The sequence below is a fragment of the Haliotis rubra genome, unplaced genomic scaffold (genome assembly GCF_003918875.1).
Source record: "Haliotis rubra isolate DU_JTF1 unplaced genomic scaffold, ASM391887v1 Scf635, whole genome shotgun sequence".
Taxonomy (NCBI): domain Eukaryota; kingdom Metazoa; phylum Mollusca; class Gastropoda; order Lepetellida; family Haliotidae; genus Haliotis; species Haliotis rubra.
In genome coordinates, this window is record NW_025767341.1 from 99,893 (window position 1) to 171,981 (window position 72,089).

At 42.3% G+C, this 72,089-nt stretch overlaps 2 protein-coding genes and 1 long non-coding RNA gene across 3 annotated transcripts; 2 read left to right on the forward strand and 1 right to left on the reverse strand.

Moving 5' to 3' along the window:
• Positions 1 to 6,627: 6,627 nt before the first annotated feature.
• On the forward strand, positions 6,628 to 16,004 carry LOC124256691 (suppressor protein SRP40-like; the record flags this gene model as incomplete). The annotated part of the gene is made up of 6 exons (XM_046690664.1): positions 6,628 to 6,732; positions 8,421 to 8,542; positions 12,180 to 12,276; positions 13,217 to 13,276; positions 14,162 to 14,227; positions 15,900 to 16,004. Coding segments are annotated over exons 1-6 (555 nt in total), but the record flags the coding sequence as incomplete, so codon positions are not given.
• A 1,014-nt stretch (positions 16,005 to 17,018) lies between these two features.
• Positions 17,019 to 59,331, forward strand: LOC124256677 (mucin-like protein). The gene is made up of 28 exons (XM_046690649.1): positions 17,019 to 17,342; positions 18,459 to 18,648; positions 19,872 to 20,134; positions 23,034 to 23,247; positions 25,401 to 25,646; positions 25,973 to 26,095; positions 27,494 to 27,703; positions 28,772 to 29,026; positions 30,175 to 30,385; positions 32,163 to 32,320; positions 32,812 to 32,970; positions 34,292 to 34,414; positions 34,900 to 35,019; positions 35,623 to 35,751; positions 36,341 to 36,460; positions 36,970 to 37,230; positions 37,882 to 38,004; positions 44,000 to 44,125; positions 44,478 to 44,585; positions 45,516 to 45,629; positions 46,286 to 46,543; positions 47,716 to 47,850; positions 48,832 to 48,942; positions 49,411 to 49,543; positions 52,495 to 52,730; positions 53,326 to 53,429; positions 53,951 to 53,995; positions 59,018 to 59,331. The coding sequence occupies exons 1-28, from the start codon at positions 17,037 to 17,039 to the stop codon at positions 59,051 to 59,053; spliced, it is 4,617 nt and encodes a 1,538-aa protein (XP_046546605.1). The 5' UTR covers positions 17,019 to 17,036; the 3' UTR covers positions 59,054 to 59,331.
• Positions 20,771 to 37,875, reverse strand: LOC124256684. Its single transcript, XR_006893037.1, has 3 exons — positions 37,866 to 37,875; positions 24,062 to 24,066; positions 20,771 to 20,913 (listed from the first exon to the last, which is right to left on the reverse strand). It is a non-coding gene; the product is annotated as an uncharacterized LOC124256684 (long non-coding RNA).
• Positions 59,332 to 72,089: the final 12,758 nt, after the last annotated feature.

Here is a 72,089-nt window from a genome sequence, read left to right on the forward strand (position 1 = left end):
CACAGTTCCTACGTCCTCACTGACGAGCGAGACTTCTTCCAGCATTCCGACCTCTTCCTCCAGTACAGAGATACCATCAGATTCCACACGGGGATCAACTACAAGTGCTACTGTGGAATCTTCAACAGCAAGCACGGAGCAGGCCACATCCTCTACTGGCAAATCTACAAGCACCCTATCCTTGTCCTCGTTGAAAAGTGAAACTTCTTCCAGCACACCGACTTCTTCCTCCAGTACAGAGATTACATCGAAATCTACACAAGGATCGACTGAAAGTTCTACACTTGGGAGCTCGCCAACGACAGAAACAACTCCAACATCTCCTTCTCAAGTTCCAACAGACCTCTCCTCACAGTCATCTAGTAGCTTGAAAGCAGGAACGGATGTTGCACCCCACAGTTCTGCAACTATATCTACAGAGGAAGTGACATCCCCCACTGACGCATCAACAATGAGTGTTGCAACTGAATTCGCAACAGCAAGCACGGAGCAGGTCACGTCATCCACTGGAATGTCTACAAACACAGTTCCTACGTCCTCACTGACGAGCGAGACTTCTTCCAGCATTCCGACCTCTTCCTCCAGTACAGAGATACCATCAGATTCCACACGGGGATCAACTACAAGTGCTACTGTGGAATCTTCAACAGCAAGCACGGAGCAGGCCACATTCTTTATTGGCAAATCTACAAGCACCCTACCCTTGTCCTCGCTGAAAAGTGAAACTTCTTCCAGCACACCGACCTCTTCCTCCAGTACAGAGATTACATGGACATCGACACAAGGATCGACTGAAAGTTCTACACTTGGGAGCTCGCCAACGACAGAAACAACTCCAACATCTCCTTCTCAAGTTCCAACAGACCTCTCCTCACAGTCATCTAGTAGCTTGAAAGCAGGAACGGATGTTGCACCCCACAGTTCTGCAACTATATCTACAGAGGAAGTGACATCCCCCACTGACGCATCAACAATGAGTGTTGCAACTGAATTCGCAACAGCAAGCACGGAGCAGGTCACGTCATCCACTGGAATGTCTACAAACACAGTTCCTACGTCCTCACTGACGAGCGAGACTTCTTCCAGCATTCCGACCTCTTCCTCCAGTACAGAGATAACATCAGATTCCACACGGGGATCAACTACAAGTGCTACTGTGGAATCTTCAACAGCAAGCACGGAGCAGGCCACATTCTTTATTGGCAAATCTACAAGCACCCTACCCTTGTCCTCGCTGAAAAGTGAAACTTCTTCCAGCACACCGACCTCTTCCTCCAGTACAGAGATTACATCGAAATCTACACAAGGATCGACTGAAAGTTCTACACTTGGGAGCTCGCCAACGACAGAAACAACTCCAACATCTCCTTCTCAAGTTCCAACAGACCTCTCCTCACAGTCATCTAGTAGCTTGAAAGCAGGAACGGATGTTGCACCCACAGTTCTGCAACTATATCTACAGAGGAAGTGACATCCCCCACTGACGCATCAACAATGAGTGTTGCAACTGAATTCGCAACAGCAAGCACGGAGCAGGTCACGTCATCCACTGGAATGTCTACAAACACAGTTCCTACGTCCTCACTGACGAGCGAGACTTCTTCCAGCATTCCGACCTCTTCCTCCAGTACAGAGATAACATCAGATTCCACACGGGGATCAACTACAAGTGCTACTGTGGAATCTTCAACAGCAAGCACGGAGCAGGCCACATCCTCTACTGACAAATCTACAAGCACCCTATCCTTGTCCTCGCTGAAAAGTGAAACTTCTTCCAGCACACCGACTTCTTCCTCCAGTACAGAGATTACATGGACATCGACACAAGGATCGACTGAAAGTTCTACACTTGGGAGCTCGCCAACGACAGAAACAACTCCAACATCTCCTTCTCAAGTTCCAACAGACCTCTCCTCACAGTCATCTAGTAGCTTGAAAGCAGGAACGGATGTTGCACCCCACAGTTCTGCAACTATATCTACAGAGGAAGTGACATCCCCACTGACGCATCAACAATGAGTGTTGCAACTGAATTCGCAACAGCAAGCACGGAGCAGGTCACGTCATCCACTGGAATGTCTACAAACACAGTTCCTACGTCCTCACTGACGAGCGAGACTTCTTCCAGCATTCCGACCTCTTCCTCCAGTACAGAGATAACATCAGATTCCACACGGGGATCAACTACAAGTGCTACTGTGGAATCTTCACACAGCAAGCACGGAGCAGGCCACATTCTTTATTGGCAAATCTACAAGCACCCTACCCTTGTCCTCGCTGAAAAGTGAAACTTCTTCCAGCACACCGACCTCTTCCTCCAGTACAGAGATTACATCGAAATCTACACAAGGATCGACTGAAAGTTCTACACTTGGGAGCTCGCCAACGACAGAAACAACTTCAACATCTCCTTCTCAAGTTCCAACAGACCTCTCCTCACAGTCATCTAGTAGCTTGAAAGCAGGAACGGATGTTGCACCCTACAGTTCTGCAACTATATCTACAGAGGAAGTGACATCCCCCACTGACGCATCAACAATGAGTGTTGCAACTGAATTCGCAACAGCAAGCACGGAGCAGGTCACGTCATCCACTGGAATGTCTACAAACACAGTTCCTACGTCCTCACTGACGAGCGAGACTTCTTCCAGCATTCCGACCTCTTCCTCCAGTACAGAGATACCATCAGATTCCACACGGGGATCAACTACAAGTGCTACTGTGGAATCTTCAACAGCAAGCACGGAGCAGGCCACATCCTCTACTGACAAATCTACAAGCACCCTATCCTTGTCCTCGCTGAAAAGTGAAACTTCTTCCAGCACACCGACTTCTTCCTCCAGTACAGAGATTACATGGACATCGACACAAGGATCGACTGAAAGTTCTACACTTGGGAGCTCGCCAACGACAGAAACAACTCCAACATCTCCTTCTCAAGTTCCAACAGACCTCTCCTCACAGTCATCTAGTAGCTTGAAAGCAGGAACGGATGTTGCACCCACAGTTCTGCAACTATATCTACAGAGGAAGTGACATCCCCACTGACGCATCAACAATGAGTGTTGCAACTGAATTCGCAACAGCAAGCACGGAGCAGGTCACGTCATCCACTGGAATGTCTACAAACACAGTTCCTACGTCCTCACTGACGAGCGAGACTTCTTCCAGCATTCCGACCTCTTCCTCCAGTACAGAGATAACATCAGATTCCACACGGGGATCAACTACAAGTGCTACTGTGGAATCTTCAACAGCAAGCACGGAGCAGGCCACATCCTCTACTGACAAATCTACAAGCACCCTACCCTTGTCCTCGCTGAAAAGTGAAACTTCTTCCAGCACACCGACCTCTTCCTCCAGTACAGAGATTACATCGAAATCTACACAAGGATCGACTGAAAGTTCTACACTTGGGAGCTCGCCAACGACAGAAACAACTCCAACATCTCCTTCTCAAGTTCCAACAGACCTCTCCTCACAGTCATCTAGTAGCTTGAAAGCAGGAACGGATGTTGCACCCCACAGTTCTGCAACTATATCTACAGAGGAAGTGACATCCCCCACTGACGCATCAACAATGAGTGTTGCAACTGAATTCGCAACAGCAAGCACGGAGCAGGTCACGTCATCCACTGGAATGTCTACAAACACAGTTCCTACGTCCTCACTGACGAGCGAGACTTCTTCCAGCATTCCGACCTCTTCCTCCAGTACAGAGATACCATCAGATTCCACACGGGGATCAACTACAAGTGCTACTGTGGAATCTTCAACAGCAAGCACGGAGCAGGCCACATTCTTTATTGGCAAATCGACAAGCACCCTACCCTTGTCCTCGCTGAAAAGTGAAACTTCTTCCAGCACACCGACCTCTTCCTCCAGTACAGAGATTACATCGAAATCTACACAAGGATCGACTGAAAGTTCTACACTTGGGAGCTCGCCAACGACAGAAACAACTTCAACATCTCCTTCTCAAGTTCCAACAGACCTCTCCTCACAGTCATCTAGTAGCTTGAAAGCAGGAACGGATGTTGCACCCTACAGTTCTGCAACTATATCTACAGAGGAAGTGACATCCCCCACTGACGCATCAACAATGAGTGTTGCAACTGAATTCGCAACAGCAAGCACGGAGCAGGTCACGTCATCCACTGGAATGTCTACAAACACAGTTCCTACGTCCTCACTGACGAGCGAGACTTCTTCCAGCATTCCGACCTCTTCCTCCAGTACAGAGATAACATCAGATTCCACACGGGGATCAACTACAAGTGCTACTGTGGAATCTTCAACAGCAAGCACGGAGCAGGCCACATCCTCTACTGACAAATCTACAAGCACCCTATCCTTGTCCTCGCTGAAAAGTGAAACTTCTTCCAGCACACCGACTTCTTCCTCCAGTACAGAGATTACATGGACATCGACACAAGGATCGACTGAAAGTTCTACACTTGGGAGCTCGCCAACGACAGAAACAACTCCAACATCTCCTTCTCAAGTTCCAACAGACCTCTCCTCACAGTCATCTAGTAGCTTGAAAGCAGGAACGGATGTTGCATCCCACAGTTCTGCAACTATATCTACAGAGGAAGTGACATCGCCCACTGAGACATCAACAAAGAGTTTCACAAGTGAATTGGTAACAGCAAGCACGGAGCAGGTCACGTCATCCACTGGAATGTCTACAAGCACAGTTCCTACGTCCTCACTGACGAGCGAGACTTCTTCCAGCATTCCGACCTCTTCCTCCAGTACAGAGATAACATCAGAATCCACACGGGGATCAACTACAAGTGCTACTGTGGAATCTTCAACAGCAAGCACGGAGCAGGCCACATCCTCTACTGGCAAATCTACAGGCACCCTATCCTTGTCCTCGTTGAAAAGTGAAACTTCTTCCAGCACACCGACTTCTTCCTCTAGTAGAGAGATTACATCGAAATCCACACAAGGATCGACTGAAAGTTCTACATTTGGAAGCTCGCCAACGACAGAAACAACTTCAACATCTCCTTCTCAAGCTCCAACAGGCCTCTCCTCACAGTCATTTAGTAGCATGAAACCAAGAACGAATGCTGCATCCCACAGTTCTGCAACTATATCTACAGAGGAAGTGACATCGCCCACTGACACATCAACAAAGAGTTTCACAAGTGAATTGGTAACAGCAAGCACGGAGCAGGTCACGTCATCCACTGGAATGTCTACAAGCACAGTTCCTACGTCCTCACTGACGAGCGAGACTTCTTCCAGCATTCCCACCCCTTCCTCCAGAACAGAGATAACATCAGAATCCACACGGGGATCAACTACAAGTGCTACTGTGAAATCTTCAACAGCAAGCACGGAGCAGGCCACATCCTCTACTGGCAAATCTACAAGCACCCTATCCTTGTCCTCGTTGAAAAGTGAAACTTCTTCCAGCACACCGACTTCTTCCTCTAGTACAGAGATTACATCGAAATCCACACAAGGATCGACTGAAAGTTCTACATTTGGAAGCTCGCCAACGACAGAAACAACTTCAACATCTCCTTCTCAAGCTCCAACAGGCCTCTCCTCACAGTCATTTAGTAGCATGAAACCAAGAACGAATGCTGCATCCCACAGTTCTGCAACTATATCTACAGAGGAAGTGACATCGCCCACTGAGACATCAACAAAGAGTTTCACAAGTGAATTGGTAACAGCAAGCACGGAGCAGGTCACGTCATCCACTGGAATGTCTACAAGCACAGTTCCTACGTCCTCACTGACGAGCGAGACTTCTTCCAGCATTCCGACCTCTTCCTCCAGTACAGAGATAACATCAGAATCCACACGGGGATCAACTACAAGTGCTACTGTGGAATCTTCAACAGCAAGCACGGAGCAGGCCACATCCTCTACTGGCAAATCTACAAGCACCCTATCCTTGTCCTCGTTGAAAAGTGAAACTTCTTCCAGCACACCGACTTCTTCCTCCAGTACAGAGATTACATGGAATCGACACAAGGATCGACTGAAAGTTCTACACTTGGGAGCTCGCCAACGACAGAAACAACTTCAACATCTCCTTCTCAAGCTCCAACAGGCCTCTCCTCACAGTCATTTAGTAGCATGAAACCAAGAACGAATGCTGCATCCCACAGTTCTGCAACTATATCTACAGAGGAAGTGACATCGCCCACTGAGACATCAACAAAGAGTTTCACAAGTGAATTGGTAACAGCAAGCACGGAGCAGGTCACGTCATCCACTGGAATGTCTACAAGCACAGTTCCTCCGTCCTCACTGACGAGCGAGACTTCTTCCAGCATTCCGATTTCTTCCTCCAGTACAGAGATAACATCAGAATCCACACGGGGATCAACTACAAGTGCTACTGTGGAATCTTCAACAGCAAGCACGGAGCAGGCCACATCCTCTACTGGCAAATCTACAAGCACCCTATCCTTGTCCTCGTTGAAAAGTGAAACTTCTTCCAGCACACCGACTTCTTCCTCTAGTAGAGAGATTACATCGAAATCCACACAAGGATCGACTGAAAGTTCTACATTTGGAAGCTCGCCAACGACAGAAACAACTTCAACATCTCCTTCTCAAGCTCCAACAGGCCTCTCCTCACAGTCATTTGGTAGCATGAAACCAAGAACGAATGCTGCATCCCACAGTTCTGCAACTATATCTACAGAGGAAGTGACATCGCCCACTGAGACATCAACAAAGAGTTTCACAAGTGAATTGGTAACAGCAAGCACGGAGCAGGTCACGTCATCCACTGGAATGTCTACAAGCACAGTTCCTACGTCCTCACTGACGAGCGAGACTTCTTCCAGCATTCCCACCCCTTCCTCCAGAACAGAGATAACATCAGAATCCACACGGGGATCAACTACAAGTGCTACTGTGAAATCTTCAACAGCAAGCACGGAGCAGGCCACATCCTCTACTGGCAAATCTACAAGCACCCTATCCTTGTCCTCGTTGAAAAGTGAAACTTCTTCCAGCACACCGACCTCTTCCTCCAGTACAGAGATTACATCAGAATCCACACAAGGATCGACTACAAGTTCTACACTTGGGAGCTCGCCAACATCAGAAACAACTTCAACATCTCCTTCTCAAGCTCAAACAGACCTCTCCTCACAGTCATCTAGTAGCTCGAAACCAGGAACGGATGTTGCACCCCAAAGTTCTGCACCTACATCTACAGAGGAAGTGACATCGCCCACTGAGACATCAACAGAGAGTGCTACAACTGAATTCTCAACAGCAAGCACGGAGCAGGTCACATCATCCACTGGAATGTCTACAAGCACAGTTCATACGTCCTCACTGACGAGCGAGATTTCGTCCAGCATTCCGACCTCTTCCTCCAGTACAGAGATAACATCAGAATCCACACGGGGATCAACTACAAGTGCTACTGTGGAATCTTCAACAGCAAGCACGGAGCAGGCCACATCCTCTACTGGCAAATCTACAAGCACCCTATCCTTGTCCTCACTGAAAAGTGAAACTTCTTCCAGCACACCGACCTCTTCCTCCAGTACAGAGATTACATCGAGAATCCACACAAGGATCGACTGAAAGTTCTACACTTGGGAGCTCGCCAACATCAGAAACAACTTCAACATCTCCTTCTCAAGCTCAAACAGACCTCTCCTCACCGTCATCTAGTAGCTCGAAACCAGGAACGTATGTTGCACCCCAAAGTTCTGCACCTACATCTACAGAGGAAGTGACATCGCCCACTGAGACATCAACAGAGAGTGCTACAACTGAATTCTCAACAGCAAGCACGGAGCAGGTCACATCATCCACTGGAATGTCTACAAGCACAGTTCATACGTCCTCACTGACGAGCGAGATTTCGTCCAGCATTCCGACCTCTTCCTCCAGTACAGAGATGACATCAGAATCCACACGGGGATCAACTACAAGTGCTACTGTGGAATCTTCAACAGCAAGCACGGAGCAGGCCACATCCTCTACTGACAAATCTACAAGCACCCTATCCCTTGTCCTCGCTGAAAAGTGAAATTCTTCCAGCACACCGACCTCTTCCTCCAGTACAGAGATTACATCAGAAATCCACACAGGAATCGACTACAAGTTCTACACTTGGGAGCTCGCCAACATCAGAAACAACTTCAACATCTCCTTCTCAAGCTCAAACAGACCTCTCCTCACCGTCATCTAGTAGCTCGAAACCAGGAACGTATGCAGAACCCCAAAGCTCTGCACCTACATCTACAGAGGAAGTGACATCGCCCACTGAGACATCAACAGAGAGTGCTACAACTGAATTCTCAACAGCAAGCACGGAGCAGGTCACATCATCCACTGGAATGTCTACAAGCACAGTTCATACGTCCTCACTGACGAGCGAGATTTCGTCCAGCATTCCGACCTCTTCCTCCAGTACAGAGATGACATCAGAATCCACACGGGGATCAACTACAAGTGCTACTGTGGAATCTTCAACAGCAAGCACGGAGCAGGCCACATCCTCTACTCAACAAATCTACAAGCACCCTGTCCTCACTGAAAAGTGAGACTTCTTCCAGCACACCGACCTCTTCCTCCAGTACAGAGATGACATCAGAATCCACACAGGAATCGACTACAAGTTCTACACTTGGGAGCTCGCCAACATCAGAAACAACTTCAACATCTCCTTCTCAAGCTCAAACAGACCTCTCCTCACCGTCATCTAGTAGCTCGAAACCAGGAACGTATGCAGAACCCCAAAGCTCTGCACCTACATCTACAGAGGAAGTGACATCGCCCACTGAGACATCAACAGAGAGTGCTACAACTGAATTCTCAACAGCAAGCACGGAGCAGGTCACATCATCCACTGGAATGTCTACAAGCACAGTTCATACGTCCTCACTGACGAGCGAGATTTCGTCCAGCATTCCGACCTCTTCCTCCAGTACAGAGATGACATCAGAATCCACACGGGGATCAACTACAAGTGCTACTGTGGAATCTTCAACAGCAAGCACGGAGCAGGCCACGTCATCCACTGGAAAATCTACAAGCACCTTATCCTTGTCCTCACTGAAAAGTGAGACTTCTTCCAGCATTCCGACCTCTTCCTCCAGTACAGAGATGACATCAGAATCCACACAGGAATCGACTACAAGTTCTACACTTGGGAGCTCGCCAACATCAGAAACAACTTCAACATCTCCTTCTCAAGCTCAAACAGACCTCTCCTCACCGTCATCTAGTAGCTCGAAACCAGGAACGTATGCTGTATCCCAAAGCTCTGCACCTACATCTACAGAGGAAGTGACATCGCCCACTGAGACATCAACAGAGAGTGCTACAACTGAATTCTCAACAGCAAGCACGGAGCAGGTCACATCATCCACTGGAATGTCTACAAGCACAGTTCATACGTCCTCACTGACGAGCGAGATTTCGTCCAGCATTCCCGACCTCTTCCTCCAGTACAGAGATAACATCAGAATCCACACATCGGGATCAACTACAAGTGCTACTGTGGAATCTTCAACAGCAAGCACGGAGCAGGTCACGTCATCCACTGGCAAATCTACAAGCACAGTTCATACTTGTCCTCGCTGACGAGCGACTTCTTCCAGCATTCCGACCTCTTCCTCCAGTACAGAGATGACATCAGAATCCACACAGGAATCGACTACAAGTTCTACACTTGGGAGCTCGCCAACATCAGAAACAACTTCAACATCTCCTTCTCAAGCTCAAACAGACCTCTCCTCACCGTCATCTAGTAGCTCGAAACCAGGAACGTATGCTGTATCCCAAAGCTCTGCACCTACATCTACAGAGGAAGTGACATCGCCCACTGAGACATCAACAGAGAGTGCTACAACTGAATTCTCAACAGCAAGCACGGAGCAGGTCACATCATCCACTGGAATGTCTACAAGCACAGTTCATACGTCCTCACTGACGAGCGAGATTTCGTCCAGCATTCCGACCTCTTCCTCCAGTACAGAGATGACATCAGAATCCACACAGGAATCGACTACAAGTGCTACTGTGGAATCTTCAACAGCAAGCACGGAGCAGGCCACCATCTCTACTGAAACAAATCACAAGCACTGCACCTACATCCTTGTCCTCACTGACAAAGTGAAACTTCTTCCAGCATTCCGACCTCTTCCTCCAGTACAGAGATTCCGACATCCTCCAGTACAGAATCCACACACAGGAATCGACTACAAGTTCTACACTTGGGAGCTCGCCAACATCAGAAACAACTTCAACATCTCCTTCTCAAGCTCAAACAGACCTCTCCTCACCGTCATCTAGTAGCTCGAAACCAGGAACGTATGCTGCACCCCAAAGTTCTGCACCTACATCTACAGAGGAAGTGACATCGCCCACTGAGACATCAACAGAGAGTGCTACAACTGAATTCTCAACAGCAAGCACGGAGCAGGTCACATCATCCACTGGAATGTCTACAAGCACAGTTCATACGTCCTCACTCACTGACGAGCGAGATTTCGTCCAGCATTCCGACCTCTTCCTCCAGTACAGAGATGACATCAGAATCCACACGGGGATCAACTACAAGTGCTACTGTGGAATCTTCAACAGCAAGCAGGGAGCAGGCCACATCATCTACACATGGCAACATCTACAAGTGCACACTGTTCGGAGCAGGTCACATCCCACTGGAATGTCTGAAGCACAGTTCATACGTCCTCACTGACGAGCGAGATTTCGTCCAGCATTCCGACCTCTTCCTCCAGTACAGAGATGACATCAGAATCCACACAGGAATCGACTACAAGTTCTACACTTGGGAGCTCGCCAACATCAGAAACAACTTCAACATCTCCTTCTCAAGCTCAAACAGACCTCTCCTCACCGTCATCTAGTAGCTCGAAACCAGGAACGTATGCTGTATCCCAAAGCTCTGCACCTACATCTACAGAGGAAGTGACATCGCCCACTGAGACATCAACAGAGAGTGCTACAACTGAATTCTCAACAGCAAGCACGGAGCAGGTCACATCATCCACTGGAATGTCTACAAGCACAGTTCATACGTCCTCACTGACGAGCGAGATTTCGTCCAGCATTCCGACCTCTTCCTCCAGTACAGAGATGACATCAGAATCCACACGGGGATCAACTACAAGTGCTACTGTGGAATCTTCAACAGCAAGCAGGGAGCAGGCCACTACAAACACAGTTCTTACGTCCTCACTGACGAGTGAGACACTTCCAGCACACCGACCTCTTCCTCCAGTACAGAGATGACATCAGAATCCACACAGGGATCGACTACAAGTTCTACAAGCTCGCCAACATCAGAAACAACTTCAACATCTCCATCTCTCAAGCTCAAACAGACCTCTCCTCACCGTCATCTAGTAGCTCGAAACCAGGAACGTATGCTGTATCCCAAAGCTCTGCACCTACATCTACAGAGGAAGTGACATCGCCCACTGAGACATCAACAGAGAGTGCTACAACTGAATTCTCAACAGCAAGCACGGAGCAGGTCACATCATCCACTGGAATGTCTACAAGCACAGTTCATACGTCCTCACTGACGAGCGAGATTTCGTCCAGCATTCCGACCTCTTCCTCCAGTACAGAGATGACATCAGAATCCACACTACACTTGGGATCAACTACACACAGGAATCAGGACATCAACACTAGCACGGAGCAAATCACAAGTTCTCATACGTCCTCACTGACGAGCGAGACTTCTTCCAGCATTCCGACCTCTTCCTCCAGTACAGAGATGACATCAGAATCCACACAGGAATCGACTACAAGTTCTACACTTGGGAGCTCGCCAACATCAGAAACAACTTCAACATCTCCTTCTCAAGCTCAAACAGACCTCTCCTCACCGTCATCTAGTAGCTCGAAACCAGGATCGATTGCAGAACCCAAAAGCTCTGCACCTACATCTACAGAGGAAGTGACATCGCCCACTGAGACATCAACAGAGAGTGCTACAACTGAATTCTCAACAGCAGCAAGCACGGAGCAGGTCACATCATCCACTGGAATGTCTACAAGCACAGTTCATACGTCCTCACTGACGAGCGAGATTTCGTCCAGCATTCCGACCTCTTCCTCAGTACAGTACATCAGAGATGACATCAGAATCCACACAGGAATCGACTACAAGTTCTACACTTGGGAGACTTCGCCAACATCAGAAACAACTTCAGTACATCTCAGAATCTTCACAAGCTCAAACAGACCTCGCCAACTCAACTTCGTCATCTAGCTCTCAAGCTCGAGAACCAGGATCTAGTATCGAAACCAGGAACCCAAAAGCTCTGCACCTACATCTACAGAGGAAGTGACATCGCCCACTGAGACATCAACAACAGAGAGTGCTACAACTGAATTCTCAACAGCAAGCACGGAGCAGGTCACATCATCCACTGGAATGTCTACAAGCACAGTTCATACGTCCTCACTGACGAGCGAGATTTCGTCCAGCATTCCGACCTCTTCCTCCAGTACAGAGATGACATCAGAATCCACACAGGGATGACTACAAGTGCTACTGTGGAATCATCACACATCTCGGCTCAAACAACCTCTCCCGTCACTAGTAGCTCACCAATCACCAAAGCTCTGCACCTACATCTACAGAGGAAGTGACATCCCCACTGAGACATCAACAGAGAGTTCTGAATTCTTCCAGCACGGAGCCGACATCATCCCTGGAATGTACAAGAGTTCATACGTCCTCATGACGAGCGAATCGTCCAGCATTCCGACCTCTTCCTCCAGTACAAGATGACATCAGAATCCACACAGGAATCGACTACAAGTTCTACACTTGGGAGTTCGCCAACATCAGAAACAACTTCAACATCTCGCTCTCAAGCTCAAACAGACCTCTCCTCACCGTCATCTAGTAGCTCGAAACCAGGAACGTATGCTGTATCCCAAAGCTCTGCACCTACATCTACAGAGGAAGTGACATCGCCCACTGAGACATCAATCGCCACTGAGACATCAACAGAGAGTGCTACAACTGAATTCTCAACAGCAAGCACGGAGCAGGTCACATCATCCACTGGAATGTCTACAAGCACAGTACGTCCTCATGACGAGCATTTGGCAACCTCTTCCTCCAGTACAAGCACAGTTCAATGCTACTCCTCACTGCAAGCAGGCGAGATTTCGTCCAGCATTACGAAGCACAGTTCTTACGTCCTCACTGACGAGCGAGACTTCGTCCAGCATTCCGACCTCTTCCTCCAGTACAGAGATGACATCAGAATCCACACAGGAATCGACTACAAGTTCTACACTTGGGAGCTCGCCAACATCAGAAACAACTTCAACATCTCCTTCTCAAGCTCAAACAGACCTCTCCTCACCGTCATCTAGTAGCTCGAAACCAGGAACGTATGCTGTATCCCAAAGCTCTGCACCTACATCTACAGAGGAAGTGACATCGCCCACTGAGACATCAACAGAGAGTGCTACAACTGAATTCTCAACAGCAAGCACGGAGCAGGTCACATCATCCACTGGAATGTCTACAAGCACAGTTCATACGTCCTCACTGACGAGCGAGATTTCGTCCAGCATTCCGACCTCTTCCTCCAGTACAGAGATGACATCAGAATCCACACAGGAATCGACTACAAGTTCTACACTTGGGAGTCCTCGCTGACGAGCGAGACTTCTTCCAGCACAACCTCTTCCTCCAGTACAACATCAGAATCCACACAGGAATCGACTACAAGTTCTACACTTGGGAGCTCGCCAACATCAGAAACAACTTCAACATCTCGCTCTCTCAAGCTCAAACAGACCTCTCCTCACCGTCATCTAGTAGCTCGAAACCAGGAACGTATGCTGTACCCCAAAGCTCTGCACCTACATCTACAGAGGAAGTGACATCGCCCACTGAGACATCAACAGAGAGTGCTACAACTGAATTCTCAACAGAGCACGGAGCAGGTCACATCATCCACTGGAATGTCTACAAGCACAGTTCATACGTCCTCACTGACGAGCGAGATTTGTCCAGCATTCCGACCTCTTCCTCCAGTACAGAGATGACATCAGAATCCACACAGCACTTGGGGAGTGCACTGTGGTCTTCACATCATCCACTGGAATGTCTACAAGCACAGTTCATACGTCCTCACTGACGAGCGAGATTTCGTCCAGCATTCCGACCTCTTCCTCCAGTACAGAGATGACATCAGAATCCACACAGGAATCGACTACAAGTTCTACACTTGGGAGCTCGCCAACATCAGAAACAACTTCAACATCTCCTTCTCAAGCTCAAACAGACCTCTCCTCACCGTCATCTAGTAGCTCGAAACCAGGAACGTATGCTGTATCCCAAAGCTCTGCACCTACATCTACAGAGGAAGTGACATCGCCCACTGAGACATCAACAGAGAGTGCTACAACTGAATTCTCAACAGCAAGCACGGAGCAGGTCACATCATCCACTGGAATGTCTACAAGCACAGTTCATACGTCCTCACTGACGAGCGAGATTTCGTCCAGCATTCCGACCTCTTCCTCCAGTACAGAGATGACATCAGAATCTTCAACACACAGGAATCGACTACAAGTTCTACACCTCTTCCTCCAGGGATGACATCGCCAACATCGAAACAACTTCAACATCTCAACATCTCGCTCTCAAGCTCAAACAGACCTCTCCTCACCGTCATCTAGTATCTCGAAACCAGGATCGATTGCAGAACCCAAAAGCTCTGCACCTACATCTACAGAGGAAGTGACATCGCCCACTGAGACATCAACAGAGAGTGCTACAACTGAATTCTCAACAGCAAGCACGGAGCAGGTCACATCATCCACTGGAATGTCTACAAGCCCAGTTCATACGTCCTCACTGACGAGCGAGATTTCGTCCAGCATTCCGACCTCTTCCTCTTCCTCCAGTACAGTGCTAGATGACATCAGAATCCAGTTCTTACGTCCTCACAGGAATCCAGCATTCCGACAGTACAGAGATGACATCAGAATCCACACAGGAATCGACTACAAGTTCTACACTTGGGAGTTCGCCAACATCAGAAACAACTTCAACATCTCGCTCTCAAGCTCAAACAGACCTCTCCTCACCGTCATCTAGTAGCTCGAAACCAGGATCGTATGCAGAACCCCAAAGCTCTGCACCTACATCTACAGAGGAAGTGACATCGCCCACTGAGACATCAACAGAGAGTGCTACAACTGAATTCTCAACAGCAAGCACGGAGCAGGTCACATCATCCACTGGAATGTCTACAAGCACAGTTCATACGTCCTCACTGACGAGCGAGATTTCGTCCAGCATTCCGACCTCTTCCTCCAGTACAGAGATGACATCAGAATGGAATGCCAACATCAGAAACAACTCAACACAAACTGTGTCATCTAGTTCGAAACCAGGCAGTTCTGCACCTACATCTACAGAGGAAGTGACATCGCCCACTCACTGACAGAGAGCAAGCACGGAGCATGTCACATCATCCACTGGAATGTCTACAAGCCCAGTTCATACGTCCTCACTGACGAGCGAGATTTCGTCCAGCATTCCGACCTCTTCCTCCAGTACAGAGATGACATCAGAATCCACACAGGAATCGACTACAAGTTCTACACTTGGGAGTTCGCCAACATCAGAAACAACTTCAACATCTCGCTCTCAAGCTCAAACAGACCTCTCCTCACCGTCATCTAGTATCTCGAAACCAGGATCGATTGCAGAACCCAAAAGCTCTGCACCTACATCTACAGAGGAAGTGACATCGCCCACTGAGACATCAACAGAGAGTGCTACAACTGAATTCTCAACAGCAAGCACGGAGCAGGTCACATCATCCACTGGAATGTCTACAAGCACAGTTCATACGTCCTCACTGACGAGCGAGATTTCGTCCAGCATTCCGACCTCTTCCTCCAGTACAGAGATGACATCAGAATCCACACAGGAATCGACTACAAGTTCTACACTTGGGAGCTCGCCAACATCAGAAACAACTTCAACATCTCCTTCTCAAGCTCAAACAGACCTCTCCTCACCGTCATCTAGTAGCTCGAAACCAGGAACGTATGCTGTATCCCAAAGCTCTGCACCTACATCTACAGAGGAAGTGACATCGCCCACTGAGACATCAACAGAGAGTGCTACAACTGAATTCTCAACAGCAAGCACGGAGCAGGTCACATCATCCACTGGAATGTCTACAAGCACAGTTCATACGTCCTCACTGACGAGCGAGATTTCGTCCAGCATTCCGACCTCTTCCTCCAGTACAGAGATGACATCAGAATCCACACAGGGATCAACTACAAGTGCTACTGTGGAATCTTCAACAGCAAGCACACAGGAATCGTGCTACCTCACTGACATCATCCACTGGAATGTCTACAAGCACAGAGACTTCTCCAGCATTCCGACCTCTTCCTCCAGTACAGAGATGACATCAGAATCCACACAGGAATCGACTACAAGTTCTACACTTGGGAGCTCGCCAACATCAGAAACAACTTCAACATCTCCTTCTCAAGCTCAAACAGACCTCTCCCTCACCGTCATCTAGTAGCTCGAAACCAGGAACGTATGCTGTATCCCAAAGCTCTGCACCTACATCTACAGAGGAAGTGACATCGCCCACTGAGACATCAACAGAGAGTGCTACAACTGAATTCTCAACAGCAAGCACGGAGCAGGTCACATCATCCACTGGAATGGGGAACCGATGACATGTGTGAACCAAGTCAGCGAGCCTGACCACTCGATCCCGTTAGTCGTCTCTTACGACAAGCTAGGTTACTGAAGATCAATTCCAACTCGGGTGTTCACGGGTCCAATACTTCAAAATGTTAGATGGTATCTGTTGAAGTGCATGAAATGCATTTATATTTATCGATGTAACGTTAGGCTTTCATGTACATGTAGATATCTTAAGAACACATTTTTCGATAAGTAACCTTTTAACATGTCTGTACCGACACACTATCACATGTCCACCATGTCTCTATTTCCACAGGTATATACAGACGGGTATATCACAATGGACAAAATTCGGGTAAATTCTAACCCTGAGAAACTGCCGTATGGAGAATACAATATGGTTGCGCCATTCTGGTCCGACATTGATCTGAAAGGGACGAACTTCGCTGACATTTTCTACCACCTGTATGACAAATACTCCGTATCGAACACCTCTGCAAATGAGGCGGAAATCTTCCTGAAGTCAGCAGTGTCAACTTTGCAGTCACATAACTCGGAGTTTGAGAACTTCACCGCTGCGACAGCACTTCTAGTCACGTGGGATCATGTGAATCCATACCCTGCGATTACAACTGCTCCTAGCCAGGTAAACGTTTGCCTTTGTATAAACTCTATTGAAGGATTTGAGTTTTAATGGAAACATACGGTGTTGAAGACTTACCATTTTCCTTATTGGTCGTTGAATGTTGAAGATATAGTTTAAAAAGAAAGCTGAATTCAGATATTAGGTATTAAAACTGTTTGAATGTCATACATCCCATCCATATTGAATCTGATAAGATGATAAACAATATTTATTTAATGATACAGAGATTTAAGTTCTGCCACCTATGGTTTCAATCTCTTCTTGATATATAAACCTGTGGCAAGCAAGAATATACCGAGTATGTTTCTATGCATTTGACAATGGTGGGGTATACTTTCATTTGCTCCTCGGTCCAAACAAAAAAGGCGGTTACATAGTACAAGACTATATAGTCCACGTCAGTTCATACCATCTAAAATCAAAAGTGAAACTATAGATACACCATAATACATTCACACACACTGCCTCCACTGTTCACCACACAATGTAAATACTTTAACAAATATGCCTCGTTTCGATTTATCCCTCCACATATTAATGATTCCCTCATGTCAGAAACATATCAAAAGAGATGATTCTAATAATAACATTTAATGCGAGATGCATGCGAGAACGGGTTCTTTGTATCCTTCTTGTGTCCTAATGATAAACAACTGGAAAAAATCAGAAAATAATCCAATAATATCAATCAATCAATCAATCAGTTTATTGCATGAAGGCCAGAGGCCCATATACAAAATAAATATGCATAATATGTACAACATAAACAACATGCGACACACACGTTACATTGAATCTCTTCTCAATACAAGCGCGTGATAAATACAAAGAGCTACCTTATATTGTAATAAGGATGTTTTACAGGAAAGTATTGAAATTGAATACAGTTTTGTAGCATTAATATTTGAATGTAACCATTGTGGAAAATACATTTGCCTTAAACCATTATATAAAGGACAAAGAAATATGAAGTGTAATTCATTCTTTACAGTATTACAAAATGGACAGAAACTTTGTGATTTTAAATAGATGAATATCTTATATAATGAACAATTCGTGTTTGATTTCCTCGTATCAATCCACGAGAGTTTCATTGGTGACTTTGTTCTCCTACAGAATACGACGTTCCAGCTACTGCTTGTAACCGACGGGGACGACACATACGCCATGTACATCTACGGAGACATGGGGTGGACAGTGGACGCTGGCCGGATCGCTGTGGTCGGCTGGCAGTGTGGGTCACAGGCGTACAGGAACAACCCCTTCAGCGAAACCACGTCTGTCTTCAGGATCAACGAGAAGATAGGTGAGGCTGGTGCACTAGGGATGGAGTTACCTGTATTCCCGACCTGTGAAGATCCGGTCTTCAGTCGACCCATGCGACTTAAGGGGACGGGTGGTTAGGCTCGCTGACTTAGTTGACTGCGTACATAGTTGCTCATGCTGCTGATCACTGGATTGTTTTGTCAAGACTATATCATTTATAGACCACCGCCATATAGCTGGGAGAAAGAAAGAAACCTAAATTCCCGTATAATGTTGTATTATCAATATGTTATATTACCTTAATTGTAATGATAACAAAGCAAACATTTAAGAACACGCGTACGTTTTGAAAAGAAGTAATTAAGTTAGAGTTTCAAGGAATATTTAGTCCATTTGGAACACAAAGTGTTGAGATAACTAAACCAGTGCAGAAAGTTAAGGACAACCCGATTCTTCCATACCACTATAATAAATCGGTCCTTCATATGACCATAGTTAATAGATCATGCCATGTAAGATTTGAGCTACAGTAATACGAAAAATTCGGGTGAATCTGAAATGTGTTTCTAATTCAAATAATGGCACACTGAACTGTAAAGAACTATACAAAACCATGCAAATCAGATTCAGGGTATTCATTTACTTGGTTTAATTATCTGGGTCTTAGGTTTCTCTGGCGATAATTGAATACATCAATGTCTTGAAAATGATTTAGTTTCACAGTTTCTGAAAATGAAGAAAGCCTCTAGCATCCGTTTTATCATTTTTATGAATACTTCAGAGCCTAGATATCTGTTTTCATTGAGGTATTTTTACTCAAAATTACCCAGCAATAGATAAAATATTATACTGTTCAGGAATTTGTGGAATAGACATAATTAAATTTAACGAAATGTTTTCGATTTCAACTACGAACAAAATAAGGTTGATTTACTTTGTTTTACCTCATAGTTGATAAAGGATATATCATTACGTGATATCAAAACAGTTTTGATCCTCCAACGTTACATTTTAACCATGAATGTTTAAACCATGAATGAGAAAATGTGATTGAGAAACACTAAGGGACACACACACACACACACACACACACACTCACACACACACACACACACACACACACACTCTCTCTCTCTCTCTCTCTCTCTCACTCACACTCACACTCACACTCACACGTGTGTGGTGTGGTGTGTGTGTGTGTTTTATAACAGGGACATTATTCTGTTGTGAGTCAAATAATTCACGCACTTACGACTGTTGTAGGCAACATGGGGAACACCACCGGTGCATGGTACTACAAGCTGGGGCACTGCCAGCGGAAGGCGAGGAACCCCGCCCTGGAGTGCGTGAGATGGTACCAAAAGGAGGAGGCGGATCTGGGGGCTATACAACAGGAACTTGACCAAGCCTACAGCTGCCCATGCAGCTACTCACAGCTGCAGCTGGACCGAAGGTTCTCTGTGTACAGGGATGGTTGTTTCTATGCCACCCTCCCGAGGCCAGGCTTCCACACTACGGCTACAAGGGTAAGGATCTCCGTTCCTTCTTGTCTTTAAACGGTGGATATGGGACGTAGTAACAATGTGATATTTAGCGTGTGTTTCTGGCCCAAGGGATTACCAAGATTCGTTCTTATTCATATCCACATCCTTCTTCAAGTGGCAAACAGTACTAGAATCTGTAATCTACTGAGAAAGTGTAATCCCAAATATGGTATATAACCTTCAAGTTGCATGGAGCGAAAGATGAGTTTAGGTTTACGCCACCCTCAGCAATATTCCAGCTATATGGCGGCGGTCTGTAAATAATCGAGTCTGGACCAGACAATCCAGTGATCAACAACATGAGCATCGATGTACACAGCTGGGATACGATGACATGTGTCACCCAAGTCAGTGAGCCTGACCACCCGATCCTGTTAGTCGCCTTTTAAGACAAGCATGGGTTACTGAAGATCAACTCTAGCTCGGATCTGCGGTCAGCTGCATGGAAAGAATGATAATATCTCACATAATGAGACGTTTTCTCGGCAGGATACAGATGTAAACGGATGCGGATAGCTATGTAAATATGAAAGGTCAAGTGTATACTACGTTTAGTGGTTACATACATGGCGTCACAAACCGAAACATTAGTCTAATTGACCAATTCAGGCGATAACCTACTTTTCAGCCGATCCGAATTTTCTCGTATGAAAGTGAAAAGAGACACTAGAAACAACTAAGGCTACACTGAATTCCACTTTCTTGTGTCATAAGAAAACGGTATTTACAAATTGATTTTAATTCTAAAGTTTTAAACAATTCTATATTTAATGTACATGTTTAGGCAGCATGTCGTTAACTAAGACGTCACAGACTGCCCCTGAAGAGGTCGTACAATGATTCACAATTCATCTGGCTCATTGGTTACACCTGTTATGTGTCCTTTGCGCTTATTAATATAAGTCAAATGTGACTGATATAATGTCAAGTCCGTACCAGACCGCCAAACGTTTCTAGCGGCAGAACCTCGTTTTGAGATTTCCACGATTTCCAGATTTCCGTTTGTCAGAGCACGCTGTACGACAGAGCACGCTGCACGACGTGTTTGCGAGGATTAGAAGGAGCGTAGTGTTGCAATATACAAGTGCTTAGATGTATCAAATAATACTGATTAATATTTATATATCCAGTTAAATGAGTTGGGCTCAAAATTCTGGACTGGTTATTGTACTAAGTTGCGCAATAGCCGGAACCCAGTCAGCAGGAAACGAGACTGTTGTGTAATCAATGTTTTGACTTGATAGGTCATCGAATTAGAATTGACTGTAGGGACTGTGGATAAACAACTGTAATGATTGTTAGTATCTTTGTTTCTGAAATACTCAAAATCAGTGTCTCACTAGGCTGTAACTAAGACGTTTGGGTAACTCTGGAAATTCAAATATCAATGAATTTAGCGAGTGGAATCTGTTTCCATTGGGGACGTGGTAGAGCTATGCGGAGTCTTTTGCCAAATTTAATGCATTTGAATTTGACCGGATATGTCCGAATTGTTACCTGTGCATATGACCGTGTATTTCAAACCCCTGTCTTATAGTAGCTTCCCTTCCATAAGGGGCAGTAACTCTAACGGACGGCTCGATTGAATGCTGCGAAAGGCACATGAAACCAGCTTGTGTTGGTAATTGTCACTTTGCGTACATGTAGGTACGCCACTGTTTTCTGAAACCGGTTTCAGTTTGGATCTGTATTGACTTGTCCCAGTCCAGTGGACACATTACTGAATTTTTAATATTATAAGTTGTTCACTGGTTTCGAGGGGGTACATCAACCCATGGGCCCCAAGGGACCAGTGAACAACGTATTTATCTTACCGAATACCTCAATGGTAATTTTGAACTGTTCGAAGCATGGGAAACCGATCATAGTGTGAAGTACCAGACGACAAGACGACAAGAAAACCAAATTTAGAGTTATCTCCCTTCCATCGATTTGCATTCGCAAAACATCGGTAATTTCCGTACATCATACGTGAATCAATGGTATTCGAGATAAAGAATTACTACTACGAAGTACCAAATGAGTTCGGCATTCCCAGCGGGGTACATAGAAAATGTTTTTCGCTTGTAAGCGGGGTACATTGAAAGTAATAGAAGAGCGTTAGCCAATCAGAGAACGACATTTATGTGTGAGGCAAGATAAATATTAATGTAACAGTTAATGGTTTTGAGGGATAAGAACAGTCTTTTCGATGACAGCATTTAAGAATGACATCATGTGGTAGAGATCCGGTCTAGAACCGATCTTCAGCATCAGACGTTTGTCGTAAGAGGCGACAAACGCAATCGGGATCGGGTGGTTAGGTTCGCTGACGTGGCTGACTTGTCATCATATCCTATAGATCGATGCTCATGATGTCAATCACTGGATTGTTTGGTTGACTCGATTGTTTACAGACCGCCGTCATATAGCGGTGCACAAATAACAAACGAAATACCTGATATCATTCTAAAACACATTCCTGTAATAACCTCCGGGGAACAAATGGCAGACTGGTCAAGAAGGTCACAATTCGTTAAACTTGATTCCCTTTACTGTTTATAAATCTAATCTGGATTTGTCAGCAAGAGACACTTACATACGAAGCAACCTTAAATCCACGTCGTTATATCAGTGAAATGTTGATACAAGTTAAACCCACGCAACTCATCCTACTAGCCAGAGTAACTCGGTTTACTTAAGGCAGGACTTGCTCACCCATTTCTTGGACACCCGGTGCCACCACTAAATGTATGTGGTCCATTCAAATAATTTTCACATCTATTTTTACCCTTTACACAATGCGGAATATGTTCTGAGGATAGGAGGATAGTCAAGACTGGATATTTCTTGCACTGATGTTTTACATATATGCCTCCTGTTCATATGTTGGGTTATTTAGCGATGTTGCTACAACTCTTATGGATCGCTGGAAGTTCAGTACCCGTCAGGGGGTCACTTCGTGCGGCACTCCCCCTTCCTGCAGCCCGCAGCATTCTTGCGGGAGGACGTGGAGCCACGCACCGTGTGCTGTGACTTGTCTGACCTCTGTGGCCTGTACCTCACAGAACTCCGACCTCCAGATGACTGCCATCTTTATCAAACTCCTACACTAGGTATGACTTTTCTCTGACTTTTCATGGACCCACACCCAGACAGTATTACTCACGCGTATATTCTCTGTTTGACAACCACAATCTCATTCCCTTGTCAATTTCAGCCACTTATTCACCTTCCCCGTCGTCCGATGTGGGCAAGCTACCACATTCTAAGATGGTTGATACGTTCTGATCGTCAATTGATGAAACTGCGTAATGATAAAGATTTTAGTGTTTTGTTGTGGAGATTACATGATGTCAACAAGGCTCAAGACTCAAAATGTGATAATCTACCTCTGTTTGAAGATGATCTAGAAAGGTTCTTGCAGCGAACTATGGCTGTGAATGAAACGCCATCACTCTACCAGTTACCCCTTTGTCCACCCACTATATCAATGTTATTCGTCAGCACACAACCCTCTCAACTCACTCTACCGCCAACTCGCACTGTCATCTTTCTTTCACTCAGTCACTCATTTCAAAAACACTCGACCACCAACGTACCCATTCTCGTCTATCCACGTACTCACTTCTCGATCCACGTACTCGACTATCCAAGTACTCAAAAACACTCGACCAACCGCCAACTCACTTCAAAACACTCGACCGCCAACCGTACCCATTCTCGTCTATCCAAGTACTCACTTCAAAAACACTCGACCACCAACCGTACCCATTCTCGTCTATCCAAGTACTCACTTCAAAAACACTCGACCACCAACCGTACCCATTCTCGTCTATCCAAGTACTCACTTCAAAAACACTCGACCGCCAACCGTACCCATTCTCGTCTATCCAAGTACTCACTTCAAAAACACTCGACCACCTCGACGTATTCTCTCATCCAAGTACTCACTTCAAAAACACTCGAAACGTACCCATTCTCGACTATCCAAGTACTCACTTCAAAACACTCGACCACCAACCGTACCCATTCTCGTCTATCCAAGTACTCACTTCAAAACACTCGACGCCAACCGTACCCATTCTCGTCTATCCAAGTACTCACTTCGACCACCAACCGTACCCATTCTCGTCTATCCAAGTACTCACTTCAAAAACACTCGACCACCAACCGTACCCATTCTCGTCTATCCAAGTACTCACTTCAAAAACACTCGACCACCAACCGTACCCATTCTCGTCTATCCAAGTACTCACTTCAAAAACACTCGACCACCAACCGTACCCATTCTCGTCTATCCAAGTACTCACTTCAAAAACACTCGACCGCCAACCGTACCCATTCTCGTCTATCCAAGTACTCACTTCAAAAACACTCGACCACCAACCGTACCCATTCTCGTCTATCCAAGTACTCACTTCACACACACTCGACCACCAACCGTACCCAACCTCGTCTATCCAAGTCCTCACTTCACACACACTCGACCACCAACACACTCTACCAAGTCCTCAACACACACTTCGACCACCAACCGTACCCAACTCTCGTCTATCCAACCACCAACTCGACCACCCAACCGTACCCATCCTCGTCTATCCAAGTCCTCACTTCACACACACTCGACCACCAACCGTACCCAACCTCGTCTATCCAAGTCCTCACTTCACACACACTCTACCACCAACCGTACCCAACCTCGTCTATCCAAGTCCTCACTTCACACACACTCGACCACCAACCGTGCCCACCCTCGTCTATCCAAGTCCTCACTTCACACACACTCGACCACCAACCGTACCCACCCTCGTCTATCCAAGTCCTCACTTCACACACACTCGACCACCAACCGTACCCAACCTCGTCTATCCAAGTCCTCACTTCACACACACTCGACCACCAACCGTACCCACCTCGTCTATCCAAGTACTCACTTCACACACACTCGACCACCAACCGTACCCATTCTCGTCTATCCAAGTACTCACTTCAAAAACACTCGACCACCAACCGTACCCATTCTCGTCTATCCACGTACTCACTTCAAAAACACTCGACCGCCAACCGTACCCATTCTCGTCTATCCAAGTACTCACTTCAAAAACACTCGACCACCAACCGTACCCATTCTCGTCTATCCAAGTACTCACTTCAAAAACACTCGACCACCAACCGTACCCATTCTCGTCTATCCAAGTAATCACTTCACACACACTCGACCACCTTCTGTACCCAACCTCGTCTATCCACTACCACCGTGTTACAGCCACGTACTACGGCGACCCCCACCTGCAGACCATGGACGGATTGAACTACACATTCAATGGATTGGGCGAGTACGTTCTCTTCCAAGTAGAGGATCAGCACAAGCACCTCGTGTTCGAGATCCAGGCCCGGACTGCATCTGTGTCCACCTCCACCAACAACAACGCCACAATATTCACCGCAGTCGTCGTGCAGGACTACTTGGCAGGATCTTCTATTCAAGCCGAGCTTTCTCAGGACAAGAAAGGTAGCAGTACACTACAAATTCCACTCAAATATTTTCACCCAATTATTTATCACGTTTGACTCTCTACAGGCTTTTCATAAGGTTAAACAGTGACCTTATGTGCTTAATATCCTCAGTAGTCATTAGTTTATCCAAGGGCGGTGGGGTAGCCTAGTGGTTAAAGCATTCGCTCGTAGCACCGACGACCCGGGGTCGATTCCTCACATGGGTACAATGTGTGAAGCATTTCTGGTATCTGATATTGCTGGAATATTGCTAAAGGCGGCGTAAAACCATACTCACTCAGTCACACATTTGTTTATTCTTCTGTATCACTTCACTTTCAGATCTGCTTTTTTACAACAATGGTAATGATATCAGCGCTGACATTAAAGGAAATTTCATGAGTATAACAAACTCCTCATCCATTTGGACAGATGGTCTCGTCATCATCGCCACGTTACCTTCAGGTAATTATGAAGTAAACAACTCTTAAATGAGTCACTTACAAGTTTTCCTGTTTAGTAGCGTTTATGAATAGACCTCTATATTAGGTGAAACAGCGATATCATTCTTGATTCATTGACATTGTCTGAATGCGCTGGAATACAGACTCAGAAGTATCCAAGCCAACCAACTTGACTTTGTCCTTTTGATAAATTTAGTGAAACAATTCATATAATCGAATGTTTAGTCCCTTTTGACACCGATGTGACTGGCAAAATTTAGAAAAACGTGACAATGTGTGGACCTCGACTACAAAATGTCTAAAGTACGAAGTAATACTTCCCATTCCTCTCGGTGCCTCATGTTTGGTACCTCCCAGTAGCGAGACTGGTTCTTGGTGTGCTGCAGGAACACGACCCTTCTGACACTCTTGCTAATGCAGAAGGCTGCAGAGAAGTCACGTTCGTTGTCTGGGCTGCGTCGTTAGGGTTGTTTGCTTTGTTTGTTGTTTAACGCCGCACTCAGCAATATTCCAGTCTGTATATAATCGAGTCTGGACCAGACAATCCAGTGATCAACAGCATGAGCATCGATCTACGCAATGGGATGGGATGACATGTGTCAACCGAGTCAGCGAGCCTGACCACCCGATCCCATTAGTCGCCTCTTAGTACAAGCATGGGTTACTGAAGATCAATTCTAACCCTGATCTTCAAGGGTCGTGTTGTTTGGGAGGGGAAAAGACCCTGCGCTGATGATGAACTTAACCTGCCTTACTGTCCCAGGATCACTCTTGTTTAATATATGCTATTAAAGTGACAACAATCACATGATAAATATTTCTATAATTTCATTTTAATTTAGTAAATTCTCCTTCAACGCCAATGTAATGAGCATCAACTAATCAGAGTATATATATACTATCCAGTAGAGAATACTATCTAGTAGAGTATACTATCTAGTAGGGTAGAAGTTGGATAAGGTGTTCGTTAGTCATAGTTTTTATACTAGTATGTGGTGCGTTTACATGATTCATCATTCCAGAGCAGTGTAAGTAACTGGTATAAGGACTTAATAGGTATAGCATACGAACCGTTTATGTCCCGTTTACTTTGTAGCCAAGGTTTCTCTAACTGCACCGCTATGTGCCACTAATTTCTGGATTTAAAAACACATTTTCTCTAAATGATGAAACTATTCAATATCAGTTGTAAGAAATGGTAGATTCACTAGGTCAAGTGATGATCTCAAGAGAGATAATTGTATCGGGGTATCTCCTGTTTGTCGACGTGCGAAGCTAGAGTGTGTTCTGCAGGAAGGTAATGCTATCACTGTGGCTGGTCAGATGTAGTCAATGGGTGAACCACTGGACTGGAAGACTGAAAGAAACACAATGGCTAACTGACATCTGCTTGTTCCAGGTGTAAGTGTCAACATCACTCACAACGTACAGATGCTAGACGTTGCCCTCACCGTGCCCTCTGATTGGCGGAATAACTCGGATTTTACGATCAGTGGACTGCTGGGAAATTTCAATGGCGACTTGACCGATGACTTTACTCTACCAAATGGCACTACTCTGAGCCATACGATGCACGATGAAGCCATATTTCATAAGTTTGGAGAAAAATGTAAGTGAATATATTACTTACGGTGACAAATGTTTCTGATTGGTTTTTTTTCAGAAAGCCTTTAAATCTCACCCATAGTTAGCTGTATTGGATCTAGTACAAGAATTATCTACCCTTAATGTGCATGCTCTAAGCGATAGATTATGAGGCTAAATATTACTTTCGGTGTATACACATTCGAGTCGCTTACAACAAAGGCCAATTAGCAGTGTTCGAGCATTATTATCGTTCTACTGACTTTCTACATGCCATTATCTTTTCTTGAATGTTAAGGTTTGGTTAAGCAGCAACGAACGTATTGGCCCAAACAGGTTTTGAAGTTAATGCAAAGTGTATGTGCACTGTATGCACCTGTGTCACGCAGGAATATATCATCTGATAATTATTGAAGACACAATTACAATCACACTGTCATCCTGTACAGTCACAGTCACCACATACAACCACACAGTCACACTATACAATACACAGTCACACTACACAATCATATGAATTCAGACTTGATCTCGTCACTATACTCAACTCAACTCAACTCAATCAGGCAGTCACACTTTACAATCAGGCAGTCACACTGTACAATCACACAATAACCCTAAACAATCACAGTCTCACTCTACAATCACACAGACATACTCTACAACCACACAGAAAGATATATTTAAACTACGGGGTTTTACAAAAACGGTAAATGTTCACGACATTTAGAGCCTTTCTCATACGAACTAAATGGGGCCCGTAAGTAGGTCACGGCACTTCGCGACGCCTACGTTGTTTAGTACTTCCGGTGACAAACAACGTTTCAGACCTTTTCGAATGGTCTCATGGTTGTCTCATGGAATAATATTTAACCGTGTCCCATATTAGCCAACTATTACGACTGTCAACAGTTGTGACAGCCAAGCATTGTTGTACACTTGGTCCGGTCTAGTAAAGTCATATTTGTCGGTGGCGCAATTTGGAACCAGAACTGGTTCTTGCATACAGCTTGTCACCAGAAAGCTGGTACCAGCTTAAGACCGGAAGAGGCGCCTTACAGGCCCTATACTACAAATTCAAGCTCTTCTTCAGGGCGCACAGTTCTGCCGAGTATCAACAGGACAAATGTGTTCAAGTACAACCCAGGGCGGGCCTCTTCCTTCTATCAGCATCCGGAATTTCTTCCCCTGTTCCTTGACACAATGAATACAACACACGAGGCCGAGATTGCTTGTGGACGCGACGACTTGGAGTGTATCTATGACTACGTGGTCACTGGAGACGCCACCATATCCAACAACACCAAATACGTGAAAAAAACAGCAGCTGAGAAGAGGATATACACAGGTTTTGTAATATATCATTTACCCGTTGTGTTAACTCGCCATTGACTGGGAGCGGTGAGATAATCGGTTGCACGAAAATATTAGGGAACCAAAGAAAGTGGTTTGCCAAATTGTAACTATAACGCTATGGGTAAGAGTGGGTAGGGTGGAACTGACAGTTCTATTAATTTTCAAATACAAAAATTAATATTTGAACATAATTAAGGGCTGGTCAGTCATCGGGTCCAGGGGCGAGCAGAGTGTAACTTTCTGACGATTGACACGCCGAACTTCAAAACATTTGTTTGAAACGATGTCATCTGATCTGTTGTGATTCCCGTTTTCCTTAGGGCACTTTCATAATGTCTGCTCCAAGTGTATGTACGGTCGATATTTGAACATATTGAAGGACGCTCGCTAAGTCAAACACCAATGGGTCTCCAGAAAAAGCTTAGTTTTAGTTAAGCTTTATTTTGTTATCGAACCTCAGAGAGGTCGAAGTATTTTCAAAAGTCCCTTTAACTTCGACACAGCGGTACTTGACTGTCATTCAAACGGGCTGTTCTGTTTCCATAACAATAAGATGTTAACTCTACACAAAGAACCGAGGACACCAGGTTCCTTCAGAAAGACCCTTTGCGAACTTTGACCGGCATATGACATTTTTAACAACAACAAAAAATTCGCTGAGCACAAAATTTTCTCGATCTTTCAACACTTCAAAATGGAAACTCTCTTTCCAGACGTCATTTGAAAAAATATTACAAATTTGGAAATATAACTTGCTATGCCTAATATATAGATGGCTGAGATTGTGTTGAAATTACAGGGGCTAGGTAAAGGCTCTTCCATCTGGAAGCTGAGACTATAGTTGTGACAGAATCAGACGCACAGACTGTATTAGTCGTTCAGAATATCCGGTGCTTTCCTTTTCGAGGTGCGAGACTGGAAAGAGACATTCCGACTGTCCCTTTCCCGATTTTGTAAACGACGCCCTGATTGGTCGGATTAAATTTCAACATATCTTTGTTTAACGGCAGTGAGTCGTTAGTCTAAGATATTAGTATAGTGTGATTGCTGCCATTCACATAGTAACAGATCCTCAACTCTGAATATTTTTATATATCCAAGATATCGATGTTGCACATTTCGTTCCTCTATGTATTTCAGAAAACCATGTCCCTCGAGTGATCAGCGACGTGCAGGTGAACGCCACTGTTGGTAAAAGTGTCACTGTCACCGCCACAGCTCTCGACGACGACATTGACCAGAACGTCACCCTGATCATGTCCGGATCCTATGAACACCAGAACATGAGCAAAACTAACACCAGCCTTCAATATGTTTTCACTCCCGATGGTGTAACACCCTTCAACATCAGGTAGATTGATTATAACTGGTGTTATCTTACGTTTCTTCGTTAGTACATACCAATATTATCCAACCTAATTATGATTATGAGTAAGTGAGTGCGTGTGGTTTAACGCCACTTTTAGCAATATTCCAGCAATATCACGGCGGGGGACACCACAAATGGGCTTCACACATTATAATAATAATAATAGGCCATTTATATAGCGCCTTTCAACGTCACAGGGATATGCTCAAAGCGCTTCACACATTATACCCATGTGGGTAATTGAACCTGGGTCTTCAGCGGCACGAGCGGGCGCTTTAACAAGTCAAAACATTGATTACACAACAGTCTCGTTTCCTGCTGGCTGAGTTCCGTCCTATTGCGCAAGTTAATACAATAACCAGTCCAGAATTTTGAAACAAATTCATTCAACTGGATACCTAAATATTTATCAGTATTTTTTGATACATCTAAGCACTTGTATAGTGCAACACTACGCTCCATCTTATCCTTGCAAACACGTTTTGCAGCGTGCTATGTCGTGCAGCGTGCTCTGACAAACGAAAATCTGGAAAACGTGAAAATCTCAAAATGAGGCTCTGCCGCTAGAAAAATTTGGTAGTCTGGTACGGACTTGATATTATATCAATCACACTTTGCGTTACCAAATTCACTGAATAAGCGCAAAGAACACATAACAGGTGTAACCAGTGAGCCAGATGAATTGTGAATCATTCTACGACCTCATCAAACAGGGGCAGTCTGTGACGTTTAGTTAAGGTCATGCTGCCTACACCTCGCCATAAAATTTAGAAATACGATGGTATTAAAGTTTAAAATTAAAATTCATTTGTAACTACCATTTGCTTATGAAATAAGGAATTGGAATTCAGTGTAACCATGGTTGTTTGTGTGTCTCTTTTCACTTTCACACGGGAAAATTCGGATCGGCTGAAAAGTAGGTCATTGTCTGAATCGGTTAATGAGACTCATGTTTCGGTTTGCATTTGGTTACCCCACCGCCCCAAATATTATGAGTAAGCGGTGATCGGTTTTAAAACAACATACAATAAACTACGCTTGTAACGAACACTTTTATAACGAACTGACAAATATGACGAAATTATTGTTTCCATTTTTCCCGCTCACTTCATGTATATTACACTCTTATAACTTCGGTTATACTGACTGACTGACTGAGTTTGGTTTTACGCCACTTTTAGCAATATTCCAGCAACATCACGGCGGGGACTTCGGTTATAACGAACTGAAGCAAGTGGTCACTTGAGTTCGATATAACCGTAGTTACTGTACACATTCATACCGCGTATGAGTCATTAATAATTTGTCACCATATTTCAACATACCGAGAACAACAGTCGAGTAAGCGGTGACATTATCGTGTCCACCAGGATCCGCTATAACCAGATCAAGATCTGCTATAACCAGATCAAGATCTGCTATAACCAGATCAAGATCTGCTATAACCAGATCAGGCTTCTCTAGATCAACCATAACATGTATTCTACATTATTCCAGACGACATATGTTATATTTGGGATTACACTTTCTTAGTAAAGTACAAATTCTATTACTTTTTGGGGTTGAGTCCTATCCGGGATTCGAACCCACGCCCTCAGATTCAGGCGCCAAATGGCGAGCACGCAAAGTCAGCCGCCTAACCAGCTCAGCCAGCGCCACTTTCACAAAATGGAAGTCGGACAACTGGTAGTCTAGACTGCGGACTCTGTGTACCCCTCTGATAAGTGTAAATTCTAATAGTGTCTTCCTCCATGTTTAGTTTTCACGCCGTAGACAGTGCCGGTGGGTCGTCGCCAACTCTGCAAGTTCGGATTGTACTCTGCCCCAACTGCAGCAACAACGGCAATTGTTACTTCCTTACGTCGCCCAACCAGAATTTCCTTCCACTGAACTGCGAGTGCCCATCTGGATGGTTGGGTCTGTAGAATATATTTTATGAATGACATTGTATTTTTTTTTTAAAATCATTGTTTTACAGTGATATGACGTTATTTCAAACTTAACCATGACTGTATACCGTCAGAACAAATATATCCATATAGATTAATACTTTAATATTCTACGTAACCGAACGATGTTGTAGACAAATGGTTACCCACTATTCATATAACAAGTATGCACGAAATGTTGGTTGGATGTTGTTTAACGCCGCACTAAGCAATAATCCAGCTAAATGGAGGCGGTCTGTAAATAATCGAGACTGGACCAGACAAACCAGTGACCTCCATCATGAGCATCGATCTGCGCAATTGGGACACGATGACATGTGTCAACCAAGTCAGCGAGCCTGACCACCCAATGCCGTCTTACGACAAACATGAGTTGAAGACCAATTCTAACCCGGATCTTCACGAGTCTGCACGAAAGGCTTTGAATGCAGTAATAATGATTCATAAACAAACATTCAGGGTCTACATGCGACATTGACTTCAATGGTTGCCAACCCAACCCATGCCCCACGGGTACCAACTGCACAGACCTCTCCCCAGCGGAGCAGCAGAGACTGGGTCGCCCGAACAACTGTACATGTCGCGAGGGATTCAGTTTATCAGACGGAAAATGCACAGGTTAGTGTTGTTAAAATAGTCGACAGCCGCACAAAAGGAGAAGCCTAGTCAGCGTTTGCCCGTAACCCTGAAAAAGTGAAGGCCCAAAGGACCCAGAACCATAAAAAGTTGTGGGTCTTGATCAGAATGTGTAGGCCTTATATTATATATTACAAAATAAGTATTTCCCAGCAAACAAAAATTGTAACAACTAACAAACTGGGTTAAAGAGTTTAATTTAGAAATGTAAACTAGAAATTGCCGAATGATATTTTCTGAAAAATAATACTCTTAATTATTGAGGATGAAAAAGCTGTCGGCCTGCAGAAAACAAAAGCTGTGAGTCCGAGTGGTTTTTAGTCGGCTTCGGGTCTAAGGACCGACGTTAATTTCAAACACTGGAAGCCTTTCAATCAAGTTTATTCCGTATTTTAGGCCACATGGCCCATAGTACAATTGTATTGTAAGGTATACAAAAGTTGTCACATGACCAAAATTGTATTAAGATCTTTAGTCAAATATTTTTAGCAAATATATAGATGTTAAACGTAGTATATTCACATCAGGTGTGTTTAATATTTTTTGTAATGTTAATCTAGCTTTACACTATTTTTGGATGGTCAAGATGTATTCGTTACGGAGAAGAGAATATCTATTACAAGTAAAGAGAACATGGTATTCATTTTCTACAACAGTCATATCACAGTGAGAGCCTTTCAGGCAAACATTATGTGACATACCATTCACGTGTGTGCACATCGCGTTCGAGATTGCAGGATTCCCTCATGCATTGTAAGCGTGTGGCTTTATACGCCAGTCTGGACTTAAGTCCGTTTACTGCAAAATCGTATTGATGGAATGGCAAATAAATATATTTTCGAAAGCAACAAATTGTCTTAAATCGATGCTTGATATTGGATAAAAGACGGTTTACATGACGGTCAGTCAAGTTGTTATTGCGCCTCCTACCTTTTAATCAGGCTGAATTTGTCTCTCAGGTGAAATTTCTATCCACGATGTTCCATTCAACAGAATGAATGATACAGTCAACTACATTTGTAACTGACGGTTATATCAAACTAGAAGTTTGGTCGGGGTCGCATGCTGTATATATGCTTATAACGAACTTCGGTTATAACGAACAATAAGTATTGGTTTCCCCCTCGAGTTCGTTATAACCGTAGTTTACCCTATTTACTTTAAGGAGATACAGTAACGTCAGTATATCCAGTTTAAAATGGACATGAAATATTTTAGTTAGATATTTAGATCTTTAAAAGTAAGGAACTCCATAAATCAATTACCTTGAAGCTGCTTAACGTACGTATTATCGTTTCTTCAGATATAGATGAATGCCATAATGATGACCATGGTTGCAACGGAACATGTCACAACACCCCCGGCAGTTATTATTGTACATGCGACAAGGGCTACGTTCTATCTTCCGATGGTAAAGCATGTCGAGGTATGTTCATATAGTTCTTTTCTTGTGTTTATAATATATGATAATTGCAAAATAAAAAATATGTTAAAAACTAGATTTGAAGTATGTGGTCATGCGTATGATTCGGATACTTCAGAGACTTTACTCTCCATAGAATTATCTCCCTTGTTCAGCACACGCCTTAAAGCGCTTCAAACAGGTTACTGAAGTTACTTGACACACAGCGTAGGAATACAATGCCTGGGTGAATCGTCCTTTGCATCATAAAGTGCGTAGTGATTTGCAGCCACGGTTGCTTACGTAATCTCTCAAAGACGTAGAACGCTTGACAATAGTTTTCTGATAACCACTTATCCAATCGATGCTGTGAGATTTCTGAATGTAGATGCTGCCGGATAATGTCAATTGCATGCTTTTATTTTACTTCAATTGTATGCAAGTGTATGGGTTAGTCATGTCGATAACGCTATCCATTCTATGACCATATTCACGTCAACGTGTTTCAGACATCAATGAGTGTGACTTGAGACTTGACAACTGCGACCAAAAGTGTAACAACACCCTGGGGGGATTCCAGTGCGCGTGTCACGAGGGGTACAACATGACTGTAAACGGGACATGTAAAGGTAACCCCAAGAAACTCATGAACGATGATAGGTTCTGGTCTGATTGTGTTTTATAACACTAACAATAGCACCACCACCACCACCACCACCACCACTACTACTACTACTACTACTACTACTACTACTACTACTACTACTACTACTACTACTACCACCACCACCAACACCACCACCACCACTACTACTACCACCACAACCACCACCACTACTACTACTACTACTACTACTACACCACCACTACCACCACCACCACCACCACACCACTACTACTACTACTACTACTACTACACCACTACACTACCACCACCACCACCACCACCACCACCACCACCACTACTACTACTACTACTACTACTACTACTACTACACCACCACCACCACCACCACTACTACTACTACTACTACAACACCACCACCACCACCACCACCACCACTACTACTACTACTACTACTACTACTACTACTACTACTACTACTACACCAACAGCAACACCACCACCACCACCACCACCACCACGACGACTACTACTACTACTACTACTACTACTACTACTACTACTACTACTACTACTACACTGTATATATATGTCTTCCCTATGACAGTCATTGCAGCCGGTTCGAAGACGTGTGCTGAAAGTGGTCTGAACTGTTCCCACTGTTTGGAGGATTCACTTGGTGCCAGGTGTTATTGTCCACGAGGATTGACACTGGTCAATGGGACGAGATGTCAAGGTCAGACTACTTTTCTTATGCCATTCAACATGTAAACATGGACTTCGATACCTTCACCCATATATATCTGATTAAACAGCATCGAAAACTACAATTAGTGCAATCTTTTGTCCAATTTAAATATAAAATACCGCAGACTTGGTTTGATTCTAAATTATAGATAAACCTTTGTGGGAGTGTCTGCAGGAGAGAAATCCTACTCCGTACATGAGCTCAGACATATACTGCGTGTTTCTTGCTTAACTTTCAGCAGTATGTGATCTGTATGACAACGGTGTGTAGATAATAGAGTCAATCCAGTAATTGATGCAATAGTGATCCATCCGGGCAACTTCAGCACGACAACATATTTTGAACCTTATCACCGAACCCGTCTCCCGACCAATTGCATCCTCGATAATCTCCAAGGTATACGTGCCGATAGTATAGTTGAGATTTATCGGAACGTATGCCCTGGATACTATCGAGGATGGACCAATTTAGTCGCTTGTCATAACCTGCATGGGCCCCTATTTTAATGCAGAAGGCCTACTGGTCTACTATTTAAAATGTCAATATGTTAAAATAGTGGGTTGTATATTCTGGTCAGACATCGACGAATGCTCCACCAAACAGCGTTGCGATCACACCTGCAGCAACATCGACGGCGGCTTTCTCTGTTCCTGTGCTCCTGGATACACCCTTCAGGTTGACAAGACCACGTGCAAAGGTACAACATAATCTACACACACATGTACCTTTCAGAGAAACTGACTTATTCTTCTGAGAAAGCATGAACAACAGAAAAAAGCTTCATTTCTAGACATTAACTTCGGGAATCCCAAATGAAAACAGACGTAAGTTCTGCTGTCATGTCTCATTAACAGGCCATTAGGTTTTACCTTGTCAGTGTTTTTCATGTGTATGCGGGAATGTTTTGCATGATCATTCAAAGTGCTTCTTGTTCCCAACATGTCTCACAATGCATTGTACATTACAGTCACTGAAGATTTCTAGAAGCAGGTTGACAGGCAAATTAAACTGGCATAGAAAAACGGAACAATCAAGAATCGAAATGCGCTGAATACGGGTCTCAAAGTTTTGATTTTCTGTTTGATTAAAAAATGTTTGTTTCGGCTACTGGTTTCGGGATTGTTTTAGACAGCGTGTTAAGTTAGGTCTTTCAGTCCTTGGGAATCACTCAGTGGCTTCCTATACGTGTACACTGTTACCCTCCAGCTTGCACGGATCCCTTGATGTTCGGTCCCAATTGTTCAATGAGCTGTGCCCAATGTCAACATCTTCAACGATGCGACCAAGAGAAAGGGTGCATTTGTGAGGAAGGTTATACTGGAAGTGACTGCAGCGACGACATAGACGAATGTCAGAGAGATAGCTCCCCTTGTTCCGACAACTACGAACAATGTGTCAACACTATCGGTAGCTTCATTTGTGACTGCAAGGAAGGGTATTATAGGAATCCCAACGGTTCGTGCCAAAGTAAGTAAAGATATATCATTCGGTACAGACAAGAAATATTTGAAATGGACTGTTATTTTCTGTTATTAGTATTTAACAGTTATATATTTTTCAGCATAACTTAAAAAGCGAAACATCCAGTGTATCATTATAACTCTTACTGTGTACTGATATCAGTGCTGGAAATAGACACTGGCCCGAAGGCCCGAGGCCGACAGATTTTGTTCTGGGGCTGATAGTTTTTACGTTTCAGCAAGCCCTCGCAGCCTGAAGTTTATTTTAAACTGTAAACATCGTAAATGACTCATTACACTCAGATTGCTTTGTGATACAGGGTCCAGCTTCAAAGTGCTCCACTCGTTAACCAATCATTCTGACTGGGAACTTAGAGCGGAGAACAGTTAGGAGACCAGTTTATGTGCATTCTCAGCAGTACAGTTGCAATCCCATGTCTTGCTGTTGATACCATTATTGCATTATACCATTTGGTATCAGTGTTTTGGAATTTACCTTGCAAGAGTATTCTTTTCAGCTAATGTTTCGTCCTACACTTGGCTTATAGGTTTTTAGTATGCTAGCTCTAAGTTTACTGTGCTGAGTTTCAGACATTGTCTATTTATAGTACATGTAGCTTTGATGAAAGCTTAACACCTAACTCTATATTTGTGGCAGATATCGATGAATGTACCACAGGAGATTACAGCTGTGAGGAACATGCCAGTTGCCATGACAATGAAGGGAGCTACACGTGTGTTTGTGATAAAGGTTTCTCTAGGAACGGGACACAGTGTAAAGGTATGGTGAATACAATCTGGATACCTGCAGTAACAGCCGTACCCCATTCTTATTCACACAAAGCATTATCTAAGGCTCTAAGTGTGATATGTCCGTTTTGACGAAACGTGACGTGAAAGGACTGCAAGGTGACTGACTGGCTGACTGACTGAGTTTGGTTTTACGCCGCTTTTGAGCAATATTCCAGCAATATCACGGCGGGGGACACCAGAAATGGGCTTCACTCATTGTACCCATGTGGGGATTCGAACCCGGGTCTTCGGCGTGACGAGCCAACGCTTTAACCACTAGACTAACCCACTGCCCCACTGCAAGGTGAACACGCATATGAGATACACGGGGATATGTTGTTTGATCATTCAGTGCAGCGGCCCCATCCACAAAACGTTCCTAGCACTATGCCATTTGTAGGCCGATGATAAAGTATAGAGTTTACGATGGGTCGTAACGTTGCGAACGCTTTGTGAATCGAGACCCTGGACACTTGAAGTAATTTAGAAAACAACGTTTTCACCCGTCATAACTCGGGTTTTGTTTGACATAGATTTATGCTCTGGTCTCGTGGCTGGATACCCGCAGTTACGTCCATACCCTATACCTATTCACAAAAGGCGTTACCTTGGCTACTAAGTATACTATTTCAGTTTAGACGAAACGTGACCTGAATTACTGCAGTACACTTTTTATTTGTTCCCATAATTAAGGTACAAGCATATAAAGTAAAGCAATAAATGCATAAATACATGATCAAAGTTCATTGGGTTCAGCACAAATGTTAGGTCAACTGATAGCATAGAGAGAATATACTCCAGTAACAATTATTCCCCTTTCATTAAAGATTACGTCAGAAATTAAATATTGAGAATAAAGGAAACGATTTGTCTGAAAATTGATCAGATTTATTGTTCCTTCTGGATATGGAATTTTCAACCGTATAAATGTCTTTCAAATTTTTAAAAAAATTATTAACTTTTGGAATTATTTTCTTCAAAGTGCAAGTATATATATAATTTTTAGCAGATAAAATTATATGATTTAGTAATGGCTTATTACCCAAAATTCCAAACCAAACCAAGGTCTTTGTTATTTCAAATTTCTGTATATTTTGGATTATCCAGTTTTCAAGTTCCTTCAAGAAGGTTTGGGTTACAACACAATCCCAATATACGTGACATAAAGTTTCACTATCAACATTACAAAGGCTACATACTGCATTGTCAACCAGTTTCATTTTCATAAGTTCTTTTTTTGTATAAATAATTCTGTGCAAAAATTTAAATTGAAAGTCTAAAAGTTTTACATCTTTCACATTCCTTCTGCAAATATTAAAAATCATACGCCAATCAAAATCAATATCGTAAAATAAGTTTTCCCATTTTAGGCAAATATGAGGTTTAATATTGTCAGATAAGAGTTTATCATAAAATAATCTTGAACCTTTTTTCGAATCCATAAAATCTTTATAAAGAAAGTTATCATCCAATTCATTGTTATATATATTTCTGTATTGTTTTATGGTCAATTTCCATGATTCAGGTATGATATAGAGAACATATCGAAGATCCATATATGTACCTCTAATATCAAATTTGAACTTCAGATCTTCAAGAGACATAAAACCATCTTCATTACAAAGGTCCTTAATTGTTAAAATTCCATTTTTAGCCCAATGCCTGATAAAGTGATTTGGGTTTTTGAAATTATTATTCAGCCATAAAGGTTGTGCTAAAATTCCTTTAATGTTGTCTGCTTCTATGGTATTCTTATTACAGTATAATTTCCATGCCAATAAAACATCTTTCCAAAAAGGATTATCAATTTCAACAATATTCTGAAAATTTGCTCCATATTTTAGTATATCATTTAATGGAAACTTGCATGGATTACTCATATTTGTTTTTCTCAAATAGAGTCTGAGTGTGGATAATTTCATGGCATTAACAAAGGTTTTAATATCTATCATGCGTAAACCCCCTTCTGTATAATCCTTTTTCAAAGTGCTCCGTTTAATTTTATCATTTTTGTTGTTCCAAATGAATCTGAAAAATAGTCTCTCAAGGGAAGTGATAAATTCATCAGGTGGATTAGGTAAAGAATTGAAAATGTGAACCAGTTTTGAAAGAGCCAATGTTTTAATTACAGTGATTTTGCCAATCAGTGTGAGATGTCTTTTTCTCCATGTTGCCAATAATCTATTAATTTCTTCGAGTCTTTTTTTGTGTTGATTACCCATAAGTCATTCAAATCAGGTGTGAATTTAATACCCAAAACTTCAAATTCCTTTCTTTGCCATTCTATATTCAAATCTTCACAAATCATATCTCTGCTACCTGCATTTGAGCCTATCCAGATTGCTTTAGTCTTATCGATATTTATTCTTAACCCTGACATATTGTAAAAAAGTATTAATGATATCAATAGCAGCATACAAACTTTCATCTGAACCATCCAAAAATAATTCAGTATCATCAGCATATTGTCCTAATTTATATTCCTGAACATCAATTACAATACCCTTTATATCATCATTTTGTCTTATCATACATCCAAGGATTTCAGCTACAAAACAAAACAAATATGGCGATATTGGGTCACCTTGCCTGCAACCCCGCCCATTAGGGAAGAAATCAGAGAGATGTCCATTCTGAATAACACATGATGTTGTATCATAAGTTAATAAATTAATCCAGCGTATAATCTGTGGCCCAAAACCAAATTTTAGTAAAACAGAGTTGATAAATTCTTTAGAAACTGTGTCAAAAGCTTTTTCGAAGTCAATTAAGATCAGCAGACCAGGAATATCTCTTTTCTTTGTTTCAAATATAAGATCATATAATAACCTTGTATTTTCACTAAGAGTTCTACCCGGTATGAATCCAGTCTGGTTATTATGTATCAAAGAGTCTAAGGTGATTTTTAACCGGTTAGAGATACATGCACTAATTATTTTATACAAAGCATTTAATAAAGTATTTGGTCTCCAGTTCTTTAATAAGGCCCTTTCTTTATTAGCTTTAGGTATACAAGTGATAACTCCTCTCTTCATGGTAAGAGACATCTTATTTCTTCTTGAAACATCATTGATAAATCTAAAAATCCATATTTGAGTTCCTTCCAAAAATACTTGAAGAAATCTATAGGAAATCCATCAATTCCAGGGCTTTTGTTATTCTTCATACTTTTTACTGCAAATGATATTTCATTCATATCTATTTCTTTTTCCAAATTGTCTCTAAATTGGTCACTCAAGATTGGAATTATTACATTGTCTCAGGGGTCATCATTTTTATAATTCTTGTCTGAAGAATAAAGTTTTTTATAAAATTCTTTCAGTTCATTTAATATTGATTTACTGTCAGTAATTTCCTCATTCTTATCTGTAATAACTCTATTTATTGCTTTGTTGACATAATTTCTATTTTCTAAATGGCAGAAGTATTTTGTTGCTGTTTCTGCTTCTTCATACCATAAGATTCTGTTTCTAAGTTGAATTCCTCTTATCTCTTCTTCTTTAATTTGTTGTAGTTCCAATTTTAATTTTGTAAGGTCAGCTAGTAGGGATTCATTAATATTTTGGAAATCTTTTCTAATATCATCTTCACAGTCTTTGATTTTAATTTCCAATTCACTGGTCTTATTTATTGTTTTCTTTTGAGAAAAGATGAAAAGAGATTGATTTTCCTCTTACTTTCATCAGAAAAGTTTCCAAGAATAAGCTATCATCAATCTTCAATTTAATATCCGAATCATCAACATTTTCACCATTATGTTCAGTATCTAAATATTCTTCAATTGTATCCCTCAAGATTGATCTTACTAAATCAGCATATTCAGGATGTAAGAGTAAGGAAGTGTTAAATTTCCAATAACCCCTCCCTCTTTCTTGGTTGATAGTGTTTTCAAAAAGTAAAGCTAATGCCTGAATGATCTATTTTATAACCAGGTATGATATCAGAATCAAGTGAAATATTAACCAAGTCTTGTGAAATTAAGAAAAAGTCCAACCTTGCTTGTTGTCTAGGCTTTTTTCTCCACCAGGTATACTTTCTTAAATCAGGATTCAGTTCTCTCCAAATATCTATAAGATCAAGGGATTCAATTTTGTCTAATACAATATTTCTAGCCTGAGGATTGTTGATATTTTTATAATTTTCCAAATCAACTGAAGGATCAATGACCAAATTCCAATCCCTACAATAATGGATTCATTATAATTACAAATATTGTTGAAAAGTTTTAGATAAAAATTTGGGTCATCATTGTTAGGTCCATATAGATTTGTAAGGGTGAATCTTTTATCGTCAACAGTTATATCAGCAATAACATAATTACCATTTTCATCCTCTAATGTTCTGTGTATGGTAAGATCAATGTCATTATTAAAGAGTATAGCCACCCCTCTAGAGTTAGATCTAAAGGGTGCAATTTTACTTTGCAAACCCCATTCATTTTAATTTTATTTACATCTTCTTTAGCCACATGGATGTCCTGCAAACAAATGATTGAATATGATTTTTTCCTGTATAGATTCATTACTTCTTTCCTTTTATTAGTGTCAGCTAGGCCTCTACAGTTAGCTGAAACCATTCTAATTTTCTTAATTGTATCCACAGTCAGATGCAAAAAAACATATATTTTTTAAGTTAACATGATTTAGAGTAAGATAGTTCATACAGGATATAAAGGGAAAAGCTGGTTGTGAATGATATATTGGTTCAACTTTCAAACAGTGGGAACAGATTTTTTCTTTAACATAACTATAAAGTGGTACAGAACAGACATGTAAAGGAAAGTAAAGTAGTGAACATGCAGGCGCTGCATGTGTTTGGTAGAAAACACAAGAGATAAAAGCCAAAAATATGTACAGAAATAAAAGCCAAAATAGAGGCATTGATGCTCTATTCTCAAACCAAATGTAGAAACTTACAGCAGTCAGTGTGCCAGCTGATAAGAGCATAAACATGACCTCAAGGTCGAGGTCGGACATGATTGACAAGAGTCGCATTGCCAGTCTGACTGAGTTAACCTCAAGCAGATGCGTGTCCGCTTAACAAATGACATAGATTGTACATAAATGCATATAAAAATATGAGAGGTTTACTTTTGTCGAAAAGGTAATAAGTTAGTTTGCAACTTTTGAGCAATATTCCAGCAATATCACGACGGGGAACACCAGAAATGGGCTTCACTCATTGTACCCATGTGGGGATTCGAACCCGGGTCTTCGGCGTGACGAGCCAACGCTTTAACCACTAGACTAACCCACTGCCCCACTGCAAGGTGAACACGCATATGAGACACACGGGGATATGTTGTTTGATCATTCAGTGCAGCGGCCCCATCCACAAAACGTTCCTAGCACTATGCCATTTGTAGGCCGATGATAAAGTATAGAGTTTACGATGGGTCGTAACGTTGCGAACGCTTTGTGAATCGAGACCCTGGACACTTGAAGTAATTTAGAAAACAACGTTTTCACCCGTCATAACTCGGGTTTTGTTTGACATAGATTTATGCTCTGGTCTCGTGGCTGGATACCCGCAGTTACGTCCATACCCTATACCTATTCACAAAAGGCGTTACCTTGGCTACTAAGTATACTATTTCAGTTTAGACGAAACGTGACCTGAATTACTGCAGTACACTTTTAATAATGGAAACGAGTATTTTCTCACGTCATAACTCGAGTTTCGTTTGATATGGCTACATACTTTGGTATATCGAGATATCACGTTGTATCAGCTTCATGTGGAGGAAAGCCAAGTCATGGGAGCCTTGGTCAAACACTTTGGTGAAACCAGGGGAAAGTGTCTGGTACAAACGAACCTTGAAACATAATCAGTGTGGATTCGAACTATCAATCATAGGTGTCTTCTAAGGGGCGCAACTCTGTACAGCAAAATGGGCCATGTCTTAATTATAATAGGGATAATATTATATTTTGAATTTGAATTTGTGCACCGATTATTCATGGACTTTCTAATGTGCATTTCAGACATCGACGAATGCACACTCAAGACAGACAACTGTGTACAAGATTGCGAGAACGTGGAAGGCTCCTTCAACTGCCTCTGCCATCCTGGCTACGTCTTAAACAGCGACGGCTTTAACTGTACAACTGGTAAGATCTGGGAAATCTGGCAAATGTTTGGTGGGTCAGGATTATAAGACTAGCCAGGGGTGACTGGCTGAGTTTGGTTTTACGCCGCTTTAAGCTATATTCCAGCAACATCACGGCGGGGGACACCAGAAATGGGCTTCACACAATGTACCCATGTGGGGATTCGAACCCGGGTCTTCGCCGTGACGAGCCAACGCTTTAACCACTAGGCTACCCCACCGCCCCAGCCAGCGGTGAAGGGGGTGAACTGTTGCATCTTCTAAACTGTTTTTCGGCAAGTAATGTATGTTATAAGTCACATGAAGCTCTTCAACAAAACGGCTAACTATTCTGTTTGTATCAATGGTTTTAGACGTCGAAGATCCATGCCCAATAGACTGTGGGATACATGCTGTATGTAACGCCAGTGGCCCCTGTGTTTGTGAGAGGGGATACGACAACGTTACCGGGATATGTGAAAGTGAGTATACATCATTACTCTACTGTGGACTACTTGATTCCGATTGCTCGATCATGGGTATCATTTCACCACAATCGTAGTACATAACACGGAATAATATTCACAAAGAAGTACATCTTTCCCCATCACTGTAACAGTCAATGTGAAATAAGTCAAAAATAAATTAGGAACGGTTCCAGAGTCAACTTGCAACGGTTAAATCTGCAATGCCATGATTTCACACTCATTTTAAAGAAACGGTTCGAAATTACAACCAGGGTCAAATCTACACTTGTCTACTACTACATCGAGAGCTTTCTATCTTGATCTCCGAAGTTTTCTGGTCTTACGCAGGTAATGACACTGCGGCCGCATGTCTAGTACATAGCACATATTACTGCCTGGAACAAAGATCCTGATCACAGATAATGCTACAAAATATGCATCAATGTATTTATTATATTCTGTTTCAAGAACCGTTGTAGATTAATAATTTACCAGGAGTTGTTCGATCGTCCTTCGAATGTGCGCTTCTACCTTTATAACAAATGCAGGCATATGTACTGCCAGTAAGGTGGGAAGTACGTGCTTTAATGTTCAGACGCAGAGAATTTAGAGACAAATACATACTATCATGTTTCTGTGTCATGCAAGCTATCTGATGTATTAGGCTTTTCTTCTGTTGTCACAAACCTATTAATGGATCCCCGATAGGATAAAGGATACAGATATTTCCCTCAATTTCTCATTTATGAAACACGTAAAACAAGTATGTTTATGTATGACTCTAACACCTTACTGGTTCATATCCATCTAAAGCGTCGGTGTATAATGTTGTGAGATACATGTATAACACCGTATATTAACACGAATATTAAAGCGAACTAATGTTCAGTGTTTACAAGCTGCTACCTTCACAGAGCTCATAAGATCCAGAAACTTGTATTACAGAAAAAGACCCATGCAGCGGACGCCTCTGTACACATGGCAAGTGTGATAACAGCACGGGTTTCTGCCAGTGTCATGATGGATACTTCGTGGACAACACCAAACTAAGCTGTATAGGTAACGTCATAACACTACACATAAATATTACATTTAAAGGGGCTCCACAGTCCAGTACCTATTCATTATGCAGATCTAATAATAATAAATTGTTTTTTCCATCGTCGAATTCCATGTCGGGTGCCGTTTGCTCAATGTCGGTGTACTCATAGAGGTGCAACATTATAACTGAACAATGCGTTCTCACATGTCATTCTCAACTCCCTGGGGAGTAACCCATGGGGTTAACAGTCACATTATGAGCTCATCCGAAACCATTGCTTGCCGCGTGAACTGAGGTATATTTCAACAGGGTTTTGCCGAAGTAACCTCTTATAGCATAAACCCCTGACGATATCTTCTAAAAGTGTGTATATTAATCACTATTACTGCATTTAAAGCCTTTCGTGCAGACCCGTGAAGATCCGGGTTAGAATTGGTCTTAAGTAACCCATGCTTGTCGTAAGACGCGACTAACGGGATTGGGTGGTCAGGCTCGATGACTTGGTTGACATATGTTATCGTATTCCAATTGCGTAGATCGATGCTCATGATGTTCATCACTGGATTGTGTGGTCCAGACTCGATTTTTTACATACCCACCGCCGCCATATAGCTGGAATATTGCTAAGTGCGGCGTAAATCTAAACTCACTCACTCACTCCTGTTTCAAACAGCCTGTCATGACGGAACCTGGGGCCCTAACTGTACGCATAGATGTACCTGTGGTCCCAAAGCTACTTCATCTGCCTGTAACCACATCAGCGGAAACTGCACCTGTAGCCCCTACTGGACAGGACCAAACTGCACGACACACGAGAACGAGTGCGATAGGGGCGTTTGTGGTAACGGAACTTGCACTAACACTCCGGAGTCGTACAACTGTTCTTGCCGTGAAGGGTACAGCTTCAACCCTGACAAAAGGCAATGTGAAGGTATGCTAAAGAGTTTCGGAGTATAACGTACATCACCGTAACCACTGTTAGTATTGGCAACAGGACTGCCTTTATATTATTTGTTCAGCCGTTATCATTTGCCGTTCATTGTCATCACAGACAAAATTTCAAAGGACTGTTTTGCAATTTATTAAAGTTGGTACGTAACAGTAAATGGAAGATATGTTAACATTAATAACTTCTTTGTTGTATTGACAACTCTATATTGCTTTAACCGTTACTTTTATTGTTGCATTATGTTCACTTTCCATTTAACTGAATATTTACTCAACAAAACAGTTAAGGACCACCCCAATATTCAATATGAAGTATCATATGGATCGTAATATGAACTATCAAATACTTTAATATTGAAAAATAGGGTGGTGCGTAACTACTTTTGTTGAGCATATGTAGGGCTAGCTGTCCGTATGCGAAAACGGTTGTATCATGGTCTAACGGGATATGTGTGCATATTTAGTACTAACAGTCTAACACCATGGAAAATTCAAAGTTCATGGCGTCAAAACGGCATCACTGTTTTATACAGTATCTAGATTTACTTAACAATACGTGTTTTTCTTTCTTAATGCCAAACATTGCCTCTTCTTTTAAAGCCTCGATAAATGATGCCAGCGGGAAAATGTCAGGTTCGATATGGTTAGATTTGCAAGTTTGTAAAACGTGCATGCATGTTGTACTTCTACATGTTGTTGTATTCACACGTGTGTTGTTCACGACAGTGCATGGGATGTTGTACTCCGATATGTATTATTCACAGAAGTGCTTCGACTGTTGTATTCTGCTGTACCTTCTTCAGTGCAGTACATATACTGAGAGAAACAAATAAAGGAACACATGAAAATTCAAGTGCTCCCGACCTTAAATATATTCCAGTTTTTATCACCAGCTTCGAATACCGCTATGGGAGGAAATATGAAAATAAATAAAGGAACACTGCCATGAAGTGGTGTTCCCTTATTTGTTTCCCTCAGTATATATTTGCTTCTCAGACAGAGTCGTACAACTGTAATACTGCTGAATGCATCGTCAAACAAACACATACTCATGATGCAGTGTTAATTGTACAATCGACTTTGCTTTTAGTAGAGATTGCTTACGAAAGTGGAAAGGGTTTTGTCGTCTCTATTCGTGTATCTGTTGCACTTCAGACATAGATGAGTGTACAAGGATGCGTGACAAGATCTGCCTACAGAACAGTTCCTGTGACAACACCGACGGTGGCTACGTCTGTAAATGCCACAACGGCTTCCAATTACAGTCTGATAACGTCACCTGCGTCCCGAGTCAGTTTTTAAGTAGTTTAATTTGTACTAAATGTTACATTGGAAAAATGATATCATGCATTTAACTTTTACAATATCATGCATGTAACTTTTACAATATCATGCATTTAACTTTTACAATATCAGGCATTTAACTTTACAATATCATGCATGTAACTTTTACAATATCGTGCATTTAACTTTACAATATCATGAATTTAACTTTTACAATATCATGCATTTAACTTTACAATATCATGCATTTAACTTTACAATATCATGCATTTAACTTTACAATATCATGCATTTAACTTTACAATATCATGCATTTAACTTTACAATATCATGCATTTAACTTTTACAATATCATGCATTTAACTTTACAATATCGTGCATTTAACTTTACAATATCATGAATTTAACTTTTACAATATCATGCATTTAACTTTACAATATCATGCATTAAACTGTACAATACCATGCATTTAACTTTTACAATATCATGCATTTAACTTTACAATATCATGCATTTAACTTTACAATATCATGCATTTAACTTTACAATATCATGCATTTAACTTTTACAATGGCTGAGTCAATAACTATTTCACAACAAAGCTTCAGAAATCTATTCGACGGTGGTGCCATGGGCGTATGGGATGCAGTGTTCATGGTGAAATGATGGATGCAGAGTTCATGATGTCCTGACATTATAGATGAATGTCTCTTAAGGATAAATGGGCGGTGGGGTAGCCTAGTGGTTAAAGCGTTCGCTCGTCACCACAAAGACCCGGGTTCGATTCCCCATATGGGTACAATATGTGAAGTCGGTGTCCCCAGCCGTGATATTGCTGGAATATTGTATAAAGCGGTGTAAAACCATATTCACTCACTCACTCGCTCACTAAATGGTAAAACAAGTCCTTAGGAGCTTTAAGGATGATCTGTACTAAACGCCCGACACGCTTGATTCAATGTTGTGCTGTTTCTCTGTGACGACAGTCCCACTGAAGACCGATCCCACGACCACATCCATTAAGGCAACCTCCACTGAACACCAAAGTAGTGCCACTAGTGCCACAAGCAACAGCACCAGCACCACGAAGAGCCAAGGTAGTAGGACTAACCAGGCATTTGGAATAAAATGGTTGATTTAGAATAGTACTATCTAGTCGAAACAGTTCTACTTCAACCCGCATAACGATGGAAAAAAATTACACTGTCAACACATCTGCAAGTATATACGCATACATACACACTTGCAGAAATCACATGCGCGTGTACGCGTGTACGCGCGCGTTCGCGGGTGTGTGTGTGTTATGCTATGTGTTGTGCTGTATTATTCTAAGCGCTGTGTCTGGAGCAACGGTTTTTTTCATTTTTCCCACTACCACGTTTTGGTGAAGTATGATTTGTTTTTACTACTGTTTGCATGTTCTTTGTCCACACCTTCATACTAGTAACACATATCCTAAATTGTGAACACCAATAATCATTTGGAAAGGTGTTTATTCTTCAATTGCCTTATGATCCTACTGCTGCTTTGGTATCAGGTAACTAATCTTTAAGCACTTTTCATAGAACACTCTATCGCCCTGGCTGTTGGGCTCGGCGTCGGTATCCCCTTGCTCATCATCTTCGTCGTTGTGGTGGGCGTCTGTCTCTACAGGAGACGTGGTTTCAAAGGAGACGCATTGGTCAACGAAAATGATCCGTAAGTTGTAACTGTATGTGCGCTAACGTCGTAGGTTGGTTGGTTTGGGCTCAGGGAACATAAACACACGTAGAGGGTGCATCAACTCATGAGCCCCGAGGGACCAGTGAACAACGTATTTATCTTACCGAACACCTCAATGTTAATTTTGAACTGTTTCAAGCACGGGTTTTGGATCATGATAAGGAGTACCGGAGTTAGGCAACAACCCAAACACTACAAACACGAAATACGAAGTTCCAGCGGGTGACATAGAAAATGTTACTCGCTTGTAAGCGGGGTACTTTGATTAGCTCAGCCAATCAGAAAACGACATTCATGTGTGAGGTAAGATAATATCGGAGGATCGAAAAGGAGGATCATGTAACAACCTATACCAATAGACCGCCTCCGTGGTGTAGTGGTTAGATCGTCCGCCCGGAGAGCGAAAGGTCGCGGGTTCGATCCCCGACCGCATCATACCAAAAGACGTTAAAATATGGTACTGGTTGGTCCCTGCCTGGCGCTCGGCATTAATGGGTACAACAAGGACTGGTCGGCTCGGAGTCAGTATAATGTGTCTGAGTGGCTATAATGTGTTCGGATTGACAAATTCAAACAATTTGGCCAAGAATTGTAACTTAAACTTTAGATTGATATATCATATCGTTCAATAATAGTTGCCATACTAGTAGTAGCTACATTTCTTCCACTGACTGAGGGGCGGTTGGGTAGCCTAGTGGTTAAAGCGTTCGCTCGTCACGCCGAAGACCCGGGTACGATTCCCCACATGGTAACAATGTGTGAAGCCCATTTTTGGTTTCCCCCGCCGTGATATTCCTGGAATATTGCTAAAAACGGCGTAAAACCATACTCGATCACTCCCTCTTCCACTGATTTCCCTATATGAACTAGAAATAAAAGATGCCAATGAAACAGCCACATCTGTTTCACATTTAGAGGGGCGGTGGGGTGGCCTAGTGGTTAAAGCGTCCGCTCGTCACGCCGAAGACCCGGGTTCGATTCCCCACAAGGGTACAATGCGTGAAGCCCATTTCCAATGACTTGTTAGACACATGTCATCGTACGCCAATTGGGCAGATCGATGCTCATGTTGTTGATCGCTGGATTGTCTGGTCTTGACTCGATTATTTACAGACCGCCGCCATATAGCTGGAATATTGCTGAATGCGGCGAAAAACTAAACTCACTCACCTATTCATTCATTCATTATTGTCCACGTTGTATGGGAATCGAACTCTCGTGGTCGGCGCCTTGAACCATCCGTGACCCTGGACCCATACATTTAATCACACAAGACTTCAGGTAGCCCACTGAGAGATGAGTTGCTTGATTATACTCGAATTCGAAAGTGTTGGAAGCGGTGTAAAATGATGCTCCCCGAGGCCTCTTCTTCAAGATAAACATAATGCATTGACGGATAAAGCAAGACAAAAGACATTTCTGGGAAACGTAACTTTTGGTCTTTTACGACAAGCATGGGTTGCTGAAGATCAATTCTAACCCGGATTTTCACGGGTAAACTTCATTTTGGAATAACATAATGCGATTTTGAGACACTTTCGAACTGTCAGTTATTAGAAATTGTTCTGATGTTTGTGAGATATTTCCGGATATTTCTGAAGTGATATTCAATTGATTTTATCAAATTTTAGACCGCTGTCATATTTTAGATAGATAGATCGTCTTTAGTTCCTCCAAAAATTTAAATACATATGCATGATTTTAGCAGATATTGCATTATACAAAGTACAAGTGTGTGAAAGTTATACAATACAAATACATTTGAAGATATGTATATATAGGGGGATGTGAATCTAGTAATATATGTTGAAAAACCGTTTCCATTCATGAACAGTTTTACTTGTGATTTTCATACATTGAATCCACAGGTCAGTATCAAGAGCTCTAATATTATCTTTTAGCACACCTCCAAGTAGAAAACTAATCAATACATCATCATCATAATCATCATTCCAAACGCTTACACGTGTGGTAACATCCAAAAGATCAGTAAGAGAGCTAAATAGTCACTCTCTGTTACATTCGGTTTGTGGACAAAACAGAAGTACATGTTTTAATATCATATGTGCCACATAAGCATTCTTTAGATTGTATAGCGAAAGTGCTGACACGGATAAGGTAGGTATCAAAAGTGTTGGAAGCGGCGTAAAATGATGCTCGGTGATACCTATTCTTCAAGATACACATATAAGAATGCCAAAGGTTTAGGAGGCTTACTATGTGTTTTCCGTTGATGCATTATGAGAGAAGTCTTTAATCCAAACTGTTTCTGTCGAGAAATAATCAAGAGCTCTGAGCTCCTAAAGTTCCTCCTGAAGTTTCAAAACGGACCCTTTTAAATCAGGCATTGTTTATGATTGACAATGCTATAAGTTCACACTATTTGAGGAGGAGATGTGAAAAACGGTTGGTTCTAAGATACAGGCGACATTTCCGACAATTTTTTATAAATGATTCCGTATAATTGTCATCTCAACACCTTGAATTTTCAATCGTAAGAAAACCTGTTCGGGAAATTATCGAAATATTTAGACATAATGCAGGACGGGTTTTTTATTTTATGCTGACGGATTTACATCGTTTTCCACTAGAAGATGTATGATATCTTTGAGAAAATACTCAATATACTGAAAAAGAAAAAACCCAGTTGTAAATAGTTTAACAGCACGATTTTGAAGGTTTATAATATGTATTTTTTGACAAATTGAAGAGGGTTAAACTCTTTTTTTGAATGCTATTTTGTTATTATAATTTTATAATTTTCTTTCTTCTTCTATTTAATTTAAATATTATTTATTTAAATGTTTAAATTTTATTGGGGTGGGGGGGGTGGGGTTGGGTGTGGTTGAGTTGTTTGGTGTGTACATATTACAGAGATCGATTCAAGAACCTAATGCCCTAATGTTACGAATGCCTCTCAATTGCAGATACAATGTTAGACCAGCGTTCGGAAGTTTGACATCTGCGCTAAGAAGTCACGGTCGTCGACGCAACGATGACGTCATGCGCGGGATGTATAATAAATACTACAGTAACTGGGGCACCCCGGGCAACACATTTAAGGGGACAACGCTAGGGGGCGCTTCCAGCCCTGAGTTCTACAGGTCCCCCAAGAAGAACAACCCCCTGGAGTTTATACCACACACGCACCGAGCCGACGCCCGTATGTATTCAGTGACCCTCTGCTATTGTAAATGTTCATTGCTGAAAGTGAGTGAGTGACTTGAACGCCGCTTTGAACAGTATTTCAGCTTCATCACAATATCCATTTTTACACTACAGCAAACTTTAATTCTTAGATATAGGACCGCCTACGTGGCGTAGTGGATAGAGCGTCCGCCCGGAGAGCGAAAGGTCGCAGGTTCGATACCTGGCCGCGTCATACCAAAAGACGTTAAAATATGGTACTTGTTGTTCCCTGCCTGGCGCTCGGCATTAATGGGTAAAACAAGGACTAGTCGGCTCGGAGTCAGTATAATGTGTCTGAGTGGGGTATGGTATCTCAGTGAGCTTGGACAATAAAACCAGCTAGTACAAGCAGCCACATACACACGCATGCACATCGTCATATGAGCGAAATATTCTCAAGTAGGACGTTAAACCTCATTTCACCTGACATCTGAAATGTAGGTTAGTTAGTTAGGGCGATATAGTTTCCCTACTGGTGGATGAGGAGCTATCACAGTTTGGTGTTTGGGTGGAATGTTTGTGAATGCGACTTCAGCTTCGACTCAGTCTGTGTCTCCTCCATTTCATAGCGACGTCATCTTCGTCTGCGCAAGGGGACGACGACCACAACCCTGCTCGCGACTCCAACTTCTCCTGGGACTTCCTGTACCAGACTCTGAAACCTGAGGAGGATGTGAGTCGAATATAACTGTACATTACTGTAAATGATGAAAATCAGTGAAAATTGGCGAATTCTTAACAAAACTTTGCACCAAAACGCAGCTGTTCACATGAACGATATATGCACATGCCTTTTAGCAATTTGATGCACAATCCTCGTACAATTCATCTGCATAAAGTTTGCAGTTGGTTCCCCTAAGCTAGTGGAGGAATTCATCTTCGATGTAACCATATATACACATGCCAATATAATGGTTGTCGCCCCCTTCAATTTGTTTAATTGGAGAGGGGTGGGGGTGTGAAGTGTGGGGGTTGGGGTGGGGGGGGGGGTGACAACCATTATTGGCATGAGTATATATGTACATAACATATAATGAGTGCTTTAGGTGAGTCTAAACTTTTGATGGGAAGTATAATTTACATTACAAGCTGTATTTCGGTATCCGTGAAAGAATTATTTATCGGTAGCCACTATGTTTACGCTATCAGATGAGTGTACACAGAGACAAGTACCTGTCTGTTTGTATGTTTCAGTTCCGACTACAGAGGCCCGTCGTGTCACCTGCTCAGCCCTCTGAGGTACTCCAACACTATTCCATTCCAATATTTTATCTGTGCATGGCAGAAGCTTATGATCATATGTTCGAAAACCGGTTTGCCCCGGTTATGTTTCTTGGTTTGTCAACACCATGCCGTGGGTTTGACCAATCTTCCAAGATCACTTCCTTCATTCCTCCGCCATGAAGCTGACACACCGTGATGTAACTGGAAGATTGTTTAAAACTGCGTTAAACCAAACCTATTTACTATAGCCAGTACTGTTACAGACCCGTGAAAATCTGGGTTAGGATTGGTTTTCAGTAACCCATGCTTGTCGTAAGAGGCAACTAACCCATCGGGTGGTCAAACGCGCTGACTTGGTTGACACATGTCATCGTGTCCCAGTAATGTACATCGATGCTCACGATGTTGATCATTTGATTGTCTGGTCCAAACTCGATTATTTACAGTAGGCCCTCATATAGCTGAAATATTGCTGGCGTGGCGTAAAGAACAACAGTAAGCATACCGATCTTAAATTATTAGTCCCACTGAGTTCGTTTTAAACGTAGTTTACTAAGTAGCGAAATGATTTGTTGTTACGTCGGTTTACAAGAACTCTGGTATACCCGGAAACCATTGTCTGACTCGTGTAGGTGTGTAGATCTCACCTAAAGTATCTCACCCAGGACAAACACGTCGGAAAACTGCTGTGGATTATAGGGGAGCAAATATTTGCAAAACAAATTGTTCATTGTATGGAACTGTTAGTTTATTGCACGGGCAATACAAAATTTCTCACTCGGTTCGTGTAAGTCGTATGACCACACTTGCTCGTGTAATCTTCTCGTAATAATATATGTGGTGGGCACTACCTAAATAAATCTGTAAATAATCGAGTCTGGACCAGATAATCCAGTGATCAACAGCATGAGCCTCGATCTACTCTATTGGGATACGATGACATGTGTCAATCCTAATGTTATGATTTTGTTTCACGTGAGGTGGTTTAAGTTCAGCGAACCTGTTGTCGCAGCGGTGATATTGCTTGACTGTTGTTCACAGCGATGTAAAGCCTTATTCATTCACTCGCTAGTCCTTGGCGGTAGCCTAGTGGTTAAGGCGTTCGCTCGTCACACCGAAGACCCGGGTTCGATTCCCCACATGGGCACAATGTGTGAAGTCCATTTCTGGTGTCCCCGCCGTGATATTGCTGGAATATTGCTAAAAGCGGTGTAAAACTGAATTCTCTCACTCGCTAGTCTACTCTTATTCATAATGTTTCACACTCGTATACTGGTATTTGACGTTTAAGTACATGGAAAATTAAACATTATCATTAGATACTTAGTATGCATACACAATGTCATTTAGAAAGTGTTGAAATGTAACATAGTAAAAAGTTGAAAGTCTAGTACTTACGCTGTTGGACAGGCATGTCCAAATACATTTAATTAAAATTGTAAGTGGGATGTTGGTTCCCGCGAAACGAACGGCCCTGTATGTTGTCTAATAGATGCTGAGAAGCGCCTTTGATCTCTCTCAATACGTACATGTGATACTATGAGCCTTTTATTAGACGCTCATTCATGGGCCATAAACACATGTGTCCCTGTGACTGGATTTTCACCCAGCCGGCGGCGTGAAGACGAATGATTTAACCACTAGGCAACCCACCATTCCGGCTGAAATGAAAGATACGATAGCTTAAGCAATGATTATAGACCCCATGTGAATATTTACCCCGAATCTGTTATCTAACACCACTTGCCTTTAGGCATATGAGTGTGTATATTAATGTTGAATTGATCAAATGAGAAGGTAGTGTACTGAAGTTATATACTGGAAAACAGAACGAAGTGCGTTAACCAAACTCATGATAAATTTGCTATCAAATAATCAGACTTTTTGTTGGATTTAAAGGGACATACCTAAATACTTCGAGTTATCCGACTTTCTCCGGGGCGGTGGGGTAGCCTAGTGGTTAAAGCGTCCGCTCGTCACGCTGAAGACCCGGGTTCGATTCCCCACATGGGTACAATATGTGAAGCCCTATTGCTAGCATTCCCAGCTGTGATATTGCTTGAATGTAACGCCTAGCTTATTATTCATTCACTCGCTAGTCTGGGGTCGGTGGGGTAGCCTTGTGGTTAAGGCGTTCGCTCGTCACGCTGAAGACCCGGGTTCGATTCCCCACATGGGTACAATATGTGAAGCCCTATTGCTAGCATTCCCAGCTGTGATATTGCTTGAATGTAACGCTTTATTCATTCACTCGCTAGTCTGGGGCGGTGGGGTAGCCTAGTGGTTAAGGCGTTCGCTCGTCACGCTGAAGACCCGGGTTCGATTCCCCACATGGGTACAATGTGTGAAGCCCTATTGCTAGCATTCCCAACTGTGATATTGCTTGAATGTAACGCTTTATTCATTCACTCGCTAGTCTGGGGGCGGTGGGGTAGCCTAGTGGTTAAGGCGTTCGCTCGTCACGCTGAAGACCCGGGTTCGATTCCCACATGGGTACAATGTGTGAAGCCCTATTGCTAGTGTCCCCCGCCGTGATATTGTTGGGATATTGCTTAAAGCGGCGTAATACTAAACTTACTCTCTAGAAGTTGGACGAACATGAATATATGACACCAAGGAATATCTCAGCCCCGATCACTAGAACCGGGGAGATTACTTTTCGATATGCTATTAATGTGTAATAAGTAGATTCAATCCTCTTGCTTTGCATGTAACATTATACGTAAATGCCAAGGGTCAGAACTATGAAATCTTGTTCTCTGTTTCTCAAAAAATAACGCCAGTTATTTACACTCGCATTTCAATGTAATCATAAAACAGCTGTTTTTGCATTAAGGCTATTCACATTACACATTGTGTTGTTTTGGTCACGCTGAACTCGTATTTAGGAACGTAATTTTCCTTTGTTATACTTCGGGTCATGCAGTGTCTTGTTTCTGGGTCAGGATTATATTATATCCTGAGTGTGCATAGAGCTCAGGTCACAAATCACGTGAAGTTAAGCAACGTTGGGCGCGGACAGTCCTTGGATGGGTGACCGTGTTTGGCAGCTTGACTCCTGAGAGTGTCTAGGACTTTAGTCCTGCCCCACAACGAAGCACATGTGGTCTCACCTTAGGCAAGTGAGTTTTTTCAAACTTGCCTCTGTTCACCCAGCAGAAAATGGGTACCCGGTGGGATAAGTCATGTGGCCATAACCTTCTAGCGCCTCACGGGCAGCTTAGATTATACGGGGTAATAATAATCAGCTTTTAGCGCTTTGGGCGTGCCCCTCCGTGGTGCGGTATTCAACGCATTACAAATGCCCTTTTATTACTATTATTATGAATTCACTGTGCAATATTGCACCCCTTGGACATGCCAGAAACTGTTGATCATGTGTTCGAATCCAGGTTACCACCGATGATGTTGTTACGGTTTGTCAACACCATCATCATGACAAGCATCAACTCAGGCCTTCCTTCCACACAAATCTGACACACCCGTGATCTAACTGGAACATTGTTGAGTGAGTGAGTTAATATTCGACGTCACATCGGCATTATCTCAGCCATATCGTGAAGAGGGAATATTGTTGAAAGCAGCATTAAACCCAATTCACTCGCTCACCCACACTTTAGCTTGACAAGATAATCCATCAACAATTTCTGAAACATGTAAAGCAGGTTGAACCAAATAGCACCACAAGCAGCTTAACCTACCAACCTTGACACCAGTGAACGATGCACCGAGAAAGGTATTTCATTTAAAGTATCGTACAAACGCCACTACGTGACTCGCCCAAGGTACCACCCTAGTATTATAATCTTAAGGATTCAGTTTAACCTGTCCCAAATTGATTTTATTTATTTTATCCTGGTGTCAAATTCTTCAGAATCAAGTTCAAACCTGTCCAGCAATGCACAAATTGTTTTTCATGTTTGATCCTATTGTCAAACTCTTTTGCTTCAGGACTCGTGAAGATCCGGGTTAGAACTGATCTTCAGTAACCCATGTTTGTAAGAGGCGACTAACGGGATCGGGTGGACAGGCTCGCTGACTTGGTTGACACATGTCATCATATCCCAATAGAGTAGATCGATGCTCATGCTGTTGATCACTGGATTATCTGGCGCATATTTTATTACGAGATGATTACACGAGCTAGCGAGAGAGAGAGAGAGAGAGAGAGAGAGAGAGAGGGGGAAGAGAGGGAGAGAGAGAGAGAGAGAATCATTTTGAAAGGTGTTTATTCTTCAATTGTCTTATACAATATGATCTTTCTGCTGCTTTGGTATCTGATAGCTGATCTATAAGGGCTTTTCATAGAAATCTCTATCCCCCTGGCTGTTGGGCTCGGCGTCGGTATCCCCTTACTCATCATCTTCGTCGTCATCATCGCTGTGATGGGCGTCTGTCTCTACAGGAGACGTGGCTTGTATATTTGTCAAACATTATCTGCAATCCATTCACAATATTGCAGTATTACGTCACATATTTAGATTTTAGCACTGTTTACTTTAAAGGTACTACGCCCCACCACACCACCCACCGACCCGTGAAGATCCGGGTTAGAACCCATGCTTGTCGTAAGAGGCAACTAACGAGATCGGATGGTCAGGCTCGCTGACTTGGTTGACATTACATCGTGTCACAATTACGTAGATCTATGCTCATGATGTTGGATACTGGATTGTCTGGTCCAGGTTCGATCATTTCCTTCGATATAGACCGCCGACATATAGCTGGAATATTGCTGTGTGGCGTTAAAGATCAGCCAACCAACCACCGCCCCACCATGTCCCACCACACCACATACCACCACACCAAGTCCCACCACGCTCACCAGGATTAGAACGGTAAAACAATACATTGCTTTTGCAGAACATTCGCGGAATTACTGAAGAACCCGACAACTGCCTTGTATACTGCCTTGAAGTATACACAAGCAGTTAGCCATCAAGTGATTTTCTGTTACAGGTAGCAAGAGGGTTGTATTTAGCCTATATATCGTTCTACATTAGTCAGTAATCTATCTTTAAGACCTCTCCATTGTAGATACCGTCTGGAGAGATGCCGGCATCTAATGTGTGAGAGGAAGCAAGCCGAACCATCATACGTCATCAACTCGGATGCAGCAGGATCCGTGTCTCAGACAATCTAAACTCAGCGATACTTCATCAAGTCTTGAAGCTGTAGTTCTCCTTCAGTTTCGTTCATTTCCTTCAACTGAAGGAGGTGACATTTTCGACGTATCAAGCCAGAACTACAGGGAGACATTAAGACGTGAAAGGAAACATATTTATACCTAATCCTGAAGCACATTTAACAGATACCCGTGCTGAATGTCACAAAGACATTTAGATATAAAAGCACATATTTATACTTAACCTTGAACCACATGTAACATTTACTGAGTCAGGTCGGGTTATATTACGTAATAAGTCTTTCATATTTATTTTGTTAACCGGTTTACCGATTTCAGATTAATGTGAAATCTAATCTAATATCTACTAGGGTGCAATATTCATGTTATTACTCCGTCTACGTTCATTATGTCTTGCATGTATATCTCTGTGTGAAAAAAGATGTTAGATCAGATCTTTGTTGGCAGTATTGCTTTTCGCATTCCTGTTAACACATAAGAAAAAAGTCAACACTAATATTTACCTGTCTCTTATAACTGATTAGTGAAAGTTGTCTGGGGGTGTCGTGATCACTTACATGAGAACTTTGGTATATGAACTTATAAAACCCACTGTTAGTGGCATTTGATTGGCTGCTCTGACAATTACTTTTGAGTTAAAGTTTTCAAACACCGAAAACAAACTATCCAATGCCCACTAATGCTCTCTGATTGGCTAATCTGACAATGGGCATTGTTGCAATGTTACGCAGATGTTGTGTTGTCTAAAATTGTTTGTCTGTTAATGTTTAAATAATCTGGGACGTTATTATTGTTAACAAAATAATTTATTTTACTTCGATGTCTTGTACGTTTATGGAATTTCGTACCTAGACTGTATGTACTCCTGTTTCCATGTTACACGTAACAAATGAAGTGAATGCATGTATATGCAATGTGTGCTATATATATATTTACGCTGAAAAGCTTTTCCATTTCCTTGTGATAACAGGAGTGATAATGTTTGCATATGCTAATTTACTTTCGTTTTGACCCGTTATACTATTATGTAATTTTTATACTGACAGTATTAAACATGTTATCTATATCTATGTGAATCCATTTTTTTCCATTCCTTGTGCCAATATCAATAGCTCAATATATTATAAATCATATTTGTGAATAACATTTGAAATGTTTTGAAATAAATTATTTTCTTACGTGGTCGTTGCTTTCATTATCAAGAGTTACCTAGCATCTAGAATTTGCATGCAAGATCACCGTCCTCTGGGAATCTGCTGTCACCTCTCGACAAGCCTGAGTTCGACAAGGACTTTTATGAGGAAACGAAATCAAAAGTGAGTGATATAGCAAAAAGTGGCATACTTGAGAACGATCCAATCCTAAAAACAGATATTACATCCAATGAAGTGAAAGCAATTATTAAGAAGCTGAAAAAGAATAAGTCTCCGGGACCTGACTGTATTACTGCTGAGCATCTCCATTATGCCGGCACTCTTCTGTTTAAACACCTGGCGCACCTCTATAATATGATCGTCAGCTCCTGTCACACGCCTGTCATGATGAGAACTGGAACTATTATTCCAATACATAAAGGAAATAACAAAGATAAACGCAGCCCAGCTAATTATCGCGATATCACTCTCACATCAGTGATTGGGATGGTGTTTGAGAGACTGTTGCTTGACAGACTGGAATCCTACATCAAAATTGTAAATCCTGATTTCCCACATCGCCTCCAGTGTGGATTCCGGAAAGAGCATGGAGCCAGTGTAGCCACATATGTATTAAAGGAGGCTGTTTCATATTATCGAGATAGACACTCAAATGTCTCGTGTTGCCTTTCTCGACAACGAAAAGGCCTTCGATAGGATATGGCATGAGGGGCTGTTGCTGAAACTATTCAATCTTGGTGTAAAGGGCCGTACATGGCATATCATCCGTCAATCGTATCAAGAAGCAAGTGCGTGTGTTAAATACAATGGTAAAATGAGTGATTTGTTCCATGTCCAACAAGGAGTAGGACAAGGTCGTGTGCTCTCAGCATGGATGTTCCTAGTCTATATCAATGACCTGATATCCCAACTTGATGATTTACAATACGGGCTAATCGTTGGTAAGGAGCACATCCCCTCAGTATTATTGGCTGATGATACTACTGTTGCCAGTACTACTGCACATGGACTGAACATGTCCCTTGCTGGAGACTGACAGATAACGCCAGTAAGAGCTGTGTCTTGTCTTTCATCAACGACAGAAGACAATGTAATAGATCTGTCTTCAAAATTGGAGCCGTGACATTGCCGATCCATACTAGCACGATTTATGCTGGCTCTCTGATACACACAGAGAAAGAAAGAGGACGAACTACTCGAGCTTGCACTAAAGCAAGACAGACAATCAACTCCCTAAGAGAAGTTGGCCTCAGAGCTGGAGGATTTAGCCCAATATCTTCTTCGAATATCTGGCAAAGAGTAATCTTCCCATCTGCTTTCTATGCATGTGAACTCTGGCCAAATATCAGCAATTGTGAAATCAACGAAATGGAAACTTTGCAACGGTCCAGAATCTCCACAAGAGGTCGTCTACAGGTGCTACAATCCAGGTCCTTGGATTATGGACAATGCTGGGCAGAATAGACAAGATGAAGCTTCTCTTCCTAGGACGACTCTGTAGAGCAGCCGGCACAACCATTGTGAAGCCGATCTTCTATCTGAGACTGTGTCAGTATGCCACCACTACCACACATAGTACCAGATCCATAACACATGATCTATTAAACGTAGCCAAGAAGTATGGATTATCAGGCGTACTAGACAAATTTATCAAAACCGGAGAATTCCCATGTAAAAGTATATGGGAAAGCACAGTGCAACGAACCTTGTGTAGATTTGAAAATATTAAATGGAGAAACACTTTGCAACAACGTCCTGATATGCATAGGTTTAGTGATATTCACACCCAGCTTGCTCCACATCGTCTCTGGATCTGTGTGTATGGTATGGTATCGCATCTCCTCCTGTTTATGCCCTGGTTAAGCTCGGCATATTACCTGTAACATCGGGACAATGTCTGCTCTGTGACTGCGAAAGTGAGGAAATTGTTAAGCATCAATTGCTTTATTGTGAAAACCTCGTTGAACAAAGAAATGTGCTAAGCGAGACGTTGTTTGATAACCTCAACCTTGACACCTATCTCAGACTCGAGGACACTGCTAGTGATGAAGCTAAGGTCCTGACATACCTCGGTGCCATTACGGATGTGGTCCATGATATGACACTTGACAGCTGGGCAACATTCATGAGCATCGTGGCTAAAAATGTCAGCTCATGGAACTTAAGGTGTATATTATATCTGTGAAATTATGTCACACACCATGTAATTACGGATCTTCATATTTCTCTTCGTTGTGAAAACCCTGTAGAATTGCCATATGTATTGTCTCTATTGTCAGTGCGACTGACAAGTAATATAATCTAATGTACTCTCCAAATCATTGGGGGAAATAAAGAGTATTCATTCATTTATCTATGTGAATCCATTTTTTTCAGTTCCTAGTGCCAATATCAATAGCTCAATTAATTATAAATCATGTTTGTGAATAACATTTGAAATGTTTTGAAATAAATTATTTTCTTACGTGGTCGTTGCTTTCATTATCAAGAGTTACCTAGCATCTAGAATTTGCATGCAAGATCACCGTTCTCTGTTGATGAAAACAGACAAAATGGTCAATTTCCTGAAGAACCTTTGTCTAAGAGGGGAAAGTCAGTTAGCCATCCACGCTGACATCGCATCAACTTAAGGGGTGGTATTTCTTTCTTTGCCACTGTTCAGAGGTGGACAACGGGTAATAGCGAATCTGGAAGATGATCAAAGATTTGGGCAACCTGTGACCAGACCTTCAAGACAGAGTTGAGAACATTCTCTGGAATACACTGGGCATGACACAGTTGCAGCAGGCTAGGCATGTTCTGAGGCTTCTTACACCCGATGAGAAACTTTCCATACTGATTATAATTATTATTGTCTCTCTCTCTTATCATCTCTATTAATGTACGTCAACTTAAAGTAGACACCTGGTTTTGTTAAAGGGATTTGTAAACAAGGATGAATCTCAGTTCATCACTATTATATGGAGAACAACATTTAAGGCAGCGAAAACTGCATCTCCGGAGAAGGAGAGAGGGAGATGGCCTCAGTATCAAGAAAATCCTACTTCAGGGAATCCTACCTCTTGAAAGGTACTCGTGTGAAGATCCGGGTTCGGATTTCCCATGATTTTCGTAAGAGGCGACTAACGGGATCGAGTGGTCCGGCTTGCTGACTTGGTTGAAACGTGTCATCGTATCCAAATTAGGTCGATGTTCATGATGTTGATCACTGGTTTGCGCGGTGCAGACTCGATTATTTAAAGATCACCGCCTGCGTGTTGTTCCACCAGGAACAACATAACAACGTATGGTATGGATTTACAATACCTGACAACCCGATCCCGTTAGTTGCCATGACACCAAGTCAGATGTCGGTATGGCTTCAGTGCACAATTGTTGCTTTGTACTCGATAAACATCCTCCGTGTTTATCATGTTGCCACCTCTCCTGAGACTTGAAGACTGATTTACCAGGTAGGTGTAGTGTGAATGATGTCTGCTTTGGTGGCCATTTTAGTCCAACAGGAGTGAGTGAGTTTAGTTTTACGCTATTAACAATATTCCAGCAATATTACGGCGGGGGGACACCAGAAATGGGCTTCACACATTGTGCCCATGTAGGGAATCGAACCCGGGTCTTCGGCGTGACGAGCGAACGCTTTAACCACTAGGCTACCCCACCGCCCCTAGTCCAACAGGAGGAAGCATAAACCAGTAGGATTCAAGCACTCGACATGTTGGCAGAAGAGTGTGTGGGATTTTCCTGTGAAAGGTATATATACTCCCTCCAAACCGTTCCTCGAAGTTTAGCTGAGAACTTTAGAACTGTGCCTCGTACCTTGTGGTTTTAAAGTACAACTGTCTGGACACCTTTGCATGTGCTTCTGATCGTCATAACCTCATAAATATCTGGGGACACATGTGTGTAGAGTTGCGTCCCTTAGGCGACACATGATCCAAAGATGCTCAGTTCGATTCCCAGATTAAAGCTAATAATGATAATCGGTTTAAGCACCATGCTCTTCCATAGACAAGGTGGTAACGTTTTGGACCTGCATTGTGCCATAACAATTCCTCTCTTATAAAGTAACCAGGGTTATCCAACAATGATGTCGATATATTCAACCGTGTGGGAACTCGAATACGTAAACTATTCATGTTGTAAGAAGCGATTTAATAGCCCCTAAGTTAAGGGTCAAGGGCACGTTTCACAAGTTACTGAATAATAGAATGGAACCCTTTTTAAAGAAACAAGTTGAGGTTAAGAGAATTGATATGCTTCAGAAGCTGTAACGCAATTTATTCTCTATAAGAGAGACTTGCCTATCTCTTTTTCTTCCTCGTTCGTGAGCAATATAAATTTTACCTAACATACAAGATAATTGGCCCGATATTACAGCAGCTCTATTCACCGCTTTGTGAAAATGCAATTGACATTTATATCTCTCGGAGACTTCACAATCGACAGACCATGACCAAGTTTGATACTTGAACCTGCATCTTTTCTTAACGTCTACAAATGTTCTTACCGTGAAACAAGAAACTGTGTTCCCTGTGCTGTGTGCGTGAATGGACATTTGTTTATGCCAAGGTCAGCATAACCAGGCTGTAAACAACAGTTTTCAGTTAACTGTTTGTGAAAACCAGGAAAACCAATAATCGCTGTTGTTCATAACCAGTGTTGTTCATAGCCAATGTTGTTCATAGCCAGTGTTGTTCATAGCCAGTGTTGTTCACAGGCAGTGTTGTTCATAACCAGTGTTGTTCGTAACCAGTGTTGATCATAACCAGTGTTGTTCATAGCCAGTGTTTTTCATAGCCAGTGTTGTTCATAGCCAGTGTTGTTCATAACCAGTGTTGTTCATAACCAGTGTTGTTCATAACCAGTGTTGTTCATAACCTGTGTTGTTCATAACCAGTGTTGTTCATAACCAGTGTTGTTCATAACCAGTGTTGTTCATAACCAGTGTTGTTCATTGCCAGTGTTGTTCATAACCAGTATTCATAACCATACTTTTACATAGACTTACGACTGTCGTAGCGCTACGATCGCTTTGAGGAACGAGGCCCTGGTAATGATAACGCACTACGGTAGCAGTTCGTTTATACGTGGTTAAACAATATTTACGTCGTACATCGCCGACGGGCATTGAGGGCTTCTGTGTCCCGATCCACGAGGCGTTCGTAGAGCTGCGACATTCGTAAGCCTATTATACACTATTGTGTTACGACATGTTACGAACTCCTTGAGGAACCCTGACATACAATCTTGGTGCATGTTATTAGATTATTGTATGTATTGTGAGAACAATATTATGATTACTTGTTGTCAGCATGTCATAAACGATCCTAAAAGTACATCTGTCGTAAATGTATATTTCTGTACAATTGGATTGTTGAAAAAGGCGTTTTGGGATTGCTGTGATTCCATGCTATTAAGGGGAGCACCACTGAAGACTGAAATGTGGCATCTAGGTACTAAGCCATCCATGCATATTTAGACGCCAAAGTGATCAAAACACAGAACACGAAAAAATAATTCGTAAATATGTCATGACACATCAGAAATGGGCGTCATATCATAACCCGGGTCTTCGGCGTGGAGCGGGACGCTTTAACCACTAGGGTACCCGGTACCGGGTGCCCCGACGCCCAGCTGCTGATAAGGTGCTAACAGTCAGCACCATCGTCCGTCATGGCCTATCTCAGAGTTGGAGAATTCATGCAGGCTTTCATTAATAAAGCAAAACAGATAATAAATAAGACCAATTGTCTTTCTTATCTTTATGTACGCTTTAACCACTGGGCTACCCCAACCACCCCTTTAAATTAAATTTTGCAGTTCGTTAATTCATGAAAAGAAGTCTTCAGCAACCAATGTCTGTCGTCAGAACCGACTAACGGGGTCTGGTGATCAGGCTCGCTGACTTGGTTCACACATGTCATCGTATTCCAACTGCGCAGATCGATGCTCATGGTGTTCATCACTGGATTGTCTGGTCCAGACTCGAATATTTACAGACCGCCGCCATATAGCTGGAATATTGAGTTCGGCGTTAAACAACAACCAAACCAAACCAAACCAATCATGAAACAAACTAATTCTGCACAAACTTCAGTAATACCAAGTGTCAAAGTTAGAGAAGAGACGAGATATGTATATTTTGTTTTAATTGTTTTATATTTATCGAGTGCGGGTTTCTAACCAACTAAATCAAACAGTAATAATTATTGACGTGTGAGACGAATAGAATTAAGAAATACAGTTCCCTCTAGCACCATGTGACCGCCTCCGTGGTGTAGTGGTTAGAGCGTCCGCCCGGAGAGTGGAAGGTCGCGGGTTCGATCTCCGGCCGCGTCATACCAAAAGACGTTAAAATATGGTACTTGTTGGTCCCTGCCTGGCGCTCGGCATTAATGGGTACAACAAGGACTGGTCGGCTCGGAGTCAGTATAATGTGTCTGAGTGGGGTATTCATGCTTCACAGCGGCGTGGTATCCCAGTGGCTATAGCTAGCACTTTAAAACCAGCTTCAGTCTGGGCTAGTACAAGCAGCCGCACACATACACACGCATGCACGTCGTCATTTGAGCGAAATATTCTCAAGAACGACGTTAAACCCAATTTCACCTCACCTCACCTAGCACCATGTATAGTGTAATAAAGCACACTTTTGCCCTGAACTATTATAGTTACATTTCGAAGACAACATTCAGTAATGCTAATACGGAAATGAATTCTCAGTGTATATCAGGTTACTATTGTGTGTTTGACTCGCGATCGCTTCTATCTTTTTCCAAGTTCGTGTTACAACCTTGTCCAGCTATAATATATATGTGCGCCAGTTGAACGGGTTCACTAACAGCACACCAATGTGTCCTTGTGTGAACAGAAGAACTCGCGAAATACGTCCACAAACCTTTCGCGAAGGCTTTTCACAGCCGTAAGGGGTTAAACATTTTTGTTTAACCTTGCATTCAGTTCACAAAAAACACCGGGATTGAGCCACAAACAAACAACCCCTAAAGGTTAAAAGTATTTTACCAATGGTCACTGAGGTGTCTGGTTTACCGGGAGGTTCAGCGAAATCTGCCAAGGTTGCAGTTTTATTTTTGTATCATTGTCGACCACCTCAGTGGCAGCTAATATCTGCTTGTCTTTTCTCCTCTAAGTACCATCCCCACGTCAACAGGTACAGAGACAGTATATGGATCGAGGGATATCTCTCGATGTAAATATGTAATTCGCCTCTCATGCTGTTGATCGCTGGATTGTCTGGTCCAGACTCGATTATTTACAGACCGCCTCCATATAGTTGGAATAATGCTAAGTGCAGCGTCAGACAACAATCAATCAATTCTCCTGAATTACACGTTTACCTTGTGGAGTATCTCACCCACCTCTAGTTATCCTTGACGCGTTAGAATATTGATCTTCAGTAACCCATGCTTGTCGTAAGAGGCAACTAACGGGATCGGGTGGTCAGGCTCGCTGACTTGATTGACACAAGTCATCGTATCCCATTTGTGTAGATTTTATGCTCATGCTGTTGATCACTGGATTATCTGGTCCAGACTCGATTATTTACAGACCGCCGCCATATAGCTGGAATATTGCTGAGTGCGGCGTAAAACGTAACTCGCTCACTCACCTTGACGCCAATGGAATTTGTGCTGCTTGATTATTGACGTAGGTAATTCTCTTGACGTTGTCGATCGATATTTACAATAATGTTATTTGCAGTTTATTACGGAAGCGAAGTAGGGCCACGGTGAATTTTTTTCGTGTGTCACTATCTCCTACGTATTATTAAGTCCTACGTAGGAGATACTTAGTCCTACGTAGGAGATACCCACTTAGGAGATACTAAGTCCTACGTAGGATATACTAAGTCCTACGTAGGAGATACTAAGACCTACGTAGGAGATAGTATGTCCTACGTAGGAGATACTAAGCCCTACGTAGGAGATATAAAGTACTACGTAAGCAATAGTAAGACCAAAAAATCTTTTCATCGTGGCCCTACTACGCTTCCGTAGTTTATTCAATGAAAAGGATACGCAGGATATAAAATATTCATGAACACAATCAATAGAATTACACGAAACTTCCAAAAATCAATTGAACACATACTGAATCATTTAAATGGGTAGAACATATATGGCTTCATGACATGGATTCGCTCTTATTCGCTTCTTAAGATGTAACTGAAAAATGTGTGTAGAATGTAGGTTGTTTATTTCGCGATGTATTTGTATAGAGATATGTGTCGTACAAGGACACAACAACAGGCACAAAATCACTGACATCAAAGACCCATCTCATTGGTGATGCTCTACTTTGAAAAGGAATACTGTAAAATAACCACGACAAACGCAGATGCACGACAAAAGACGAATGTGATCACTGGGGCATGCATCAGGGCCCTCTTTAGTGTCAAAATGCAGCCCCCAAAAAGACATGTGCATCTGCCGATCAGGAAGTAGTTTCTAACTTTACCCGCAACCAAAGGGAACCCTAGATGCTAATTATCACAAACCCACCATCACATTCGAACCAGTTTCATCCATGCAGTTAAAAACATCCACCACCCTTAACACATAACCCATCCCAACCGTAGGTTGAGTCCGTCGCTGAAAGTCCTGACCTCTTCACTCCCCTAGCCAGGAATCTCCCCAACACTGCCCACAACCAGGTAACACTTGACTGGTTTTCCCTGAGTTGACAATGCAGGTATTATAGGGAAGATAATAGGTGTTGAGCACATGGGCAATCCGATATCATGGTGGGTATCTTGATAACACCACGCTGCAGCCACACAGAGGGTATGTGTCTTCAGGGAGTCACTCAACACCAGGCCCTAAGAGTCCTAACTTCAAGGATATATTTGCAATATTTTGTTCATCAGTTGAAACTGAACAGGATAAGTACATGTAAAATCACAAAATATTCTTTTCTATTCAATACCAGGCCCTAAGAATCCTAACTTCAAGGAATATATCCTTGAAACTGAACGGGGTGAGGGCACTTGAAATAACAAAGTATATTTTAATTAAAAAAACCATTTTGTTTCTAAAACAACGATCATATACTAGTATATTAGGACCGACCACACAAATCGGATCCTTCCTAACGTCAGTTTTGTGTTGTTTCCTGGGAACCTTTTCCAGACAAGGAGCCCTTGTTTGTTAGGATGCTTACTAAGATACTGAGGGTACTTCCTGGTTTATCTTACAGTTGGTCTCATGGATACAATAGACCCTAAGCAAAACAACTTAAGCATGTAAAACAACATTTTATCCCACGTATATGGGATAAAGGTAGTCAGTGAGGTATGTTGGAGCTCTGTTACGCAAGACTCCCAGTGTACAATGTTCTTTGTAATAAGGTTCTGTTCTCTTGTTTTGTCTTTGAGATGGTCCCCGTTGACAATTGATTTATCAGGGTATGTCAGCGATATGGAGGAGTCCTCTAATTGGTTCACCCCATATATGGTCCGGCTAAAAATAGAAGGTATAAAAGGTAAAGCCTCATGGATTTTACGGCAAATAGCCCGGATTCGACGAGTGATCAACGTTTCTCCGTATGTAAATTTTGAAAAAGTATGGTCGTTCTTCATGAATATTAACGAGGTCGTTTTAGATACTTGCAATCCTCTTCTATTTGTAATAGATGAATAAACATTGTATGAAAAAGTTTTATTGTGACTATAAGCCAAGCGAAATACCTATATTGTTTTGGTAACGATGTTGAATACTTATTTATGTCGTATTTCCTAGATGTGTATGATATACCCTAGTATATAAAGTTGTAATAAGTCACGAACACAAAGCACTTACATTCGTATTTCACAACCTGTGTGTATGCATTGTTTTATATTACGACGCAGTGTTGTGAACTAGGAATTCACATTTTACATTGTACCGGACACAGAAATCGTACTGCTCAAAAGTATGTAGTATCATTCTCGCAACAATAAAATATATTTACTTGGAGTCTCGCATTTAGGACAGTGTGTGGAATAGGCAGCGAATATAAGGGAGTGTATATGAGGGATGGATATATGAGAATGGATATAAGGGCGAGGATATGAGCGATGGATAATTGGGAGCAAAAATAGTCAGATCAGGTCAAGTGTGTCTATTCACGTCTTTAGGCCGTTGGCCCATATACATGTTGTATTTTGTAAAACATGTCATATGCCTTTTTAGGTATTCTATTATTGGGCATTTCAATTAACTTCAGCCAACATTTAACAGCCCGACATAAGGCATTGATATTTCGCCGCAAGCTGTAGCATTTTGGCGTTTGTCGACCATCATTTAGAAATATTTTACAAGCGATAACATGTACATTTTCAATTTTCTCAAATCTATTAAGTCCCCACACCTCAGAGCCGTATAATAAGATAGGTTGAACCTGTGAATCAAACATTTTAGACAATACAGTAGGGTCAATAGTATTTAATTTATTCAAGTTATGGAGAATTTCCATCCGTGCACGTTTACCTCGGAGAGCTAAATCAAATGCGCATAGAGTCATTTTAGAGGTAGAAGAAAATATAACACCAAGATATCTGTATGTATTAACAGTTGTTATCGCTTCATTTTATAGAACCATTTTTCACATTTTGCCAAACGCCCGCCCTTCTAAATACAGAACCTTAGTTTTATCTAGGTTGACAAGTAATCCCCAAGTGTCAGCAATTTTTCCTAAAATATTCAGTTGTCTCTGTAATCCAGAAATAGCATCAGATACTAACATGACATCATCAGCAAACATCAGTAATAATATTTCAAGCATATCAGGAACTAATTGAACACCATATTTTCCATTCAAAACAATATCATTTGACAATTCATTGATAAAAAAGGAAAAAATTATTGGACTTAATATACAACCTTGTTTCAAACCAACGGGACAGTCGAAATAATTTGTACAACGGTTCTTGTTAAATCTAACACAAGCTTTAACTGATTTATATATTCCTTGAAGGGCTGCCAGCATTTTACCAAAGAGGCCTGTATTTCTTAGGCATGGCCACAATTTAACACGATTAACAGAATCAAATGCTTAAAATCAACGAATGCGACATATAAGGGAATATACATCGGAGTGGAAATAAGGGAGAGGATATGAGCGATGGATATATGGGAGTGGATATAAGAGAGCGGATATGAGGGGTGGATATGGAGGGTGGATATAAGGGAGAGGATATGAGGAATGGATATATGGGAGCGGATATAAGAGGATATGAGGTATTTTGTAAAACATGTCATATGCCTTCTTAGGTATTCTATTATTGGGCATTTCAAATAACTTCAGCCAATATTTAACAGCCCGACATAAGGCATTGATATTTTATGGATAACGGCCACATTCGCCGCAAGCTATAGCATTTTGGCGTTTGTCGACCATCATTTAGAAATATTTTACAAGCGACAAGTGTGTACATTTTCAATTTTCTCAAATCTATTAAGTCCCCACACCTCAGAGCCGTATAATAAGATAGGTTAAACCTGTGAATCAAACATTTTAAACAATACAGTAGGGTCAATAGTATTTAATTTATTCAAGTTATGGAGAATTTCCATCAGTGCACGTTTACCACGGAGAGCTAAATCAGATGCGCATAGAGTTATTTTAGAGGTAGAAGAAAATATAACACCAAGATATCTGTATGTATTAACAGTTGTTATCGCTTCATTTTTATAGAACCATTTTTCACATTTTGCCAAACGCCCGCCCCTTCTAAATACAGAACCTTAGTTTTATCTAGGTTGACAAGTAATCCCCAAGTGTCAGCAATTTGTCCTAAAATATTCAGTTG

Excerpts from the sequence above, each read along its gene's own strand:
- LOC124256677 (XM_046690649.1), top strand. The coding sequence starts at position 17,037 with ATGGACAAAATTCGGGTAAATTCTAACCCTGAGAAACTGCCGTATGGA. Across the intron at positions 27,704-28,771 it reads TCATAAGTTTGGAGAAAAAT|GGCGCACAGTTCTGCCGAGT; the intron begins GTAAGTGAATAT and ends GCTCTTCTTCAG. Across the intron at positions 44,126-44,477 it reads CGGCTTTAACTGTACAACTG|ACGTCGAAGATCCATGCCCA; the intron begins GTAAGATCTGGG and ends CAATGGTTTTAG.